At 46.9% G+C, this 72,089-nt stretch overlaps 2 protein-coding genes across 2 annotated transcripts in view; both read right to left on the bottom strand.

Moving 5' to 3' along the window:
* The window catches only part of abcd4 (ATP-binding cassette, sub-family D (ALD), member 4), a 25,628-nt gene extending 413 nt beyond the window's left edge, over positions 1-25,215 (bottom strand). The window contains exons 1-19 of the mRNA XM_066683616.1: positions 24,912-25,215; positions 22,670-22,788; positions 22,459-22,586; positions 21,278-21,417; positions 21,057-21,173; positions 19,800-19,925; positions 16,322-16,372; positions 15,403-15,497; positions 13,452-13,573; positions 9,521-9,612; positions 8,577-8,666; positions 8,062-8,267; positions 6,447-6,538; positions 6,244-6,280; positions 6,105-6,154; positions 3,592-3,644; positions 3,432-3,508; positions 3,050-3,165; positions 1-2,376 (exon numbers count right to left, since the gene is read on the bottom strand). The exon at positions 1-2,376 is cut by the window's left edge and continues 413 nt beyond it. Of these exons, the coding sequence (XP_066539713.1) occupies positions 2,308-2,376; positions 3,050-3,165; positions 3,432-3,508; positions 3,592-3,644; positions 6,105-6,154; positions 6,244-6,280; positions 6,447-6,538; positions 8,062-8,267; positions 8,577-8,666; positions 9,521-9,612; positions 13,452-13,573; positions 15,403-15,497; positions 16,322-16,372; positions 19,800-19,925; positions 21,057-21,173; positions 21,278-21,417; positions 22,459-22,586; positions 22,670-22,788; positions 24,912-24,943 (1,812 nt within the window). The 5' untranslated portion in view covers positions 24,944-25,215 and the 3' untranslated portion in view covers positions 1-2,307. The remainder of the gene's footprint in view (positions 2,377-3,049; positions 3,166-3,431; positions 3,509-3,591; positions 3,645-6,104; positions 6,155-6,243; positions 6,281-6,446; positions 6,539-8,061; positions 8,268-8,576; positions 8,667-9,520; positions 9,613-13,451; positions 13,574-15,402; positions 15,498-16,321; positions 16,373-19,799; positions 19,926-21,056; positions 21,174-21,277; positions 21,418-22,458; positions 22,587-22,669; positions 22,789-24,911) is intronic.
* Positions 25,216-26,971: 1,756 nt separating this feature from the next.
* On the bottom strand, positions 26,972-50,189 carry klhl14 (kelch-like family member 14). The gene is made up of 9 exons (XM_066683422.1): positions 50,113-50,189; positions 47,557-48,472; positions 45,324-45,445; positions 34,918-35,007; positions 34,747-34,825; positions 31,886-32,076; positions 28,976-29,134; positions 28,156-28,313; positions 26,972-28,046 (listed from the first exon to the last, which is right to left on the bottom strand). The coding sequence occupies exons 2-9, from the start codon at positions 48,432-48,434 to the stop codon at positions 27,906-27,908; spliced, it is 1,818 nt and encodes a 605-aa protein (XP_066539519.1). The 5' UTR covers positions 48,435-48,472; positions 50,113-50,189; the 3' UTR covers positions 26,972-27,905.
* Positions 50,190-72,089: the final 21,900 nt, after the last annotated feature.

Here is a 72,089-nt window from a genome sequence, read left to right as displayed (position 1 = left end):
ATTTCTCTGGGTTGGTCTAGTTTAGTTTTTCTTGGTTCCACTTTGCTCTTTTCTGCAATAAATTCCTAATCACTCAGGTCTGTCTCTAGCCTTTACTTACGTTCAGAAAGGAGTTGAAACTGGGCTTTCTTTACATGGAATTAACAAAACACTGGGGGATCTTGTTCCCTCCCTGGAAAAAAGAAGCAGGGGACACTTCTCAGCCCTTCTCTTACAAACTGAACTACCGTTTATTCGTAACCCATGTTGTGCTTAATTAAGAAAACAGTGAAACATTATGTAGTTTACACATGAACATTATCCAGTTACACACAGCTCCAGGCTGGAGTTTGTGGGTTCGAGTCCCGCTCCGGGTCTGTGAGGAGTGTGGTGTGTTCTCCCTGTGTCTGCGTGGGTTTCCTCCGGGTGACTGTCTGTGAGGAGTGTGGTGTGTTCTCTCTGTGTCTGCGTGGGTTTCCTCCGGGTGACTGTCTGTAAGGAGTGTGGCGTGTTTTCCCTGTGTCTGCGTGGGTTTCCTCCGGGTGACTGTCTGTGAGGAGTGTGGTGTGTTCTCCCTGTGTCTGCGTGGGTTTCCTCCCATGGTCCAAAAACACACGTTGGTAGGTAGATTGGAGACTCAGTAGTGTCCGTAGGTGTGAGTGTGTGAGTGAATGTGTGAGTGTGTGTTGCCCTGTGAAGGACTGGTGCCCCCTCCAACAGGTTCAAACGCTCCTTGGATTGGTGGCCGACGAAAGAATCCAGCGAGAAGGAAGGAACAAACTCTACTGATCTGTCTGAACTGATGACGGAGCTGTGTTCAGTCCCAAACAACAACAACACGCCGATACACCATGAGTAAACACCGCTTAAACACCATTGTTTCCTGCTAGAGACGGGTTTTTCTGACGAGTCACTGGCTACGTTACAGGGTCAAGCTGTTACAACAGAAAAGCTAATGGTCCCAAACAGTGAGTAGAGGTCTGGAGAACACTCTGGACTGTGTCCACAGGCTGAGGGCAGGAGGGCCTTTCCCAGGGTCCCGGCGCCAGTCGCCCCTATGATTGACAGAAGCAGGCTGCACAGGTTCTTATTTAAAACTGTGAAACTCAAGCAGCGGAGTGTATCTTGCTGGTCACTGGATGGTGGAGTCCTCGTAGGTGACAGGGAGCAAGTGAAGCCTGACTCCAAATGTTGTTCCTGTCAGACATTAGCAGGGTGAAACTTCTGTCCGGAGTGGATGAACAGAAACGTGCAGAACTGTTTACACCTTCGTCCTGAACCTGCAGCACATCTGAACACGCACTGGTCTATAGTCACATTTCTCAGAGTTCGAGAGAGGGATCAAAGCTGAACTGTGTTTAGTGAAAGAGGGCCTCGACTCTGGAGACCATTCCACATCGTTTAGTGCTCGGAGAAGGCACTGATAAAACTAGCAGTGATGACCCCTCCTATCCCCCGTGACAACAGAAGATTATGGTGTGCATCACACCAACATGGTCCTGTCTCAGTGTCAGACGCCGCTGATTAAAACCCTAGCTCTGATCATCTGACCCATGGCTGTGGACCATTGCTGTTGGCTGCCGCTGGACGGTCTTCAGAAGACACACTCATTACATTACATAAAAAAAGACGTGTGGAGGGTGTAAATCCTTTCCACACCCACTGGAGGAGCTCCCTCTGTACATTCAAGGAGGCTGCCACCTACTGATCAACTAAGACATTTGTTTTGTGGAAAATGAGACACTCCTATCTCCTTTTTTTAGCTTGTAGAAGTAAAGCCACATGTGTCATAAAAAGTGCAATAATACAGTAACTTCACAAAGTACACAGTGATTATTGCACCCCCCTGGACACCACTGTCATATCACAGCAGCTTCAGCCATAGTCTGACACCAGCAAAGAGCACCTCGGGATGCCACAGATCAGTTCTACCAGTGGACATCAATCTGTACACAGCTTCCCCCTTTTAATGATCATCTATAGGAAATGTCTTGTAGTGTCTTGTTGATTTGACTACGCGCGGGGACGGTCGCCTGGAGGAAACCCGCGCGCGGACGGACGCCCGGAGGACACCCGCGCGCGGACGGACGCCCGGAGGACACCCGCGCGCGGACGGACGCCCGGAGGACACCCGCGCGCGGACGGACGCCCGGAGGACACCCGCGCGCGGACGGACGCATCTCCAGATGAGAGGAAGGAGGGTGGGCTCCTGGGGAGAGCTATGTAAAAAATATTAAAAAAAGAGGTCATTCTTCAGATCCGAGGCCCCACACAACAGACCGTGATAATTCAGCAATGTCCTTCATCCTGACGACCACGTCTTCACGTTCACTCCGGCTTTAACCTGGAGAGCTCCCACCGTCCCCCTCCACACAGCCGCAGCACCACATCGTGGAACTGTGAAGAAAAACGGACGAGAATAAAAACTTTAAAAAATATTTAAAAACTATTTTATTTTTTCTATTCAGTAAATATATAAATAAATAAATAGCCTCACTTAATTCGCTATATTCACTGTTCAATCTCAGTCCCACTGACCACAGCGGTCATGTTGTAGTTCTACAACTACAGACTGTTGTCCATCTGTTGCTCTGCATAATTTATTACCCCCCTCTCCCCCTGTTCCTCAGCGCTCAGGACCCCCACAGAGCAGGTGTGATGTGGTGGTGGATCATTCTCAGCGCTGCAGTGACACTGACGTGGTGGTGGTGTGTTAGTGTGTGTTGTGCTGGTGTAGAGTGGATCAGACACAGCAGTGCTGCTGGAGTTTTTAAACCCCTCAGTGTCTGGACTGAGAACAGTCCACCGAACAAAAACATCCAGCCGACAGCGTCCTGTGGGCAGTGAATTGACACAAATATAAAACTCCAGCAGCGCTGCTGTGTCTGATCAAACGACAACATTCACTTTTATCCCTGGTGGTGCTTATCCCTGACCAGAGAGGGACCCGATTACAAGGCATCCTTATAGCAGCTGTCATTTTTATTCTGTGAAGCTATGGTGGACTTTTACAGGAGATGTCCCTTGTCCAGTTGTGGCTCTGGTAAACAGAAGAGTGAGAGCTCCTTACCGTCTCCAGACTTCTGCGATGCCCCACAGTAATCAGGGTCATACCCAGCTGTTTACACGCTCTGTACATCTGTCCCTCTGCTTCCTCTGTCAGAGCACTGGTGGCTTCATCCAGCACTGACCCATACAACAGAGAAACAGAGTCTGTATTTCAGCACAAACAAGTCTGACCAACCACAGCGGAAACCTGCTCACAGCCACGTCGCAGTTCTGTCTCCACTCTCTCCAAACATGCTGTTACCCTCTCCCAAAAGTTACACAGTGCAGTTTCTGAAGTAGTAACCACAGAGATTCTATTCTCCTTATTACAGGCCAGTAAAGTGTAAACCTAGTACTGCTTTAATAAATTAAAGTTGGGACATTGTGAAGGGCGAAGTACTGACCTGCGTATTTTGGCTGTAGGTAAAAGAGCCGAGCAAAGCAGAGTCTCTGCATTTCCCCCGGGGACAGAACGTCATACCTGAGAGAGGAGGGGGAACACTGATCACTGCACTCTGTCACTACACCACTGTTACCACTGATCAGCAATCAGCCGGCGCTCACCAGTTCCAGTCCACCTTCTCGTCCAGTCCCCCTGTCCTCTTCAGAAGACTGGACTGAAACACAGGGACAAACATCTTCAAAGACAGCGACACCAACCCAAACGCAATTAGAATCCACTACGAACCTGAGAGCTACGTCGTCTTAAAGCTGCACTATGTAAGATTTGTTTACTGAAGGGTAGGTACACCACCTTTGCTCTGAATTGGGGGGTGGGGGGGGGGTGCTGCAGGAGACCAATGAGGTCAGAAAATGGAGAAGTGGACACTTAACACAAGGTTTGTAAATAGTTCTTCATACTTTAAGCAAGGCTGTTTATTAAACATTACTGTATTATTATAAAGACACTGTTAATAAACAGTAAAAGGTCTTAATGTGGAGAAAGAAGAATTGTGACTGAGTTCAGATGAAGATTCTCTGCTGCTGTGAAGTGCCCTGTAAAGTCTGATACACACAGTCAGAGCTGTCAGGCCCGATTCGGGAGGGTGTTTTTACAGATCATGTCAGACATCGTACGTATTAACGTCACAGGCACGGGCTCAGAAAGTAGGTCCGTCTGTTTACCCGAGAAACGCGCGAGAGACGTGGCTCACGCCACTGAAATGAGTGAATGGAAAGAGAGATATGAGCTGATATGAGATGCGTGAACGAGACACGGCACAGATCTTTGTTGAAGAGCACAGAATTTTCTAGTGAGAATATGCCCCGGGTTCGATTTTTTTTTTTTTAGCTTCAAATATATTTAGTTTGATGTTCAAAATATGACTTTCAGTTCTTCTGACCCAACTCTAGCTCCATCATACAGAAGACACTTCTGTCACTTAACGCAACACAACCTGCAATCCGTGCATTTCATGAAGTTACGCATTTCAACCAGAGAGGGCGCCAACTCCCCAAACTCACTAATCTTACATAGTGCAGCATTATATGGTGGAATTACAATATGGAGAGTGATTAGTCTCAAAATGGGCCACAGTTGTGTGTGGATCGAGTGAAATGAGAAAGCTCTCAAAATCCAAAAACCCGTGAGAGGAAATGGACAAAAATACGTCACGAGAAACAGGCGAGTGATTAGATTCAACACTTTATAAATACATTGTAAATTCGAGACTATATCTTTCCAAATATATCCAATATATATATAAACAAATGTATTTATTTCCACATAAATGTATGTATATGATTTCTATGAAAACCAAACACATGTTTATGAATAGAACTGTATTTGTACAAACTACAGACTGTGAGACACAGACAAGGACATGTTTATTTGTGAATAGTGAAACATATCTGTGACTATTTTGTTGATTGAAGTAACACTATGTAGTATGTTTACCTTAATATTACAGCTTCTAAATGACTGTAATGTTCCACGGAGCTGTAACAGGGAGAACAGAGCCTCTGTAACTGGGTCCTCTGCTGGTTACTGCACTAAGCAACTTCTAAATCACGGGGCGGAGGACTCTCATGAGAACTGGGTAATACTTTACGGCACATAGCGCACAGGTGGATGGTCGCCTAGCTACAAGAAGAATCTAGCTCGGTTTTCCTGGTACAGACATTATGGCAGAGACAGAGACAGAGAGAGAGAGAGAGAGAGAGAGAGGTGAGTTTGTCTGAGAGAGAGAGAGAGAGAGAGAGAGAGAGAGAGGGAGAGAGAGAGAGAGGTGAGTTTGTCTGAGAGAGAGAGAGAGAGAGAGAGAGAGAGAGAGAGAGAGAGAGAGAGAGAGAGGTGAGTTTGTCTGAGAGAGAGAGAGAGAGAGAGAGGTGAGTTTGTCTGAGAGAGAGAGAGAGAGAGAGAGAGAGGTGAGTTTGTCTGAGAGAGAGAGAGAGTGTGTGCGCGAGTTGTGTTTAGATGAGTGTACGAGCGAGGGAGAGATGTGTGTGAGACTTATTTAAACATGTAAACGTTAATTACACTCAGCAGCACAGTGTTTTGAGACTAATCTCTCTCCATATAAAAAAAAACATAAGTATAAATTAATAAATTCCGACCTGAACATATTTATACAAAAAATAAACACATTTTGTCATGAAAAGGGCAGAATTAAAATAAATGGTTTTAATTTATTTATAAATTTCCACATTTATTTGGGCCTCTCTCAGAACTGCTCCATCCACGTTAGCTACATCCCACAGCAGTTCTGTGAGCGGCCTCCCACTCGAAGCCCTTGCGAAGTTAATTGAAAGCATCGTTAGCTTTGGACTTGACGAGAAAGTGTTGCTCGTTGCTTCTGTCTCATTCAAACCGACCAATCCTGCTTTAGAGTGAGGTTAGGACCGCCCACTCAATTAACATACAGGTGCAGAAATACATAAATACATTTAAAAATACAGAACACGCTCAAACAGATGATATGTGAAATCTACCTGTGCCCTTTTCATGACGTATTTTCATTAATTCATAAATACGTTCATTAATTTATACATCTGTCTTTTACAGTCGTCCATAGCTTTAATCTCTCCATTGATTCAATCAAACAGGAAACATCTGGAAAATCAGAGGTGATGCTTACAACTCCAGCCAGTTCCAGATACTGCAATATTCTCTCATCATCAACAGAACCTGCAGAACACAGACCGTTATCCACGTTCTAATCAGAGTGAGACTTATCTAGAACTATTCAACATTTCTGAAACGAGGCTCGGTTTTACCTGCTGCTGGATAAATATCTCTCAAAGGGTAGATCACCTTCAGGGAAAAACAAAAGAAACAGTTAAATCAATATCATTTCTATTCATCCTCTGTTCCATCAGGAAAATCCTAAAAGGCTGGACGTAGAAGGAGGTTGTTCGGTAGACGGCCGGGAATTAGAAGTTCACTAAAAGTTCCCCAAACCAATGAAGGAGTAACTGACCTGTTCCCGGAGCGTGCCGTCAGTCAGGTAAGGCTTCTGGGGCAAGAAGAGGATCCCCCTTGGCCCAAAAAATGTGGTCATTTCAACAGACCCTGAAAAGAACAGGAAATAAGAAAACATTCAGTTCTTTTTATTTCCATCCATTAATTCTGCCTTCAACAACGGGGCTGGTGTTTTACTGCAGCACTGTGTCACAGCACCTCCCTGTTCTTTATTCCTCATCAGCTCCGTGTTAAAAACAGAGTATTGATTCAAGACACGTTTCCAAACAGAACCTGACGAGGGCCGACAACATTTATCCAGCTTCATACCGACACCAACAATATACAACTGACACAGAACAACTCTTCTCTTGTTTGTTTCATTAAAACAAACTTTATACAAATCTCCACGAGTTCTATTTTCTAAATGAGAGACAGGAAGTGGATTGTGGAGTTTTACAAGTTTTTTTTGTTTCCAAATTGTTTTTTACAGAATGAAAATGCTTTGACTCCTCAAACTAAACAGAAACTGCTTTACACCAGTCGCACTGCCACAGATCGGATTTGGGTCAAATCTCAGTCGCACAAACAAAAGTGTCTCAATGTGATTTGTGCTGCAGTCACACAACTTTTACCTGCTGTGTGAACGTAGCCAGCCTTGTGTGGATTGTTGGAGGAATTAAAACTGATCAGCGTAGGAATCAGCACCGCTGAAAGAGTTAACTCCGCTCTGATAGAACTGGGTCAGAACACACCCCACTGAAAGAGTTAACTCCGCTCTGATGGAACCGGGTCAGAACACACACTACTGAAAGAGTTAACTCCGCTCTGATGGAACCGGGTCAGAACACACACTACTGAAAGAGTTAACTCCGCTCTGATAGAACTGGGCCAGAACATGCACTACTGAAAGAGTTAACTCCGCTCTGATAGAACTGGGTCAGAACACACACTACTGAAAGAGTTAACTCCGCTCTGATAGAACTGGGTCAGAACACGCACTACTGAAAGAGTTAACTCCGCTCTGATAGAACTGGGTCAGAACACACCCCACTGAAAGAGTTAACTCCGCTCTGATGGAACCGGGTCAGAACACACACTACTGAAAGAGTTAACTCCGCTCTGATAGAACTGGGCCAGAACATGCACTACTGAAAGAGTTAACTCCGCTCTGATAGAACTGGGTCAGAACACACACTACTGAAAGAGTTAACTCCGCTCTGATAGAACTGGGTCAGAACACGCACTACTGAAAGAGTTAACTCCGCTCTGATAGAACTGGGTCAAAACACACCCCACTGAAAGAGTTAACTCCGCTCTGATAGAACTGGGTCAGAACACACCCCACTGAAAGAGTTAACTCCGCTCTGATAGAACTGGGTCAGAACACACCCCACTGAAAGAGTTAACTCCGCTCTGATAGAACTGGGTCAGAACACACCTCACTGAAAGAGTTAACTCCGCTCTGATAGAACTGGGTCAGAACACACCCCACTGAAAGAGTTAACTCTGCTCTGATGGAACCGGGTCAGAACACACAGGTCAGAGCAGGTCACTGTGGGTCTTGTGTGTTTTGTAGAACAGTAATAAACACTGAACCTGTCTCTCCATCTGTCCCCTGCCCTGTGTCTCACCGTGAGAAGGTTCCCACAGACGATTGAGGACCCGGAGGAGGGAGGACTTCCCTGTGCCTGTGTTACCCACCAGCAGCAGGTGAGTACCCTCACAGATCCTGAGGCTCAGATCCTTCACCAGAAGCTCCTCAGAGACTGGACACTGGAAGGAAAGCTGGTCCAGCACAAAGGCCGTGTCACTGGAGGAGTTCAGGTCATCTCCATCACTACAGCACAGAAACAAGGAGGACACACCTGGCCTTTACAAAACTGGTCTGTCACTCCTTCTCTCCCATATTCCCTCCCTCCCTCTCTCCCATATGCCCTCCCTCCCTCCCTCCCTCACTCATTTATTCTATCCCTCCTTCATTTTTTTCTGTGAAAACTGAGGAAATAAAATCCTCACCAAGCTATTTCCTCTATAATCTATTTCAAAATGAACTGAACTAAAGTGATGCGTAGGTTATGGAGAGTGTAGAGATGCTGATGCGGGCTGTACCCAGGTTCGATGGTCGGTGTGTGTTTGTGTATGTTACCTGTCAAAGTCATAAACCTCCTCCAGCGCAGGATCAAAGCCACACTGCCTCCGGCCAATATCACTCATCTCTTCCCTTAACTCACTGATCCTGGCCACAGCAACACATACACACACACACACACACACACACGAGTCTGATTAACTCCCAGGCTTCATGTCAGTGTTTCCTCTCCTTTTTTAAATTAGAAACATCTAAAAAAATGTGTACAGTCACCTGCCCAAATTAAAGATCCTAAAATGTGATACCCACTTAACTCCAGAGCAGTGGCCCTCGCCTGCTCTCATCTGGGGACCCACAGTTTCACTGATCAGTGTTCATTCAACCTTGTTCCTTCACTCACTGTCCACTCTCTCTGCTTCACTGACCCCCAGAGCGCTCTGGATCAGACACAGCAGTGCTGCTGGAGTTTTTAAACCCCTCAGTGTCTGGACTGAGAACAGTCCACCGACCAAAAACATCCAGCCGACAGCGTCCTGTGTCACTGATGAAGGACTAGAGGACGAGCGACACACACTGTGCAGCGACAGATGAGCTACTGTCTCTGACTCTACATCTACAAGGTGGACCAACGAGGGAGGAGTGTCTCACAGAGTGGACAGAGAGTGGACACAGGGTTTAAAAACTCCAGCAGCACTGCTGTGTCTGATCCACTCTACACCAGCACAACACACACTAACACACCACCACCACGTCAGTGTCACTGCAGCGCTGAGAATGATCCACCACCACATCACACCTGCTCTGTGGGGGTCCTGAGCGCTGAAGAACAGGGGGAAAGTGGCCCAGCCAAGAATGCAGAGCCACATATGGACTACATTCTGTAATTGTAGAATTACAAAGAGCTGAGAGAGTGTAGAAACAAGGTGGTGATCATACTGTGAACATACACAGAATTATATAAATTAACTGGAAAGGCCCTGGTGGAAACAGCAGTGTCGTACCTGTGGGTGTATCCTGCTACATCTGAGACTGTGGTGGAGAGGTCTATGAGCTGGGTGAAGCAGTTAATCAGGTAAATGCACACAAAGGCGTTCTGGAGGAGAACAGGAGACAGCACAGATCAGCACGAGGTCTAAAACATTCCCGAATTCAATCACAATCCAGATATGCCACTCTCCGCGCCGCGCAGACCACCGCTGAAAGAGTTAACTCCACTCTGATAGAACCGGGTCAGAACACGCATCACTGAAAGAGTTAACTCCGCTCTGACAGAACTGGGTCAGAACACGCGCCACTGAAAGAATTAACTCTGCTTTGATAGAACCGGGTCAGAACACGCGCCGCTGAAAGAGTTAACTCCGCTCTGATAGAACCGGGTCAGAACACGCGCCACTGAAAGAGTTAATACTGCACTGATAGAACCGGGTCAGAACACGCGCCGCTGAAAGAGTTAACTCTGCTCTGACAGAACCGTGTTAGAACACGCGCCACTGAAAAAGTTAACTCTGCTCTGATAGAACCGGTCAGAACACGTGCCACTGAAAGAGTTAACTCCGCTCTGATAGAACCGGGTCGGAACACGCGCCACTGAAAGAGTTAATACTGCACTGATTGAACCAGGTCAGAACACGCGCCGCTGAAAGAGTTAACTCAGCTCTGATAGAACCGGGTCAGAACACGCGCCGCTGAAAGAGTTAACTCCGCTCTGATAGAACCGGGTCGGAACACGCGCCGCTGAAAGAGTTAACTCTGCTCTGATAGAACCGGGTCAGAACACGCGCCGCTGAAAGAGTTAACTCCGCTCTGAAAGAACCGGGTCAGAACACGCGCCGCTGAAAGAGTAAACTCCGCTCTGATAGAACCGGGTCAGAACACGCGCCGCTGAAAGAGTAAACTCCGCTCTGACAGAACCGGGTCAGAACACGCGCCGCTGAAAGAGTTAACTCCGCTCTGATAGAACCGGGTCAGAACACGCGCCGCTGAAAGAGTTAACTCTGCTCTGACAGAACCGTGTTAGAACACGCGCCGCTGAAAGAGTTAACTCCGCTCTGATAGAACCGGGTCAGAACACGCGCCGCTGAAAGAGTTAACTCCGCTCTGATAGAACCGGGTCAGAACACGCGCCGCTGAAAGAGTTAACTCCGCTCTGATAGAACCGGGTCAGAACACGCGCCGCTGAAAGAGTTAACTCTGCTCTGATAGAACCGGGTCAGAACACGCGCCGCTGAAAGAGTTAATACTGCACTGATAGAACCGGGTCAGAACACGCGCCACTGAAAGAGTTAATACTGCACTGATAGAACCGGGTCAGAACACGCGCCACTGAAAGAGTTAACACTGCACTGATAGAACCGGGTCAGAACACACGCCACTGAAAGAGTTAACTCTGCTCTGACAGAACCGTGTTAGAACACACGCCACTGAAAGAGTTAATACTGCACTGATAGAACCGGGTCAGAACACGCGCCACTGAAAGAGTTAATACTGCACTGATAGAACCGGGTCAGAACACGCGCCACTGAAAGAGTAAATACTGCACTGATAGAACCGGGTCAGAACACGCGCCACTGAAAGAGTTAATACTGCACTGATAGAACCGGGTCAGAACACACGCCACTGAAAGAGTTAACTCCGCTCTGATAGAACCGGGTCGGAACACGCGCCACTGAAAGAGTTAACTCCGCTCTGATAGAACCGGGTCGGAACACGCGCCACTGAAAGAGTTAACTCTGCTCTGACAGAACCGTGTTAGAACACGTGCCGCTGAAAGAGTCAACTCCGCTCTGATAGAACTGGGTCAGAACACGCGCCGCTGAAAGAGTTAACTCCGCTCTGATAGAACCGGGTCAGAACACGCGCCGCTGAAAGAGTTAACGCTGCTCTGATAGAACCAGGTCAGAACACGCGCCGCTGAAAGAGTTAACTCCGCTCTGACAGAACCGTGTTAGAACACGTGCCGCTGAAAGAGTTAACTCCGCTCTGATAGAACCGGGTCAGAACACGCGCCGCTGAAAGAGTTAACTCCGCTCTGATAGAACCGGGTCAGAACACGCGCCGCTGAAAGAGTTAACTCTGCTCTGACAGAACCGTGTTATAACACGCGCCGCTGAAAGAGTTAACTCCGCTCTGATAGAACCGGGTCAGAACACGCACCGCTGAAAGAGTTAACTCCGCTCTGATAGAACCGGGTCAGAACACGCGCCGCTGAAAGAGTTAACTCCGCTCTGATAGAACCGGGTCAGAACACGCGCCGCTGAAAGAGTTAACTCCGCTCTGATAGAACCGGGTCAGAACACGCGCCGCTGAAAGAGTTAACTCCGCTCTGATAGAACCGGGTCAGAACACGCGCCGCTGAAAGAGTTAACTCTGCTCTGATAGAACCGGGTCAGAACACGCGCCGCTGAAAGAGTTAATACTGCACTGATAGAACCGGGTCAGAACACGCGCCACTGAAAGAGTTAATACTGCACTGATAGAACCGGGTCAGAACACGCGCCACTGAAAGAGTTAACACTGCACTGATAGAACCGGGTCAGAACACACGCCACTGAAAGAGTTAACTCTGCTCTGACAGAACCGTGTTAGAACACACGCCACTGAAAGAGTTAATACTGCACTGATAGAACCGGGTCAGAACACGCGCCACTGAAAGAGTTAATACTGCACTGATAGAACCGGGTCAGAACACGCGCCACTGAAAGAGTAAATACTGCACTGATAGAACCGGGTCAGAACACGCGCCACTGAAAGAGTTAATACTGCACTGATAGAACCGGGTCAGAACACACGCCACTGAAAGAGTTAACTCCGCTCTGATAGAACCGGGTCGGAACACGCGCCACTGAAAGAGTTAACTCCGCTCTGATAGAACCGGGTCGGAACACGCGCCACTGAAAGAGTTAACTCTGCTCTGACAGAACCGTGTTAGAACACGTGCCGCTGAAAGAGTCAACTCCGCTCTGATAGAACTGGGTCAGAACACGCGCCGCTGAAAGAGTTAACTCCGCTCTGATAGAACCGGGTCAGAACACGCGCCGCTGAAAGAGTTAACGCTGCTCTGATAGAACCAGGTCAGAACACGCGCCGCTGAAAGAGTTAACTCCGCTCTGACAGAACCGTGTTAGAACACGTGCCGCTGAAAGAGTTAACTCCGCTCTGATAGAACCGGGTCAGAACACGCGCCGCTGAAAGAGTTAACTCCGCTCTGATAGAACCGGGTCAGAACACGCGCCGCTGAAAGAGTTAACTCTGCTCTGACAGAACCGTGTTATAACACGTGCCGCTGAAAGAGTTAACTCCGCTCTGATAGAACCGGGTCAGAACACGCACCGCTGAAAGAGTTAACTCCGCTCTGATAGAACCGGGTCAGAACACGCGCCGCTGAAAGAGTTAACTCTGCTCTGACAGAACCGTGTTATAACACGTGCCGCTGAAAGAGTTAACTCCGCTCTGATAGAACCGGGTCAGAACACGCACCGCTGAAAGAGTTAACTCCACTCTGATAGAACCGGGTCAGAACACGCGCCGCTGAAAGAGTTAACTCCGCTCTGATAGAACCGGGTCAGAACACGCGCCGCTGAAAGAGTTAACTCCGCTCTGATAGAACCGGGTCAGAACACGCACCACTGAAAGAGTTAACTCCGCTCTGATAGAACCGGGTCAGAACACGCACCACTGAAAGAGTTAACTCCGCTCTGATAGAACCGGGTCAGAACACACAGGTCAGTGCAGGTCACTGTGGATGGGGCTGAGTGACCACACTGACCCCTTCATTCCCTCAGGACCCTGTCCTCATTTGGAGAGTGTTGTTAAATGAACAGTGACTGTGTGTAAGACGTGTTTCACAAACCTTTACTCACAACTGCATCTTCAGAAAATCATGACTAGGGCTTTAATGATGAGGGAGTAAATGATTCTGGAGGTAGACCTGACCTTGCTGACCAGCGCACTGAGCTCCCCCGGAGACAGGCCGTCATACACCCCCGCGAAGATCGGGATCGCAATGACGACGTAGCTGAGGATGCTCCCCAGATAGTCGAACGTATTCACACCAACTGTGTTTAACATAAACAGTGAAACAAACAGAAATCATCAAGAGATGTTTAACACACTACCAGTTTAATGCTTTACACCGCCCCCATCTGGCTGAGTTTATTTAAGCGCTCCAGCTCCAGTGAAGAACACAAAATAGTGAAAATGTAAGCAGTAAACTGCCAGAGGTCACAATTTCTCTCATTAGAGGAGCTTAAGAGATTTGACATTTTTTATTGTTCTTTTGCTTTAGTGTGTTTTTAAAAGGCTGCCATTGTAAATAAAGTGTGTAAATGATTTATGATATAAAATACAATTAAATTTCATGTTTCATGCAACATTTAATGCGACCTGCCTCATAAAGGACACTGGACTTTTCCTCTGAAAACGTACAGATTCAAATTCACACGGTGGATACAGAGTCTTTTAAAATGTCATCACTGCTGTGTTCGGTTCTCTGAAGTTGAACTGCGAGACACTCATTCACATTTTATTAGAAACACTCAACACAGAACAGAATGCAGAGACCACATCTGAGATTCTGCAGTGAACTGTTTCGGAATTCCACACGTTAGCACTCAGTACCACAACAGCAGCTTATAGCAGGAGGCTATAACTGAACACACTGCAGTTCATTCTGTTGCAGTTGTTGTCCAAGCCTCACTTTCCCTGCAAACGCCCCTGTGGCCATAAGCCCTCCTTCAGCGAGGTAACACAGGCAGTTCATTCAGGATTAAACGGCACATGCCTCTCCTCAGTCAGTGCACCTTAACAACGTTTCAGAGTCGCGGCAGAAGGCCTTTGTGGTAAAGATAGTGGGTAAAAACTAAAAATGGATTAAGATTTAAGACTTAATGCCAAAGCCACAGGTGTCTCACGTTTGCTGAGTATTTCGAACCCCTGGGTCTGTATAAAATCAGTGTTGGAAACCGTACTGTCTTACTGCGCACTCCAGGGCCCGATGTGGTCACCGCAAGATGAGATATCGCTGCTGCGTCGACAAAAACATGAACGTGTCTGCGTGGGTTTCCTCTGGGTGACTGTCTGTGAGTAGTGTGGTGTGTTCTCTCTGTGTCTGCGTGGGTTTCCTCTGGGTGATTGTCTGTGAGTAGTGTGGTGTGTTCTCCCTGTGTCTGCGTGGGTTTCCTCCGGGTGACTGTCTGTGAGGAGTGTGGTGTGTTCTCTCTGTGTCTGCACGGGTTTCCTCCGGGTGACTGTCTGTGAGGAGTGTGGTGTGTTCTCTCTGTGTCTGCATGGGTTTCCTCCGGGTGACTGTCTGTGAGAAGTGTGGTGTGTTCTCCCTGTGTCTGCATGGGTTTCCTCCAGGTGACTGTCTGTGAGGAGTGTGGTGTGTTCTCCCTGTGTCTGCACGGGTTTCCTCCGGGTGCTTCGGTTTCGTCCCACAGTCCAAAAACACACATTGGTTGGTGGATTGGCGACTCAAAAGTGTCCGTAGGTGTGAGTGTGTGAGTGAATGTGTGTGTCGGTGTTGCCCTGTGTAGGACTGGCGCCCCCTCCATGGTGTGTTCCTGCCTTGCGCCCAATGATTCCAGGTAGGCTCTGGGCACACCGTGACCCTGAACTGGATAAGGGTTACAGATAATGAATGAATGAATGGACAGGGAAGGAAGGAGGGAGGTGTTTTCCTACCATCCTCCAAAAGTAACAGTGCCGTTTCTGCAGTGCTGAGCCCAGAGTAGCAGCGATAGTGGCTCTATTCTCTGTGTTTCATCTCAGTGAGCATCACAATGATTGTAAAAACATGACACAGTGGTGCTTCATGCTCTTTTCATTCACACGTTTCAGACAACGGTGACGATGAGATCAGAAACAGACAAAGATAAGAGCGTACTGTAGAGCCAGAGCTCCTTGTTCATCAGACGTCTCTGGGTGTGTAGCAGAGAGTGTAGTCTCCGCTCCGTCCGCATGTGCTCCACCTTCCCAGCTCTGAACACAGAGGAAACACAAGACACTCGTTTTCAAAACTTCTAAATGACACTGTTGTTTTTTAAAGTCCAACAAGAGAGAAATACACCTTAAATGAAGAGTGACTGTGTTAAAAAATAACTACAGTTTCCTCCAGAGAGATCACCCCTTTCTCATCATGAAGTGGGCGGGCGACCACTGAGACTTTAAGCCTGGTGATCATGGGAGGAACTTCCACAAGGACAATGACCCCAAACACAACAAAATCCACCCAGTATGAGCCGAGGGAACCCAGAATGAACGTGTTCCATTTACATTTATGGCATTTTGGCAGACGTTCTTATCCAGAGCGACTTAAAGATACTGGTATTACACTAGGCCAACGCAGCGTTAGGAGTCTTGCCCAAGGACTCTTATTGGTGCAGCACAGACTGGGAATCGACCGCAGGTCCCTCACATAGGAGCCAATTTTTTGTTCTAATTTGCAGCAGGGAACACAACTAACTGCATGTGGTTCATGCCCTCGTCAAGTGAGAATTTAAGAAAAGGACTCGGAACATTTCTGTTTTGAAGAACGTAAGACTCAAAAGTGACCTGCTGATGTTTTCATTTCTTTTATTTCTTTTTCTTTTTCTCATTAAAATGTTTTAACTTTGAGATTTATTTCAAATGTGAAGTGTGTTATAAATAAAATGTACTGTTGTTGTTCTGAGCAGAATTCTTTGAGGTCATCTGATCCTGACAGCGGCTAATGTTTGACCAAAGCTTCTTGTAAAGGGCACGAGGATCTGCAGCACACCGCAGGGAAGTGTAAACACAGACCCGGCCGCACTGCACACACTGACCTGTAGAACGCTGCTGACTCTGCATTGACCCTGATCTGCATGTGCTTGAATCTGGAGAAATAAAAGACAGAGATGAGACTAAGATACAAACAGAACACTGTTCCCCATGCAGCAAACACAGGGAACAATACAAACAGCTCATTCACAGTGAAATGGTTTACTGATCGACACAGAACTCCACCTCTCTGAGATTAACAGTGTTCTCATTAATGCACAGCCCTTAGCACTGACCTGTAGTCAGTGTCCTGCATTACAGTAGACACAGCTCCTACACACACAGCTCCTCCCTCCCTCTACAGTGAACTACATCAGTCACAAACTACACTGTACACGCACAGCTCCTCCCTCCCTCTACAGTGAACTACATCAGTCACAAACTACACTGTACACACACAGCTCCTCCCTCCCTCTACAGTGAACTACATCAGTCACAAACTACACTGTACACACACAGCTCCTCTCTCCCTCTACAGTGAACTACATCAGTCACAAACTACACTGTAGACACACAGCTCCTCCCTCCCTCTACAGTGAACTACATCAGTCACAAACTACACTGTACACGCACAGCTCCTCCCTCCCTCTACAGTGAACTACATCAGTCACAAACTACACTGTACACACACAGCTCCTCACTCCCTCTACAGTGAACTACATCAGTCACAAACTACACTGTACACACACAGCTCCTCGCTCCCTCTACAGTGAACTACATCAGTCACAAACTACACTGTACACACACAGCTCCTCCCTCCCTCTACAGTGAACTACATCAGTCACAAACTACACTGTACACACACAGCTCCTCCCTCCCTCTACAGTGAACTACATCAGTCACAAACTACACTGTAAACGCACAGCTCCTCCCTCCCTCTACAGTGAACTACATCAGTCATAAACTACACTGTACACACACAGCTCCTCACTCCCTCTACAGTGAACTACATCAGTCACAAACTACACTGTACACACACAGCTCCTCCCTCCCTCTACAGTGAACTCCATCAGTCACAAACTACACTATACACACACAGCTCCTCCCTCCCTCTACAGTGAACTACATCAGTCACAAACTACACTGTGCACACACAGCTCCTCACTCCCTCTACAGTGAACTACATCAGTCACAAACTACACTGTGCACGCACAGCTCCTCCCTCCCTCTACAGTGAACTACATCAGTCATAAACTACACTGTACACACACAGCTCCTCACTCCCTCTACAGTGAACTACATCAGTCACAAACTACACTGTACACACAAAGCTCCTCACTCCCTCTACAGTGAACTACATCAGTCACAAACTACACTGTACACGCACAGCTCCTCCCTCCCCCTACAGTGAACTACATCAGTCACAAACTACACTGTACACGCACAGCTCCTCCCTCCCTCTACAGTGAACTACATCAGTCATAAACTATACTGTACACACACAACTCCTCCCTCCCTCTACAGTGAACTACATCAGTCATAAACTACACTGTACACACACAACTCCTCCCTCCCTCTACAGTGAACTACATCAGTCACAAACTAAACTGTACACGCACAGCTCCTCACTCCCTCTACAGTGAACTGCATCAGTCACAAACTACACTGTACACACACAGCTCCTCACTCCCTCTACAGTGAACTACATCTGTCACAAACTACACTGTACACACACAGCTCCTCACTCCCTCTACAGTGAACTACATCAGTCACAAACTACACTGTACACACACAGCTCCTCCCTCCCTCTACAGTGAACTCCATCAGTCACAAACTACACTATACACACACAGCTCCTCCCTCCCTCTACAGTGAACTACATCAGTCACAAACTACACTGTGCACACACAGCTCCTCACTCCCTCTACAGTGAACTACATCAGTCACAAACTACACTGTGCACGCACAGCTCCTCCCTCCCTCTACAGTGAACTACATCAGTCATAAACTACACTGTACACACACAGCTCCTCACTCCCTCTACAATGAACTACATCAGTCACAAACTACACTGTACACACACAGCTCCTCACTCCCTCTACAGTGAACTACATCAGTCACAAACTACACTGTACACGCACAGCTCCTCCCTCCCCCTACAGTGAACTACATCAGTCACAAACTACACTGTACACGCACAGCTCCTCCCTCCCTCTACAGTGAACTACATCAGTCATAAACTACACTGTACACACACAACTCCTCCCTCCCTCTACAGTGAACTACATCAGTCACAAACTACACTGTACACGCACAGCTCCTCACTCCCTCTACAGTGAACTGCATCAGTCACAAACTACACTGTACACACACAGCTCCTCACTCCCTCTACAGTGAACTACATCTGTCACAAACTACACTGTACACACACAGCTCCTCACTCCCTCTACAGTGAACTACATCAGTCACAAACTACACTGTACACACACAGCTCCTCGCTCCCTCTACAGTGAACTGCATCAGTCACAAACTACACTGTACACACACAGCTCCTCACTCCCTCTACAGTGAACTACATCTGTCACAAACTACACTGTACACACACAGCTCCTCACTCCCTCTACAGTGAACTACATCAGTCATAAACTACACTGTACACACACAGCTCCTCACTCCCTCTACAGTGAACTACATCAGTCACAAACTACACTGTACACACACAGCTCCTCGCTCCCTCTACAGTGAACTACATCAGTCATAAACTACACTGTACACACACAGCTCCTCGCTCCCTCTACAGTGAACTACATCAGTCATAAACTACACTGTACACACACAGCTCCTCTCTCCCTCTACAGTGAACTACATCAGTCATAAACAACACTGTACACACACAGCTCCTCTCTCCCTCTACAGTGAACTACATCAGTCACAAACTACACTGTACACACACAGCTCCTCTCTCCCTCTACAGTGAACTACATCAGTCATAAACTACACTGTACACACACAGCTCCTCACTCCCTCTACAGTGAACTACATCAGTCATAAACTACACTGTACACACACAGCTCCTCTCTCCCTCTACAGTGAACTACATCAGTCACAAACTACACTGTACACACACAGCTCCTCTCTCCCTCTACAGTGAACTACATCAGTCACAAACTACACTGTACACACACAGACAGCACTAGAGTTCAGATTCACACAGATGAATAAATAGAAATGGTGTGTGTTAGAAATATATACTGCACTGTTAACATCTAGATTCAGTCGTTTCAGGACGTGTGTAGTGCACTACAGAGGGAGGATGGAGTGATTTGGGATTAAACCTCTATAATTGTCTCATGTGTTTTAGTGATTTGATGTCACTCTTTAAGAGGTACTATGGCCCCCTACTGGACTGGGGTCAGAATACATCTTTGTATTCATCTGAATGGGGACATATTCAAAAACAAAGAGAGGATAATCTCTGTTTTAAATAATAAACGGATCTGTATGAACAGGGCATTAGACAACAGTGTTTAAATCCGGACGTACCTGAAGTCTCCTTCCAGCTTTTCCTGTTCGACAAGGGTGGCCACGATGGGTCCAATTAGGATCTTGTTTGCAATGGTCCCCACAACAAAGTAACCAAAGATACTTAGAAGTCCGATCCACCCAGCGCTGCCGAGCACAGGAGGGAACAAACACACCTATTAGCCTTTTCCAAACAAGCCTCAGCCTTCAGTTCAGTGCTTTAAAGAACACGGAGCGCTCCTGTCACTAATACAACACTCTTATTAGGTTCCATGTTGCAGACCTCCACCAAAGACCACGGTGGGTTAAACTAGAACAGCATCTCCATTACGTAAAGGATTTCCTGATGTTCTCAAGTCTGCGCTCGAAACCGGTCTGTTTACGAAGCCCAGGGTCTGTCCCAAAACCTAGTGAGCTGTCGTCATTTTACATCACGGTGAGTGTGATCCCAACTCTTAAGACACCTTAAATACAGTGCCTACTGAGGTACCTTAATCTGGCCAAACTTTAAAGCAGCATTGAACCCGCCCTCAGCCGCGAAGGCAAAGCCTGAGGTGAGTAAACACCGGCTGCGTGCCGTGACGCTCTCTCTCACTAAGGTTTTGGGACAGAACTCCACACTTAGAGCTGACGTTCCCTTTAAGCTCTATAACAGAAGGCAGTTCTTATGGGGTCTCTGTACATCTTGCTCATTTGTGTTTCTCGCAGTAAGAGGTATTTAAGGGTCAGAGCATATTTGGTGTCTGTGGTTTCAGATATGGACACTCGACCACGGTTCAAAATATAATTAATGAATTAAAAATGACAGAAATAAAGAATTCATAAGTTTTAATGAGGGCTCAGAGCAGCGTGATCTAATCACCTCACACCATCCGCCTCAGCACAGGATCCTTCTCTCTGTCCAGTGGAGCCAGGCCTTGAGGGTTCAGATCATTTAGTTTTACTGAATACTTCACCAGAACATAACAGACGTGCCGTTTGCCATCACCAGAGCGACGACATCTTTAAAACAGTATGTTACTATGACTGCTGTATTTTTTAATACATTTTTATAGTTCATTTCCCATTGTGCCACATTTAGAAATAAAATATATATGAAATGGACTGGGCTCAGTATTATCCATGGTTTCAGGCCTAGTCTTGGCCCCTGGTTTTATAAACAGACAGGACCCTCAGAGCTCAGCTGAGACTGAAGGGAACAATGTGTGCAATGCAAGCTGTAGTTAGGAAAATACTGTGACACCAAATACACAGACACACACACAGACAGACACACACCTGTTGAAGCACTGGTAGGTGTAGTAGGACACAGTGAAGGGGGAGATGACCAGCTTACTAGACATAGTGCTCAACTGCTTACAGAGTCTCTCTGCATCCTGACTGATCCTCTGGTCTCTGTGTGAACACACACACACACACACACACACACCTTTAAAGTTGCTTACACAGACGCATCAGGTTCAGATGCATGAGATTGGAGCTAAACAGAAAGACCGTACGGGTTGTCGATGTCCTTCCGGAGGACGTTGAGTGTGTAGTAGACTCGTCTCCAGAAGTAGGCTCTGTGCAGGTCCTCGGTTAAAGACTTCCTCCAGTTGACGTACAGGAGACTGCAGATGTACTGCTCCATGCTCTTCAGCTGAAACACAGAAGGACAGGTCTGAAAATGACCCAGAAACGTTTAAACCCAATCCAATTGCACCACTTGCCCCTACCATGTACCCCTCCTGCTCCTAGGAGTGGGGGTCTCAGTCCTTGTTGGGACTGGGGGGTGATAGACTGGTGAAGAGTGAGGGCGATGATGCCTTGTGAATGTGCAGCGCCCAAAGAAACCCACAGAGGTCAGTATTCTCTCCTTTACACTCTATGATCCCCGGTGTATTTCTTAAGCCCCTTTCACACACGCCGTAACCCAGATATTTTCCAGACTTCACCCAGAGGAGCTGTAAGTTTAACAGCTAATGTCCGTAACCAGACAAAAGCACGTGGGAAGGAAGGGGTAGGGGTAGAAATAAGGATTGGAATGGGGCTTTAGAAATAGAACAAGTTCAGACGACTTCTCTGTGGCGAAGAGAGGGCTGATGGATTTTATGAGACTTTTTAAAGTCACAACGATTAAGTGAGGGATTTCTTCTTTGGGGGATATTTACATATAAACCTTTGTTTGACTAAAGCTGGTTCACTGGATACGACAGAAAAACTACCATTATGTCCCTGATGTGATAAAGGCTCCTATCTGTGTTCTTGACATTTTTAATGTAATGGATGTCATGGAACTGGACAGAAATCCATTCCTTCCTTCCTTCCCTCCCTCACTCCCTCACTCCCTCACTCCCTCACTCAAATTTACAGACCATGAGGTGCTCCTTGAGGGGGCACTATTCAATGCATCACATCAAAGACACTGTCCTTTATTCTAACAAAGAAAACTGACAGCTATTGTTTATACACCACCTACGTTTAATAATTAACCAACCAATAAAAACAGAATAAACTCCCCACTTCATTAACGTCCATTCACAACTAGTCAGTTTCACTCACTCACTCACTCACTCACTCACTCACTCACTCACTCACTCACTCACTCACTCACTCACTCACTCACTCACTCACTCACTCACTCACTCACAGTGAAACTGTGTGTGTCACTGATCCTGAGAGATGTGAGTAATGGACTTACGATGGAGTTGATGAGGATGAGCACGACAGAGAATGACACCAGCTCTCGGAACCGGCCATAGTTCTTCTGGGACAGGACGCTGTAGAACTGGCTCGGAACCAGACCCACCTGATAAATCACCAGCTGGACTAAAGAGAAGAGACACTTCAGTCCAGACACGCCCCGCTGTCGACAGACGACACTGACCCCACACTTCAACCCCACCACACACCTGAAACAGTGACAGCGAGCAGCGTCCCGAACATCAGCGCGCTCCGACTGGACCAGCTCGGAAACAGAATCCGCAGAATGCTGCAGAACCTCTGCAGGAACGTCCAGTCCAGCTTCGGCCTGCCGTGGAAAACACTGTGATTCACCTTTTATTAAAGCAGCCGTTAGCCACCCCATGACCCCTCTGCCTGTCCGCCAAGCCAACCCCCGCCCTCTGAACTGTCTCCTCCTGGAGTCGCTCACTGTGTCATTCCCTTCAGATGAACAGGACTTCTCTCACAAGCCCTCACTGACGAAGGTGTAATGTGACACCACTAGGGGGAGCCACTCTGTGGAAACTAATCTGGTTCAGTCCAGAGCTGTGTGAACTGAACTGAAATGGACTACAGAGCTATTGTCAGTACTGATCCTTTACACTTCGGCAGTAGTTCAGTAATCCAGTCCAAACAGCACTGATCCACTGCACTTTAGTTCAGAGGTTCAGTTGTTCAGTATTTTAATTCAATTCAGGAGTTCAGTAGTTTAATTCAGTTCAGTACTGTAGTTTATTTCAATTCAGTAGTGTAGTTCAGTTCAGTAGTTTATTTCAATTCAGTAGTGTATTTCAATTCAGTAGTGTAGTTCAGTTCATTAGTTTATTTCAATTCAGTAGTGTAGTTCATATCAGTAGTGTATTATGGTTCAGTAGTGTAGTTCAGTTCAGTAGTTTATTTCAATTCAGTAGTGTAGTTAATATCAGTAGTGTATTATGGTTCAGTAGTGTAGTTCAGTTCAGTAGTGTAGTATGGTTCAGTAGTGTATTATGGTTCAGTTCAGTAGTGTAGTTCAGTTCAGTAGTTTAATTCAGTTCAGTAGTGTATTATGGTTCAGTAGTGTATTATGGTTCAGTAGTGTATTATGGTTCAGTAGTGTAGTTCAGTTCAGTTCAGTAGTTTAATTCAGTTCAGTAGTGTATTATGGTTCAGTAGTGTAGTTCAGTTGTGTAGCTCAGTTCAGTAGTTTAATTCAGTTCAGTAGTGTATTATGGTTCAGTAGTGTAGTTCAGTTCAGTAGTGTATTATAGTTCAGTAGTGTAGCCCAGTTCAGTAGTTTAATTCAGTTCAGTAGTGTATTATAGTTCAGTAGTGTAGTTCAGTTCAGTAGTGTATTATAGTTCAGTAGTGTAGCTCAGTTCAGTAGTTTAATTCAGTTCAGTAGTGTATTATAGTTCAGTAGTGTAGTTCAGTTCAGTAGTGTATTATGGTTCAGTAGTGTATTATGGTTCAGTAGTGTATTATGGTTCAGTAGTGTAGCTCAGTCCAGTAGTGTAGTTCAGTTCAGTAGTGTAGCTCAGTTCAGTAGTGTATTATGGTTCAGTAGTGTAGTTCATATCAGTAGTGTATTATGGTTCAGTAGTGTAGCTCAGTCCAGTAGTGTAGTTCAGTTCAGTAGTGTATTATGGTTCAGTAGTGTAGTTCAGTTCAGTAGTGTATTATGGTTCAGTAGTGTATTATGGTTCAGTAGTGTAGTTCAGTTCAGTAGTGTATTATGGTTCAGTAGTGTAGCTCAGTCCAGTAGTGTAGTTCAGTTCAGTAGTGTAGTTCAGTTCAGTAGTGTATTATGGTTCAGTAGTGTATTATGGTTCAGTAGTGTAGTTCAGTTCAGTAGTGTAGTTCAGTTCAGTAGTGTAGCTCAGTTCAGTAGTGTATTATGGTTCTGTAGTGTAGTTCAGTTCAGTAGTGTATTATAGTTCAGTAGTGTAGTTCAGTTCAGTAGTGTATTATGGTTCAGTAGTGTATTATGGTTCAGTAGTGTAGTTCAGTTCAGTAGTGTAGTTCAGTTCAGTTCAGTAGTGTAGTTCAGTTCAGTAGTGTAGTTTTCAGTTCAGTTCAGTAGTGTAGTTCAGTTCAGTAGTGTAGCTCAGTTCAGTAGTGTATTATGGTTCTGTAGTGTAGTTCAGTTCAGTAGTGTATTATAGTTCAGTAGTGTAGTTCAGTTCAGTAGTGTATTATGGTTCAGTAGTGTATTATGGTTCAGTAGTGTAGTTCAGTTCAGTAGTGTAGTTCAGTTCAGTTCAGTAGTGTAGTTCAGTTCAGTAGTGTAGTTTTCAGTTCAGTTCAGTAGTGTAGTTCAGTTCAGTAGTGTATTATGGTTCAGTAGTGTAGTTCAGTTCAGTAGTGTAGTTCAGTTCAGTTCAGTAGTGTAGTTCAGTTCAGTAGTGTATTTGCAGTATTTCACGTAGAAGTTTAAATGTGCAAACGTACCTTTTCTGGCCGGTCTTCCTCGTGGGAGACATGAGGCGGAGGGTGAGACAACTCTTCTGCTGCCAGAAGACCTCAGGAGCAATAAAGCCGGGGACGAGCGAGGAACTTTACTGGGTCTAAAGTCTCACACAGCATGTGACAGTCCTCACCGAGACTAGAACCCGTTCAGAACCTTCCCCTCAGAACCCTCAGTTCTCTCACCGAGACCAGAAACTTCTCAGAAACTCCTCAGAACTCCCACATCTCTCACTGAGAAAGGAACCGGTTCAGAGGTTCGAGTCCAGTTCTGACCCTGTCCGCTTCATCAGCAAAGCGTCTGCAGCAAAAAGAAACCAGTGACGAGGAGTCGACTCTTTGCCAATGATTCTGAGAGTCAACTCAGCCCCAGCACGCGAGCGGACTATCGATCAGAGCATGCGGAGGGCGCCCTTTACCCGAGACTGGTCAGAGGGGGACATTCTGTCTCTGTCCACGCGTCTCTGTTTCCAGCGCTGTTCTGGTTTAAACAGAAGATTCATTTACACACACTGGGGAAAGTGCATCGATTCCTGCAGAAGCCGAGAATACGAGTCGACTCAAGTGAATCACTGAACATAAACACAGGAGCGCTGTTGTTTTTCTTTTACTCTGAAACTGTACGAGCGATCAACGCAATCCATGATAGCGCCATCTGCTGGTTAACGATTGCTCTGTCCCAGCACTCGCTGCCTGGATTGTGTGTGTGTGTGTGTGTGTGTGAGAGAGAGAGGGAGAGAGAGAGAGAGATACTGTGAGTGCCTGTGCCAGGAATATCACACTGTGGGGACCAAAAGGTTTGCATACATTGTGGGGACTTGTCTTCCTTGTGTTTCTTCCTCCAGGTGACTGTCTGTGAGGAGTGTGGTGTGTTCTCCCTGTGTCTGCGTGGGTTTCCTCCGGGTGACTGTCTGTGAGGAGTGTGGTGTGTTCTCCCTGTGTCTGCGTGGGTTTCCTCCGGGTGACTGTCTGTAAAGAGTGTGGTGTGTTCTCTCTGTGTCTGCGTGGGTTTCCTCCGGGTGACTGTCTGTGAGTAGTGTGGTGTGTTCTCCCTGTGTCTGCGTGGGTTTCCTCCGGGTGACTGTCTGTAAAGAGTGTGGTGTGTTCTCTCTGTGTCTGCGTGGGTTTCCTCCGGGTGACTGTCTGTGAGGAGTGTGGTGTGTTCTCCCTGTGTCTGTGTGGGTTTCCTCCGGGTGACTGTCTGTGAGGAGTGTGGTGTGTTCTCTCTGTGTCTGTGTGGGTTTCCTCTGGGTGCTCCGGTTTCCTCCCACGCTCCAAAAACACACGTTGGTAGGTGGATTGGAGACTCAAAAGTGTCAGTAGGTGTGAGTGTGTGAGTGAATGTGTGTGTGTCGCCCTGTGAAGGACTGGCGCCCCCTCCAGGGTGTGTACCCGCCTTGCGCCCAGTGATTCCGTGTAGGCTCTAGACCCACCGCCGCCCTGGATAAGGGTCACAGACAATGAATGAATGTTTCACAGTCTTTCACAGAGCCGTGAACTGCTCCTCATGTTGATTTCTGAAAGACTCTGTCTCTCTGAGACCCTCTTTTTGAACCCAGTCACATCACAGACCTGTTGCCAATTAATATCTTTTTCTTTTGAAGCCTTACTCAACTTCACTAGTCTCTCGATCTGACTGTTTTTATGTGTTATTGGCATCAAATTCAAAACAAAACTGTACAAAATTTCAACATATTTTCAGTTAAGCACAGAGTTTAAATCATTTGCACATCATTGTTTAATTCTGTTTAATTTCCATTGTGCACAGCTCCCCAACGTTTCTGGGACTGGGGTTTGTGGTTAGAGTAAAGGGGTCTCAGAGGTCAGTCGGTGGTGTGAAGGTGAGACACACACAGACGTCTTCACGGGAGGAACCCCCGAGTCTTTCAGAGCGTCTTAAATCCAGGGTTTACACACACTTTAGTAAACTTCAACAGGTGAAAAGACGAAGCCGAACATTCAGGAGGCAATAACAATCCAGAATTAGTTTTATTTTCTAAAATGTAAATAACAGAACAGGATTTGATAATAAATCCTATGGGCACAAAATGTTCCACTGCAAGCGATTATTTACAATGACAAAATGTATATAGATATATATCCTGATTAAAATGGGCCACAGGTAACAGTGCGAGACTGGAATCTAATCCACGGGCATCTCTTCACAAAACTGATCAGATAGATTCAGCAATTTCATCATCATCAACAACACTGCATGGTGATTATTCTCAGACACACGGGATTATCTTAGAAATAGGCACTGTTAAACATTAACAGGTAATATCCGAAACCAAGCAAACGCACCCACCCAAAAGAAGACGGGGCGCGTAGGTCGGGCCATGCAGGTACCGCACGCGGCTCTGTAAACAACGTCTGATTGTTCGTCTGTTTCCTTCCCGGTTACCTGTTCGATTCTGAGAGGCTGCGTCTCCCTCTGCACACACCACGTACCGTACACAGCATGGCTACCATATTTAACAAGCAGGAGGGTGGGAAACAGGAGTTCTACTCTACAGTGAACACGGGATGATCTGGGATTAAACACGATCCTTCTGTCCGCTCGTCCCAGGACACGAGCACGTTCCCATCACACATCGCACCACCTCCCAATAACGTTCGGCACGAAATACAAAGTACACATGGAAGCTATCTCAGTTCGGCTGAAGAGTACGCGTGCTATATCGAGTCAAAACATTTACAGTTCAAAAAACCAAACAGATCAAAGTGAATATTTCAATGTCAACACAGAAGAGCATCAAATACTTCAAAGCAAAGAGGACGTCTCTTTAAAACTCGAAGGTATTAAAGAAAGAAAGTGCTCTCGTCACACCTGTAAAAAAATAATTTGTACACCTCCTCCCTCTCCACCCAAGGGCCTTCATCTCGACAGTCTCTCACACACCGCTGTGATCGCCGATGGACCTTCTATCCGTCCAAAAGGCTCCCTCCATCTCTGAACGGGCTTCCAGCCCAGCTCCGTCATTTGTTGAACGGCAGGCAGGCCGGCAGGATGACGGTGGCGCACGCGGGTCCGGCCAAAGGCTCCGCCACCTCCCCCTCCAGCTCCGTCCACGTGCCTTTCTCCGGACTGTAGCAGATGGTGGACGACTTGTAGGCGCCCTACAACCGAGCAGAGTTTAGGGAAGATGTCATTCAGGGCTAAGAATCGGCTGAAAACACACTGTAGACTGTTGAAATACTTATAACAGAAAAGCGCAGGCGTGTTCACCATGCTCCAGCTATAGCCTCCCACGAGGAAGATGCTGTCGTCCAGAACCGCGCAGCCGGGGCCGCTGCGTCCCTCGAGGATGGGCGTCTGCAGGATGTTCCACTGATCTGCTTTAGGGTCGTAACATTCCACCAACATCACGTCCAGGTGGGAGAAGCCTACGGAGAGGAGGGACGGCTCTAGTCCTACAGTCTACAGCAGGGTGTTTGTAAAACAATGACCGACTGGATGCGTTAAAGAACATACTGTAACCGGTTAACTACGTTACTCAAACACATCAAAGGCAGTGACAGTAATATTAACAATGGTATCTCGAGTGGAGACGTCATAGTGGAGGTGTCAGGGAGAAGACGTCAGAGAGGAGACCTTCAGGTCATTCCAGGGTGCAGACTGGGGCTTGGCCACCAGGGGGAGGCAGAGAGCTGCTCCACATTGTTTTGGAGCTACATGCATCTACTGTCCTCCTCCCTATTCCGGAGAGCTTCCCCCCGGCTCCTGCGCTCTCTCTTGGTCTCGTCTTTGTGTGCGGTGGACCCCTGTGCAGCTTTGGGAATCAGATCAATTTTAATATTCTATAAAGACTTTGTTTTATTCTCTATTTTTCAGGCACAGAATTATTTGGAAAATGTCTCAGACGATGTTATATATCTCCTCTCTAAAGTCTCAGCTCAGATGTCTCCTCTCTGACATCTCTGCTCTAACACTCTTCTCTGACAGGGGGCTAGGTTTAGGGTCGTCTCACTTGTGTCTTCGTGAGTAAAACTCAGCAGCCGGGTGCCGTGCTGAGAGCTGCCCTCTATCGTGAGTCTGAGGCTCGTACCTTTTAAGTGATTTCCCCCGATGGCGTAGAGCCGGTCGTTCATCCCCGCCAGTGTGTGTATGGCGCGCTTGGTGTTCATGTCCTGTTTCCTCGCCCACACGTCCATCACGGGGTCATAGCAGTACAGCCACGACACGTACTCCCCGTTATGGACTCCACCTGTTACACAGTAAGAACAGGGTTTACATTCAACAGTGCTCTTCTCCACAGGGGCTCAGTGTCTGTCTCCAGCTGTCTCTCAGTGTCTCTCACTGCCTCCACGTCTCTCACTGTCTCACACGGTTTCTCACTGCCTCACAGTGTCTGTCACTGTCTGTCACTCTCTCACACTGTCTGTCTCTTTCTCACACTATCTCTCACTTTCTCACACTGTGTCTTTTTCTCACAGTCTCACTGTCTCACACTGTTTGTCTTTTTCTCACACTCTCTCACACTGTCTCTCTCTTTCTCACACTCTCTCACAGTCTGTCCCTTTCTCACACTCTCTCTCAATGCCTCTTTCTCACAATCTCTCTCACTGTCTCACAGTCTGTCTCTTTCTCACACTGTCTCTCACTGCCTCCCTGTCTCTCACTGTCTCACATTGTTTCTCACTGCCTCACAGTGTCTGTCACTCTTTCACACTGTCTGTCTCTTTCTCACACTATCTCTCACTGTCTTTCTCTTTCTCACACTATCTCTCACTGTCTCTCTCTTTCTCACACTCTCTCTCACTGTCTCTCTCTTTCTCACACTCTCTCACTGTCTCACACTGTCTGTCTCTGTCTCACACTGTCTGTCCCTTTCTCACACTCTCTCTCACTGTCTCTCTCTCACAATCTCTCTCACTGTCTCACACTGTCTGTCTCTTTCTCACACTGTCTGTCACTGTCTCTTTCTCACACTCTCTCACTGTCTCACACTGCCTTTCTCTTTCTCACACTCTCTCTCACTGACTGTCTCTGTCTCACACTCTCTCTCACTGTCTCACACTGTCTGTCTTTTTCTCACTCTCTCTCATTGTCTCACACTGTCTGTCTCTTTCTCACACTCTCTCTCACTGCCTCACACTCTCTGTCTCTTTCTAACACTGTCTGTTACTGTCTCTCTTTCTCACACTCTCTCTCACTGTCTCACACTGCTTTTCTCTTTCTCACACTCTCTCACAGTCTCACAATGTCTGTCTCTTTCTCACACTCTCTCTCTCTCACTGCCTGACACTGTCTCTTTCTCACACTCTCTCTCACTGTCTCACACTGTTTGTCTCTTTCTCACACTCTCTCACTGTCTCACACTGTTTGTCTCTTTCTCACACTCTCTCACTGTCTCACACTGTCATTTTCTCACTCTCTCACTGTCTCTCACTGTCTGTCTCTTTCTCACTCTCTCTCACTGCCTCACACTGTCTGTCACTGTCTCACACTGTTTCTTTCTCCCACTCTCTCTCACTGGCTCACATTGTCTGTCTTTTTCTCACACTCTCTCCCACTGCCTCACACTGTCTGTCACTGTCTCACACTGTCTGTCTCTTTCTCATACTCTCTCCCACTGCCTCACACTGTCTGTCACTGTCTCACACTGTCTGTCTCTGTCTCACACTCTCTCTAACTGTCTCACATTGTCTGTCTTTTTCTCACTCTCTCTCACTGCCTCACACTGTCTGTCTCTTTCTCACACTCTCTCACACTGTCTGTCTCTTTCTCACACTCTCTCACACTGTCTGTCTTTTTCTCACTCTCTCTCACTGTCTCACATTGTCTGTCTCTTTGTCACACTCTCTCACTGCCTCACACTCTCTCACTGTCTCACACTGTCTGTCCCTTTCTCACACTCTCTCACACTGTCTGTCTCTTTCTCACACTCTCTCACTGTCTGTCTCTGTTTCACACTCTCTCTCACTGTTTCACACTGTCTGTCTCTGTCTCACACTCTCTCTCACAGTCTGTCTTTTTCTCACTCTCTCTCATTGTCTGTCTCTTTCTCACACTCTCTCGCTCTGCCTCACACTGTCTGTCTCTTTCTCACACTCTCTCACACTGTCTGTCTCTTTCTCACACTCCCTCTCACTGTCTCACACTGTCTGTCTTTTTCTCACACTCTCTCTCACTGCCTCACACTGTCTCTCACTGTCTAACACCGTCTGTCTCCTTCTCACTCTCACTCTTCCTCTCTCTCACTGTGTCACAATGCCTGTCACTGTCTCTCACTGTCTCACACTGTCTCACACTGTCTGTCTTTTTCTCACACTCTCTCTCACTGCCTCACACTGTCTCACACTGTCTGTCTCCTTCTCATACTCTCTCTCACTGTGTCACAATGTCTGTCACTGTCTCTCACTGTCTCACACTGTCTCACACTGTCTGTCACTGTCTCACCCTCTATCTCACATTGTCTGTCTCAGACCACAGACTGTGATTGGTCAGTAGTGGGAGGGACATTGTTGAAGTTGAACTGAAGAAATACAGGAACATGAGCTCCTCTCCTCCACACACAGAGACACAGACAGCAGCACATTCACAGACAGAGACCTCCTCAGACACGGGGTGGACGTCAGGGACCAATCAAAATGAAGAACAAAGGAGAAATACAGACGTCTCCGGGGAAAAATAATAGTCAGAAGTGGGAAAAACATGCCGCTTTGTATTTGTTTCTTTCCTGGCGCCTCGTGTAAACTGTGCTCCGTCCCAAACAGCGCCCTCCTCCCTACAGTGTGCACTGTAGAGGTTTATAAAAGTAATTGTAACACATGACTACAGTGTGTACCACAGAGTGTAGAGGAAGATTTTTAAGATTCAGCCCCTAGTGGTGTGGAGGTCGACGCTGAAGTATAAACTGGTCTCCAGTTCTGTGGTCTCTGGACACTAGCCCTGTCTGCACTGGTGAGGATATATCCCCCGAGTGGATAATAGCTAAATGTGAAGGTAAACCCACCTGAGATATAGATCTTGCCATTGTGGACCGCCCCAGCATGCGCAGCCAGGGGCTGGGGGAGGGAGGACACGTAGTTCCACTCATTAGTCTCCAGGTTATAGGCCTCCACACTGGACAGATAACCCGTCTCATTCCTGCCACCGATTACGTACAGGTGTTTATCCAGGCAACAGGCAAAGAAGCTCGCCCTCCTGAAACAGACCAGCCACACACTGACCATTACACTCCAGCCCCTCACTCAGACACTCACTCATTCACTCACTCACTCACTCACTCAGACACTCATTCAATCAATCACTCACTCAGACACTCACTCACTCACTCACTCAGACACTCACTCACTCTCTCACTCAGACACTCACTCACTCAGACACTCATTCACTCACTCACTCAGACACTCACTCACTCACTCACTCGGACACTCACTCACTCACTCACTCAGACACTCATTCACTCACTCAGACACTCACTCTCTCAGACACTCACTCACTCTCAGTCACTTACTCACTTAGACACTCAGACACTCAATCACTCACTCAGACACTCACTCACTTACTCAGACACTTACTATCTCAGACACTCACTCACTCTCAGATGCTCACTCATTCCCTTACTTTCTCAGTCAGTCACTCACTCATTTACTAACTCACACACTCACTCACTCACTCAGACACTCACTCACTCAGATGCTCACTCATTCACTCACTCTCTCAGTCTCTCACTCACTCATTTACTCGCTCTCAGACATTCACTCATTTACTCATTCTCTCGGTCACTCACTCACTCACTCATTTACTCACTCTCTCAGTCACTCACTCACTCATTTACTCACTCTCTCAATCAGTCACTCACTCATTTACTCACTCTCTCAGTCACCCACTCACTCATTTACTCACTCTCTGTCACTCACTCATTTACTCACTCACTCACTCTCTCAGTCAGTCACTCACTCATTTACTCACTCTCTCACTCTCTCAGTCAGTCACTCACTCATTTACTCACTCTCTGTCACTCACTCATTTACTCACTCACTCACTCTCTCAGTCAGTCACTCACTCATTTACTCATTTACTCACTCTGTCACTCACTCACTCATTTACTGACTCTTTCAGTCATTCACTCTCATTTATTCACTCTCAGTCACCCACTCACTCATTTACTCACTCTCTCAGCCAGTCACTTACTCTCTCACTCAGACACTCACTCAATCAGACACTCATTCACTCACTCACTCTCTCAGACACTCTCTCACTCACTTAGACACTCAGACACTCATTCACTCACTCAGACACTCATTCACCCACTCACTCACTCATTCACTCAGACACTCACTCACTCACTCAGACACTCACTCATTCACTCAGACACTCACTCACTTACTCACTCAGACACTCACTCACTCAGACACTCACTCACTCAGATGCTCACTCATTCACTCACTCTCTCAGTCTCTCACTCACTCATTTACTCACTCTCAGACATTCACTCATTTACTCATTCTCTCGGTCACTCACTCACTCATTTACTCACTCTCTCAGTCACTCACTCACTCACTCATTTACTCACTCTCTCACTCAGTCACTCACACATTTACTCACTCTCTCAATCAGTCACTCACTCATTTACTCACTCTCTCAGTCACTCACTCACTCATTTACTCACTCTCTGTCACTAACTCACTCATTTACTCACTCACTCTCTCAGTCAGTCACTCACTCATTTACTCACTCTGTCACTCTCTCACTCATTTACTGACTCCTTCAGTCATTCACTCACTCATTTATTCACTCTCTGTCACCCACTCACTCATTCACTCACTCTCTGTCAGTCACTCACTCTCTCACCCAGACACTCACTCACTCACTCACTCAGACATTCATTCACTCACTCACTCTCTCACTCAGACACTCACTCACTCTCTCACTCAGACACTCACTCGCTCACTCACTCCGGCACTCACTATCTCAGACACTCACTCACTCACTCAGACACTCATTCACTCACTCACTCGGACACTCACTCACTCAGACACTCACTCACTCAGACACTCACTCACTCAGACACCCACTCACTCACTCATTAACTCATTAACTCACTCAGACACTCACTATCTCAGACACTCACTCACTCACTCACCCACTCTCTCACTCAGACACTCACTCACTCAGACACTCACTCACTCACTCTCTCACTCACTCAGACACTCACTCAGATACTTACTCAGACACTCACTCACTCTGTCACTCACTCACTTAGACAATCAGTCACTCACTCAGATGCTCACGCATTCACTCACTCTCTCAGTCACTCACTTTCTCAGTCAGTCACTCACTCATTTACTCACTAACTCACACACTCACTCACTCAGACACACTCACTCAGACACACACTCACTCAGACACTCACTCACTCTCAGATGCTCACTCATTTACTCACTCTCTGTCATTCACTCATTTATTCATTCTCTCAGTCAGTCACTCACTCATTTACTCACTCTCTCAGACACTCACTCACTCTCTCAGTCACTCACTCATTTACTCACTCTCAGTCAGTCACTCACTCACTCATTTACTCACCCTCAGTCAGTCACTCACTAATTTACTCACTCTCTCCATCAGTCACTCATGCATTTACTCACTCTGTCACTCACTCACTCACTCATTTACTGACTCCTTCAATCACTCACTCATTTATTCACTCTCTCAGTCACTCACTCACTCACTCATTTACTCACTCTCTCAGTCAGTCACTCACTCTCTCAGTCATGCACATAATCATTCACTCACTGCTCATTTACATTTAGCAGATACTCTCTTTTAATCACATCATTCAGCACAGCCATGTTTCCTCTGGGTCCTTACCGTTCCTGCATGGGAGGAAGCTGGATCCAGCTGTTGAACCTGGGGTCGTATCGACTGACGAAGTTAGTGCTGTGTTTACCTGCGCAGGTGAGATCACAAACACACGCTGTTACCTCTCTCCTGACCGACGCACTGATTCATTCCTAACAGAGAGGTTTTTTATTCGGTTACCGTTCGGGTTCCACTGGTCCTCTCCGCCCAGCAGCAGGAGGAAGTTCTCCACCTCCACCACACAGTGATGAGCGCTGTTATACGGCATGACTGCAAAACATCAAACACCCGCTCATTTACATACAATAAACAACAGGTGTTTATTTACATCAAATCTTCCAGTGTGGCTGCTCCTACCCTTTAAAACTCTCTTCCTCCTCTTCTTTACAACTTTTCAACTTTATCTTCTTTCAATTCACTGTTAAAATCATTCCTTTTTCCTCATTTTACTCACAGATTTTTAATAAAGTATTTGTTTATACGCAAACTATATGTAAAGATTCCTTGGGTTTGTGAAAGGTGCTCTATAAGTCAAATTTACTATGATCACAGCTGTTTGTTTATGCAAAATACCAACACAATTGTTCATTTACATAAAAAGCAACTGCTCATTTACATAAACACCAACTGCTCATTTACATAAACACCAACTGCTCATTTACATAAACACAAACTGCTCATTTACATAAACACCAACTGCTCATTTACATAAACACCAACTGCTCATTTACATAAACACCAACTGCTCATTTACATAAAAAACATGTGTGTATGTTTGTGTGTATGATGTAGAATAGTCTTGTTAGTGTGTGTGAGTGTGAGTGTGATGGAGATTAGTCTTGTTAGTGTGAGTGTGTGTGTGTATGTGTGTTTGATGCAGATTAGTCTTGTTAGTGTGAGTGTGTGTGAGTGTGATGCAGATTAGTCTTGTTAGTGTGTGTGTGTGTGTGTGTGTGTGATGCAGATTAGTCTTGTTAGTGTGTGTGTGTGTGTGTGATGCAGATTAGTCTTGTTAGTGTGTGTGTGTGTGATGGAGATTAGTCTTGTTAGTGTGTGTGTGTGATGGAGATTAGTCTTGTTAGTGTGTGTGTGTGTGTGTGTGTGTGTGTGATGGAGATTAGTCTTGTTAGTGTGTGTGTGTGTGTGTGTGTGTGATGGAGATTAGTCTTGTTAGTGTGTGTGTGTGTGTGTGTGTGTGTGATGGAGATTAGTCTTGTTAGTGTGTGTGTGTGTGTGTGTGTGTGTGATGGAGATTAGTCTTGTTAGTGTGTGTGTGTGTGTGTGTGTGTGTGATGGAGATTAGTCTTGTTAGTGTGTGTGTGTGTGTGTGTGTGTGTGTGATGGAGATTAGTCTTGTTAGTGTGTGTGTGTGTGTGTGTGTGTGTGTGTGTGTGGGTGGGTGAAGCTGACAGTGACTGATTGGGCTGGATTTTACATGTTCTTTAAATAAATAAAGTGTTTTAAAACAATGTTACCATTTCACAAGATGTGTGTTCTGTAAAATCCTAATAAAGTAAACACTGGAATAATTAATAAGGGCTGTTATTATGCAGCAGCTCCTCCCCCCAAACACACACACACACACACACAGAAACACACACACACACACTTTTCATGGCAGCACCTGCTGTAGATTTAAAGTGCTGCTGTGGCTGATGTGCTCTGTCTCCATCTCCTCTAACTTTGTCTCTCTACTGCTAAAGTGACCCCCCGCTGGAATAGAGAGAAATGGTCTTGGGGCGGCAGTCATAATGAACACGATCATGTTCACTCAATAAATCTCTGGCCCGTGCCTCTGCCGCGTAAATCAGTCGTACGTTAAGAGCCACCTGTCTGTCTCTATCATTCATTTCCACTGTCACCCCTCGGCCGCCTGATGGATCGCAGTTGCTGTAAAATTAGACAGCCTTGAATCTCACTCTTTTCCCATTGGCCACTTCCTCGAAATCAAACGTCAGTCTGCTGCTGAAACACGGGGGCCCTGCCGCAGAGGAAGAGCCCGGGGGCGTCCGCGCGGGACTGTTTTATCTCACAGAAGTCAAACGGGTGAAGTGTAAGGCTGCAGAGCTGATTCAGTCACACGGCAGCGGCGCGGGAGGCAGGACCGAGAGGGTCACTGCCAAACTGTGGGGGTGTTTGGGGTCACTTTCTCGTGGAGAGGTCAGTCCTGGACTTCTGGCAGAGACGGGGGTACGGGTCAAATCTAAAATCTCCTGATGTTTAATGGAAATCATTGCCCCAAAGCGTCAGTGGTCCGCCACCAAACTTTACACCGCTGCCCCCTCGAGGAGAGGAGGTGAGTAACTGGGAAAAGTGGAAAACTGTGGCGTGAGACACAAACAACACCAGGCTCCGTGTTTACAGCTGTGCTTCTGAACTCAGGAGGGACACAGAGCAAAATAAAATAAAAACTCCACAAGCTGAAAAACATGATGAGGATTTGGCCTGGGTCCCTCCTGAGTCTTTTTTCAGAAGTGTGTTAATCTCAGAAGAATTACAACCTTATTCTCAGATTAAACTCAGAAGTATTCTGAAATTTATGTCAGAGAATAAAGTCAGAATAATTCTAAGATTGAAATCAGAATAATTCCTTATTCTCAGGTTTTTTTTCCAATGCAGTGTTCCTAAAACTGGAAGAAACACACACACACACACACACACACACACACACACACACACACACACACACGTTGGTTTCTGGGTTCCTTATGAACTATGGGACACTATCTTTGTAGCTGCTCTTTCTGGGAAATGTTTAAACCTTCTTTGATTTTCCACTTTTTATCACGTATTTATCTGTTTCTGCTGCCTTTTCATTTTTATTTCCGTTTCCTCATCAGCGGTGGTCCACGACCTTCTGAGCGCTCGGCTGAAGGAGGAGGAGGGGATTAAAATGAAACTATCCAGGCTCTATCCAGGCCACTAGGTGTCAGTGTAATGACAGCTTCATAACGAACAGAAGAGTCAGTGGAGTAAATTATTGCCGTTACTTTGTTTCCTGACATTCTCATCCCACTTCTACCAACTCCCTGGGGTTTTCTGCTTCTTCTGAAGGCTTTGTGTTTCTGAAACTTTCTGAGCGACTGCTGGTGTGTGTTACACAAATCTGTACACAACAGTTACCGAGGGAGACCAGTCACTCACTCACTCACACTCACCCAGTCATCCACCCACTCACACTCACCCAGTCACCCACTCACTCACACTCACCCAGTCATCCACCCACTCACACTCACCTAGTCACCCACTCACTCACTCACTCACCCAGTCACCCACTCACTCACACTCACCCGGTCATCCACCCACTCACACTCACCTAGTCACCCACTCACTCACTCACCCAGTCACCCACTCACTCACACTCACCCAGTCATCCACCCACTCACACTCACCCAGTCACCCACTCACTCACACTCACCCAGTCATCCACCCACTCACACTCACCTAGTCACCCACTCACTCACTCACTCACCCAGTCACCCACTCACTCACACTCACCCGGTCATCCACCCACTCACACTCACCTAGTCACCCACTCACTCACTCACCCAGTCACCCACTCACTCACACTCACCCAGTCATCCACCCACTCACACTCACCCAGTCATCCACCCACTCACACTCACCCAGTCACTCACTCACTCACACTCACCCAGTCATCCACCCACTCACACTCACCCAGTCATCCACTCACTCACTGACACTCACCCATTTACTCACTCACTCACCCACCCACTCACTCACACTCACCCAGTCACTCACACTCACCCAGTCACTCACTCACCCAGTCACCCACTCACCCAGTCACTCACTCACTCACACTCACCCAGTCACTCACTCATTCACACTCACCCAGTCACTCACTCACCCAGTCACCCACTCACTCACACTCACCCAGTCATCCACCCTCTCACACTCACCCAGTCATCCACTCACTCACACTCACCCAGTCACCCACTCACTCACACTCACCCAGTCACCCACCAACTCACACTCACCCAGTCATCCACTCACTCACACTCACCCAGTCACCCACTCACTCACACTCACCCAGTCATCCACTCACTCACACTCACCCAGTCATCCACCCTCTCACACTCACCCAGTCACTCACACTCACCCAGTCACTCACTTACTCACCCAGTCACCCACTCACTCACACTCACATTCACCCAGTCACTCACTCACTCACACTTACCCAGTCACCCATTCACTCACACTCACCCACTCACTCAATCACACTCACCCACTCACTCACACACACCCGGTCACCCACCCACTCACTCACTCACACTTACCCAGTCACTCACTCACTCATCCACTCACTCACACTCACCTAGTCACTCACTCACTCACTGACACTCACCCATTTACTCACTCACTCACCCACCCACTCACTCACACTCACCCAGTCACTCACACTCACCCAGTCACTCACACTCACCCAGTCACCCACTCACTCACTCACCCAGTCACTCACTCACTCACACTCACCCAGTCACTCACTCATTCACACTCACCCAGTCACTCACTCACTCACTCACCCAGTCACCCACTCACTCACACTCACCCAGTCACCCACTCACTCACCCAGTCATCCACCCTCTCACACTCACCCAGTCATCCACTCACTCACACTCACCTAGTCACCCACTCACTCACACTCACCCAGTCACCCACCAACTCACACTCACCCAGTCATCCACTCACTCACACTCACCCAGTCACCCACTCACTCACACTCACCCAGTCATCCACTCACTCACACTCACCCAGTCATCCACCCTCTCACACTCACCCAGTCACTCACACTCACCCAGTCACTCACTTACTCACCCAGTCACCCACTCACTCACACTCACATTCACCCAGTCACTCACTCACTCACACTTACCCAGTCACCCATTCACTCACAGTCACCCACTCACTCAATCACACTCACCCACTCACTCACACACACCCGGTCACCCACCCACTCACTCACTCACACTTACCCAGTCACTCACTCACTCATCCAGTCACTCACTCATTCACTCAGTCACCCACTTACAATCACCCAGTCACTCACACACTCATTCACACTCACACAGTCACTCACTCATTCACATTCACCCAGTCACTCACTCACACTCAACCTGTCCCACCCAGGACCCGAGAGCAGTGACTCCACCTGCGGCACCAGTGTCTCACCCGTTACAGCCATGTACTGTTTAAATATGAAGTGTGTGTGAGACTCTGACGGTTCAGGTGTGTGTTTGTCAGCAGTGAGTGTGTGAGACTTTACTCAGCTGTGGTTTACTCTGATGTTAAAAACCCACTGATTCAGAGGACTGTCACTGCTCACGTCTCCTGCTGATCACAACAGTAACAATAAAATAACACAGACCTTACTTTAGAGACAAACCTCAAAGAGCTACAAAGTAAAAGTATAAAACACACACAGCATCAGAGTAAAGGTCATTAACACTAATATAAATTAATATAAACACAGCAACAATCAAAAGTTCATTAAAAGTCATACATTCTGCTAATGTTCTCAGACCCTGCGACTAAACACTCATTCATTTCCTTCACTTCCTTCCCCTGGGTCTGTTACTCTGCTCTAATGTCTGTGCTTTCATTTACTGTCACGTACTGTCTATGAACAACTCTGAATCAGTCCTCTGTAAGTGTGTGTGTGTGTGTCAGTCAGCGGTTCTCAGGCTGTGGTTGTGCTGCGCCAGACGACCTCTGGAAACCTGCTCCATGCACTGACACAGGAATCAGGGAAAAACTTAAAACCTAAAGTTTTTATTTGTAAAATATAGAGATTCCATAATTCAGTTTTATTAAAATTACTTTGTGTTTCGTGTCAAAAAACTCCACATGGTGAAATACCAACGTAAAGATGTGACTCAAAGACCTCAGCCGTCCCAGTCTCTGAGGCCCAGGAACTACACCTCCACGCAGATCACTACAAAGTACCCACTAATTGGTGAAGAACTTTGTTTACCACTGGCAAAAGAGATGAGAACACAGAGAAGGAGACAGAGACAGAGAAGGAGACAGAGACAGAGAAGGAGAGAGACGGAGACCGAGACAGAGATGGAGACGGAGACAGAGACGGAGGTGTAGACAGAGACAGAAACAGAGATTGAGACGGAGGTGGAGACAGAGACGGAGGTAGAGACAGAGACGGAGGTGGAGACAGAGATGGAGGTGGAGACAGAGATGGAGACAGAGACGGAGATGGAGACAGAGACAGAAACAGAGATTGAGACGGAGGTGGAGACAGAGACGGAGGTAGAGACAGAGACCGAGACGGAGGTGGAGACAGAGACGGAGGTGGAGACAGAGACGGAGGTAGAGACAGAGACCGAGACGGAGGTGGAGACAGAGACGGAGGTGGAGACAGAGGTGGAGACAGAGACGGAGGTGGAGACAGAGATGGAGGTGGAGACAGAGGTGGAGACAGAGACAGAGATGGAGACAGAGTTGGAGACGGGGTGGAGACAGAGATGGAGACAGAGAGAGAGACGGAGACAGAGGTGGAGACAGAGACTGAGACCGAGGTGGAGACAGAGACCGAGGTGGAGACAGAGACAGAGACCGAGGTGGAGACAGAGACCAAGATGGAGGTGGAGACAGTGACCGAGGTGGAGAAAGAGACAGAAGTGGAGAGAGAGACGGAGACAGAGGTGGAGGTGGACACAGAGACAGAGATGGAGACAGAGACGGCAACAGAGGTGGAGACGGAGACGGAGGTGGAGACAGAGACAGAGGTGGAGACGGAGACGGAGGTGGAGACTGGAACGGTGAGTGGTCACTGCCCACTGTGTACAGGTGTGTGTGTGTGTGTGTGTGTGTGTGGTACGCTTGCTGGGGTCCCCTCTGCTCCCTCTGGGGGAGATGGCGGTGTGAAGACACTAGATGGCACTCATTCCATTGTGTAGAGAGGAGACTGGCTACAGGCCTCCTGTCTGTTTCACCGTGTGCTGATGAAGGTCTTAATCAAACGTGCCCCGCGTCTGAGCTGTGGATCACTGCAGAGTTCTGACTGAATGATAATAACCCGAACAGTAAGAGAGGAGTGTGTTTGGGGTGCGTCTGAGGTCTGGACGCTCTGCTCAGTCATGGGGCATTTAATACTCAAAGGAAATACAGCCTTTGACCTCGTGAGTGGAACAGCTGCAGACGCCGAACACACGGACGAAGGCAGGGGGAGACGTGTCTGTCGCTGCACTGAAGCAAATCCGATATTATAATGTCGTCCAGTGCCAGCAGAACATCACAGAACATGCCGTGACATAAACACAGGAACGTACATGTTTTTTTTTGAAGAGTGACAGTAGATAATTATTTAAAATTCTACATTAAATGCCTATAAACATGTTTCTAATACATTTCTATTGAATTCTATTTAAAAAAGGTGTTGTTTGTCTCTTAGAAAAGCCTCGAATCCTGTTCAAAATCTGACGAGGGCCACTTCACAGTTCAAAGGTCACAGAGCTTTTCACAACGACATCAAACTGCGTGTGTGTCACTGCACAGAACGGTTCTCTACGCCCTTCAGCCTTACACCAGTAGCACTGATAGTACCACTCTGCACGGGTCACCCCTGAGGACGGAACAGAACCACGTTTGAACCTTTATCTTCACTTTCCTTCGAGAGCTCCATGGCGGCTCTAATTTAAACTCGGTTTCGTGCCGCGATCGCCACAGCATTCGGCCACAAACGGCGCCTGGAAACGGCTCCTTTATCTTTCTCCAAAAAACAGAAGCAGATAAAAGGCCAAACAAAAAGCTCATAAGGTTCTGAACAATAAATCACTGCTTAGAAAATGAGCACGGAATAAACAACGTGCTCCTGAGCCCCGTGCCACGGTGCGCTCCTCTGCTCCCCGCCGCAGGGAAACTCTGATATTCACCTCCATCATCTCCTTAAACTCAAAGATAAAATCATCTAGTAATAATCTAAAATAAAACACTGAAACATACGTCTAAGAGCAACACGTCTTCAGGTGAACGCAGTCACGGCTTTGGAGAGGAGAGCGCAGCAGGGGGCGCCACTGAGAGCTCCTCCCTGGGGCCCATGATTTGGTCAGAGTCTGGAACTGAATCCAACACAAATCTGATCTCACATCCAACCCGACCTCTGACCTACGGCCTGAACACATCCACACTGCCCCCTGGAGGCAACCCACAAGACTTTAACCTATAAATGAATCAAAGGGAAATATCATCAAATCTAAAGTTACTTTGTTTCATTTTTGCTGAATTCCTGAAAAATTATTTGTCGTTGAGGTTTAAAGCTTATTTTGTCCTTTACTTTTTGGTGTGTGCAGCTCCTGCGTGTTTTAATCCCGAGGAAAGGAGAGAGGAAACGGGACTGTGGACTGATGGTGATTTACCGTTTTAAACATTTAATCTCCCGAGACAAACCTAGTGCAAAAGAAATATACAACCAACAGCCACAGTGTGGTGCTGTTGCGTTTCATCTGATACACAAAGGAATAAGACGGAAATGGCGCCCCCTACTGTGCATTTGAGCGTTCCCTAGTTGTGTTTCCGTGTTCTGGGTGTGTTTTTGAAAGCGGAGTAAATAAACTGCTTTCAGCGCCGCCTCGTCCCCTGGTCGTTCACACCATCGCCCCACACCGCCCCGTCCCCTCGTCCCCTGGTCGTTCACACCACCGTCCAGCGCCGCCTCGTCCCCTGGTCGTTCACACCATCGCCCCGCACCGCCCCGTCCCCTGGTCGTTCACACCATCGCCCCGCACCGCCCCGTCCCCTCGTCCCCTGGTCGTTCACACCACCGTCCAGCGCCGCCCCGTCCCCTCGTCCCCTGGTCGTTCACACCATCGCCCCGCACTGCCCCGTCCCCTGGTCGTTCACACCACCGTCCAGCGCCGCCTCGTCCCCTCGTCCCCTGGTCGTTCACACCATCGCCCCGCACCGCCCCGTCCCCTCGTCCCCTGGTCGTTCACACCACCGTCCAGCGCCGCCTCGTCCCCTCATCCCCTGGTCGTTCACACCATCGCCCCGCACCGCCCCGTCCCCTCGTCCCCTGGTCGTTCACACCACCGTCCAGCGCCGCCCCGTCCCCTCGTCCCCTGGTCGTTCACACCATCGCCCCGCACCGCCCCGTCCCCTCGTCCCCTGGTCGTTCACACCACCGTCCAGCGCCGCCTCGTCCCCTCGTCCCCTGGTCGTTCACACCATCGCCCCGCGCCGCCCCGTCCCCTCGTCCCCTGGTCGTTCACACCACCGTCCAGCGCCGCCTCGTCCCCTCATCCCCTGGTCGTTCACACCATCGCCCCGCACCGCCCCGTCCCCTCGTCCCCTGGTCGTTCACACCACCGTCCAGCGCCGCCCCGTCCCCTCGTCCCCTGGTCGTTCACACCACCGTCCAGCGCCGCCTCGTCCCCTCGTCCCCTGGTCGTTCACACCATCGCCCCGCACCGCCCCGTCCCCTCGTCCCCTGGTCGTTCACACCATCGCCCCGCACCGCCCTGTCCCCTCATCCCCTGGTCGTTCACACCACCGTCCAGCGCCGCCTCGTCCCCTCGTCCCCTGGTCGTTCACACCACCGTCCAGCGCCGCCTCGTCCCCTCGTCCCCTGGTCGTTCACACCATCGCCCCGCACCGCCCCGTCCCCTCGTCCCCTGGTCGTTCACACCACCATCCAGCGCCGCCCCGTCCCCTCGTCCCCTGGTCGTTCACACCACCATCCAGCGCCGCCCCGTCCCCTGGTCATTCACAGTTCACTACTTCACAGTTCATCACTTAATCCACTGCAGTGTCTCACTCAGAAAAGAGACGTTGCTTTCACACCAGACACGGCATTGTGTTCTTTAGCTGCTGTTGGATGCAATCACACCGTACGCTGACAGAGTTTCCCTTTATCAGTTCCTCTCTTTCTCAGCTCTCTCTCTCTCTCTCTCTCTCTCACACACACACACACACACACACATTTACAGAGCACTGATTCTAGCACCCTCTTACCCAGACAATTTGACCCTGTCCAACAAAACACAAAACACACACAACTCTAAACCTATTCGCTCTGAACTCAGCAGTGGGAGCAGTGTGATCTATAATCCAGTCAGAGACAGCGTTACTGTCCTCGGTGTCAGATCCTGTAGGGGGCGCTGAAAAACCTCCTGTCCCACGCTTAGCACAATAAATGTGACCCCAATTTTGTAACGTCGTTTTCAAAACAAATTCCCCTGTTATTTTTGCCTGTGGTGGGCTGTCAGGCTCCGGCTGGGCTCCTCTGCGGTGACGAACGCGCGAGATCAATACGTGTGTGACCGTTTGATGCTAAGTCTTCACCACATCATTAGATTAAAATTAATGCTAGACTTCTGCGACAGGAAAAAAGAATCCAGAGGATCCAGACGTGGAGCTGCGATGGTGTGAAGACGGTCACGCTCTGATTAAACAGTTACATTAAAAGTGGTAGTGATACATCATTACCTCACGCTTCTGAGGAGCAGGAGGGCCTGCTCGTCTCGACTCGGCTCCGAATCTGCACTAAGACAAGGCTTTGAGCAGCTGAGATCCTCCAGGAAAACCCAGAGCCAGTGAAACATTAGGGCACTCACTTGTAAGTATCTTCCATGTCTTCTTCTCATCGTCGTAGTACTGCACCAGGTTACTGGGGAGGCGGTCGGGCCCCGGGGGCAGGCCCCCCACCAGGAGCAGCATTTTCTTGTTGGAACGAATCCTGAAACCCCAAAAGGAGGAAGGAGACGGGAATTAGAAGAGAAATTAGGAATAATCCAAGAATGTGAGTATACACCAATCAGCCACAAGATTAAAACCACCGCCCACGGCCTGTTCGCTGCTCGTCCGTCCGTCAACTTCCAGAACTGACTGATAAACCCCTCTCTCCCTCCTCGACAGGGGGCGCTGTAATCAGACCATTAGGGTTAGGTCCCTTCACCCGCAGTGGTTTTCATTTTCTAGCAGATTGAATGAACACATGAATGCTACGAGAGTTTCCTGGTAGAAAATAAGCTCCACATTAAACCCTTTCCCTTTAACTCAATTTTAAATTTAAAATACCACACCTTTCCTGCTCCTAGTTCTGATTTTCCACTTTCACTGACCTTTCACTGACCACCACTTAGACCTTACTGTCCCTCAGTGCCTCAACACTCTCAACAGGGGGCGCTGTAACCACCGGATCATCTGCTACTCACTCCACCTGTCAGTGGTTTTAATCTTGTGGCTGACCTGTGAATCCCGGCGCTGACGAAACTACAAAATAAAATGGATCTGCGTGGATGAGGTGTGAATGAGTGAATAGGTGGTGTGTGTTCTACATTACCGTAGTGTACCTGTATGAAGTAGCCTAGCGTAGCTCTCTCACAGCTGAATGTATTAGGATCGAGATCGATGCCGCACCTGACTGGCTTTAGACATAGGAAATGATTCGGAGACTATTTTAATTGATGTGAACACTGCGTTTACTGCGTGGAGCTTCTCTGCTGTGGGAAAGATAATTCAGTACAGTGTGACTTACCAGATCAGAACCGGTAGCTGGTATTTCAGTGCTCTTATCTCAGGCTGAAACTCCTCAGCGTAGCCTCTGTGTACTTTGTGCTGCTGTTAACACTTCTCTGCGTGTTGTGTATCAGTTCAATAAATAACAGCGTGCCTTAAATACTATACGTGCAGGACTTTAACACACCGTGGGTGTCCTCATCTCATCCCTGTGATTACAAACCTCCTCTCATTATATTCCAATGAATCACAGACATGTACACTCTGTGTTTCTGTGTGTGTGTGTGTGTGTGTGTCTTTGAATATCCAGGACAGAAAAACATCAGTCCTATCCTTGCACACAGTCGTCGTATAAAAATGTTAAAACCTTAAACATCATTAAAACAATGAATAAAACACTAATGAATTGTTAAATGAATTTCTCTGTCTCTTAATTGACACGCTCCAGGTGTTGGTTTATCTGTTCCTGGGTCTGTGTAAGACAGCTGTAATAAACAGAAGAAGCAGCTACAGCACATCCTTCTCGTCCTCTCAGGTTATAATCATGAACCCACATTAAAGCACAGATCTGAACGACGCTTCATGTATCACACCATATGTGAAGGTCTGGGCACTTTCTCCACAGAGGCTCTTATCTGCACTGTGTAGTGCCCAAGTCCTGTTTATTCTCAGTGCATCACGTATAAAATAAAGTGTGGTCTGTGCAGAAGCATGCAGCACCACTTCCTGACTATGCCCTTACTTTCTGGTCGTGTCCAAACTTCTGAAAACCTCTGTGTAAGTGGTTATGTGTGTGTGTGTGTGTGTGTGTGTGTGTGTAACAAATAATTGTAGTTAGAAATTCTAACATTCTCCAAATCCTTCGTGATGTTGTGGTAAGTGTGTGTCGTATTAAACATTTTCTTCAACAGAAAAGAACCTAAGACTGAAGCCGTGAGGAAAGTGAAGAGTTTATTGGGCGCTGCGTTGGTTCTGAGTGTGGGTTTAGACCAGTTACTGATGGGGTCAGTGTCAGAGTCGGGAACAGAGCGCAGTAACACTGTGTTTTTAGGGGGGTTCCGTTAAATAAAACGACATTCATCATGTTTAATACGACACAACGTTTTCCATAAAATAACAAAAGAGCGGGAGAATGTTTGAATTTTAATTCCAATTATACATTACACAAACACGGTTTCAAACAGAACTGCATGTGACCTGTGATGTGTCTGGGCACCATCTTGGAGGGAAGCTTAATGACCCCATGAGCTATGTTCCTCATCAACACAGACCACTCGTGAGGTTCCTCAGTGCACACCGAGGGTGTGTAAAAGGGTGCGTGGAAGGTACCTGCTGGCGGTGGTCTGTCTGCAGTGCTGTCTGAAGGGCATCAGGTGGTAGTTCATGGCGTCCAGCAGCAGCTTCTGACACACGGGGTCTGTGCGCATGAAGTCCATGGACTGCACGCGCTCCACCAGCTCGGGCGCTGGGATGAGTGCGAAGCGGAGACGCTTCATGAGGTCCGGAGCGTAGTGCATGCGCGTCTCGCGGTCGTGCTCCAGCCACAGCACGGCCATCTGGAAGAGGGCCAGTTCGGACTCGACAGGGGGTGGCAGCGCGTCCAGCATGGCGCACATCTCCTCCAGGTTGAGCAGAAGGACGTCCTCCACCAGGTACTTGTTGGCGAGCTTCTTGGTCTCGTCCAGGCCGTGCAGCGCGGCGATCTTACAGATCTGCTTGTAGTTTTGCACCGAGATCTGGTCGTTGAGGAACTGCACGCTGAGCTTGGTGACCTGCGGCACGTTGAGGATCTTGCTGACGGACAGCACCTCCTCCACCGTGTCCAGCGACAGCGTGACGTTGGCGGTGTACAGGTACTCCAGCACCAGCCGCAGGCCTATGGAGGAGCAGCCCTGCAGCACCAGGTTGTTGATGGGCCTCGGGCTGGGCAGCAGCTTGTCGTCTGGCGAGGAGGACGGTGTCCCGCCACTGCCCTGCTCCTTTTCGCCGCCGCTGCCGCTGCTGCTGAGCGTGCTGGTGGAGAACAGTGACCTGAAGTACTGTGAGCAGGAGGCGAGCACGGCCTTGTGGCAGTGGAACTGCTGGCCCTGAGCCGTCAGAGTCACGTCGCAGAACAGCTGCTTCCTCCACAGCAGGTTGAGCCCGTGCAGCAGCGTGTCGCTGTGGGTCGGGTCAAACGTGGACGTCCGGTCTCCCGATCTGGACATGACGATCACGACGACGACCTTGGAGCTGCTCGTGCCTCCTACAAACAAACAATCCCAGAGTCATCGGTACGAGCCTTAAACAACGCCAACAAACAAACAGAACGAGACAGAACAGGGGCAGGGGATGTTTCTGGGAGCTGTTTCCAACCTAAAGTTTTAGGGAGTTTACAAACTGCAACCTCGTGGAATCTACACAGTACTAAGGGCTTTTGGTAATTCATTCAGTCAAAAAGCAGGTACTTTAGCAAGTCATGCCACAGGGGTTTAGTAACTCTGTGTTAATTCAGTAGTAGTTTAGTGACTCAAAAGTAATTCAACCCATAATGCAGTAGTAAATCAGTCAGTAGCAGTAATCCAGTCAGTAATGATTCAGTAGTGATCCTGCTGCTATTCAGTCAGTAATAATTTAGTAGTGCATCAGTTAGTAGATTGGTAATTCAATTTAATGGAAATCCTTTCCGTAGATTCTCAGAACTCAGTATATATTCAGTAGTAATTAAGTCTACAGAAATGTAGTAGTAATTCGGTCAGTAATAATTCAGAAATTATTCAGTAGTAATATAGTCAGAAATAATTCTGTATTAATTCAGTCAGTAGTTCAGTAATTCTGTCAGTAGTTTGGTAATTCAATTCAGTAGTTAGGCATTATCTTAATTCAGCCAGTAGTTCAGTACTGCTGTCAGTAGTAATTCAGCCAGTAGATTTTTATTTCAGTACTAAGTTGGTACTAAATCAGTCAGTAATTTGGTATTGCAGTAGAAATTCAGTACAATTCAGTCAGTAGTTTGGCAATTCAGTAGTTATTTAGTATGCAGTAATTCAGTTAGTTTAGTAGTTATTCATTCAGTAACAATACAGTAGTAATTTTGTCAGTAGTTTGGTAATTCTGTAGTAATGCATTCATTCATTAATAATTCGCTCAGTAGTTCAGTAATTCTGTTAACAGTAATTCTATCAGAAGTTACTCAGTCAGTATTAATGTAGTAGTAATTCAGTCAGTAGTTCAGTCAGTAGTTCAGTCAGTAGTTCAGTAATCCTGTCAGTACTATTTCAGTCAGGGTTCTCAGGAGTCGGTCAGTACTGATTATTTCAGTCAGCGGTAATTGAGTCAGTAGTAATTCAGTAGTAATTCAGTCAATCCTCTGTAAACAGCGCACATCCCAAACACATTAAATCGAATCAGAAGTGAATCCGCGCCGCAGCGAGTCCCAGCTCCGAGGAAAAGCATCCTCCGGTGACGGTGTTTACATCCGCAGGAGCCCCTCGCACCGAGCCCGCCGTCCGCTGCCGAGAGCGGGCAGCCCGGAGCCCTCACCCCACCGCGGGCAGCCCGGAGCCCTCACGCCGACCGCCATCCACCACCGCGGGCAGCCCGGAGCCCTCACCCCGGCCGCCCTCCAGCTCCGCGGCGCCTGCACTAAAGCCATTAGTCCGTCCCCGGCGCCCCTCCGTCGGAAACGGACGAGAGTAAGTGTCGAAGGACGCCCCCCGCGGTTCGACGGCTCTCCGCGGAGTCCGAGTCGCGAGGACGGAGCCCGGAACGCGTCTGAGAACTTGACTCGTTCTTCTCGCACTTTCTCCGCCGCCACGTTCCCTCCGCCGCGCTAACGCAGCACACAGCCCTCTCTCCCTCTCTCTCTCTCTCTCTCACACACACACACACACCGCGCACACTCACCTGAGCTGGAGAACAGGAAAGTAGCTCGGGTTCCTCGAGGTTCTCGCAGGACTTTCCTTTGTTCCCCGGCGCTGGACAGAAAATAAAACCGCGTCCCTGCTCCGTTTCCAGGCGGAACCGGGGAGAGGCGAGAGCCGGCGCTCGGGTCCAAACTCCTCCGCTGTTAGTCCTTATTCCGCGCGGATTTCTTTCTGCATTTGTTGTCGTTGTTCATTTGTTGTTGAATTAAGAATAAGAAGTGTGTGTGCGAGTGTGAGAAGGGAGCTAGCTGTGCTTTCTGCAAGAGAAGAAGAAGAAGAAGAAGAAATATACGTGTGACAAATTATGCTACCAAGAAACAACACATCATTATCCTTGGGCCTGGGGCTCAGTGAGTCGTAACGAGAGTAATAGGAAATCCACGGTTGGGGAGAGAAACGGTCGTGCATGGCCGGTGGAGGGAGACCGTGCAGGGGTATGGATGCTGGAGAGACTGGCAAAATTATGGCTCAAGGCTATTGTAAAAACTGTCGAGCGTAAATGACTGCGATTTCAAACATCTATGGAAAAAAGAAGAGAAGAGGGGAGAGGGGAGAGAAGGGGGCTGAGGGAGGAGAGGAGGAAAGCCAGGCTTTGCCTCGCCGTTTTACAGAGAACCGTCAAGTTTTAGTGCGCATTGCTAATTAGTCAATTTCTCTGTGCCTTCACAGCCCGACGGCCGCGCTGCTGAGCTGAAACTGCTAATTTCTGGGACCAGCCTTTTTTTGGCTGAGAACGGGATGGATGAATGGCTTGTCTCGCACAAATGACAAAAAGCCCCTGCCTTAATCTCCATCGCCAAAATAACCCACCCCATCTTATTCTCTCTCTCTCTCTCTCTGGGGCTTTCCTTCTTCTCCTAGTCCTTCAAAAGAAGCCACTTCACACAAACTTTAGTCCTGCATCAGCATCAAACACACACACACACCCTGACCCGGCCTGGTCCTTCTGACCCCGCTCTCGGCCTGGCCTCACTGACACATGGAGCACAGGTGGAGGGAGGTGTGCTGTCTCTAAGTAGAAGAGCAGCCCTCGAGGCTTCTTTAAGTCAGGAGCCCAGTGCCCACAGTGACATGGTGAGGTTCCGCTGGTTAATGGAGACTAGTGTGGTTCTATAAACAGCTCCTGTTCTAAAACATTTCCATGCAACGCCACAGTTAAAGGTTCTCTGTTTCCGCAGCAGAGACACACCTTTTTAATACTTTGTTCTGTACACGACTGCTTTCATAAAACTGATCTGTGTAGAACACATTCCCTGTCAATCTGAAGATCTCTTTCATCACACACACACACACAGAACTGTTTCACCACACACACACACACAGAACCGTTTCACCACACACACACACACAGAACCGTTTCACCACACACACACACACAGAACTGTTTCACCATACACACACACAGAATCGTTTCACCACACACACACACACAAAACCGTTACACCACACACACACACACAGAACCGTTTCACCACACACACACACACAGAACCGTTTCACCACACACACACACACAGAACCGTTTCACCACACACACACACACAATCGTTTCACCACACACACACACAGAACCATTTCACCACACACACACACACACACCCGTTTCACCACACACACACACACACAACATTACACCACACAAACACACACAGAACCGTTTCACCACACACACACACACACACAACATTACACCACACACACACACATATAACCGTTTCACCACAAACACACACACATACAACCGTTTCACCACACACACACACACACAGAACCGTTTAACCACACACACACACACAAACAACCGTTTCACCACACACACATACATACAGAACTATGTCACCACACACACAAACACAGAACCATTTCACCACACACTGAACCATTCAACCATGCAGAAAACCAATAGTCTCCAAAGGAACTGAGCAGAGGAACTTCTTACCTTCTTTGACCGCAGTCTCCTGATTCTCTTCATGGACTACAGCATCTTCAAAGTCAGTCCCTCAGTCAGTCTCAGACTCAGTCTCAATGTCAGTCCCTCAGTCAGTCTTAGTGTCAGTCCCTTAGTCAGTCTCAGAGTCACCCCCACTCTCAGTCTCACAGTCAGTCCCAGGGTCAATCTCAGTGTCAGTTACACAGTCAGAGTCACAATCAGTCTCAGAGTCAGTCCCACAGTCTGACTCAGTGTGAGTCACACAGTCAGTCTAGGTGTCAGCCACACAGTCAGTCCCAGGGTCAGTCACACAGTCAGTCTTAGTGTCATTCTCAGTTTCAGTCTCTGAGTCAGTCTCATAGTCAGACCCAGGGTCAATCTCAGTGACAGTCACACAGTCAATCTCAGTGTCAGTCACAGTTAGTCTCAGAGTACAGCTCAGGGTCAGTCTCTCAGTCAGTCTCAGTGTCAGTCTCACAGTCTGTCTCAGTATCAGTCTCAATGTCAGTTCCAGGGTCAGTCTCATTTTCAGTTTCAGAGTCAGTCTCAGTCACAGTCAGTCCCAGAGTAAGTCACACAGTCAGTCTCAGAGTCAGTGTCAGTCTCACTGTCAGTCACAGAGTCAGTCTCACAGTCAATCTCAGAGTCAGATCCACAGTCAGTCTCAGTGTCAGTCACAGTTAGTCTCAGAGTACGTCTCAGGGTCAGTCTCTTAGTCAGTCTCACAGTCAGTCCCAGTGTCAGTCCCACAGTTAGTGTCAGAGTCAGTTCTACAGTCAGTCTTAGGATCAATCCCACAGTCAGTCCCAGGGTCAGTCACACAGTCAGGCTCAGGGTCAGTCTGCTGTGTTCTCACAGAGGACTGCTCATCTGAGATTGATATTGACAAAATCTATGAGCATAGAGTACAGCGTTCCTGATTACAGTTTTGCATATGATCAACTGAGCCCCGGTCCGTTCAGTGACACCTTCCATTGTGCCTCTGTAATGTCTAATACATTACATTTATATTATTCTCAACATTAATTTAAATAACTCATCATTACATTTCATTTTATATTCTGTTTTTGAATTGGTATCAGATTTGTGTTATTTGTAATTTTCTTTGGGAATAGTTCATGGAAGGCATTACCACTCCTAGTGGACAGGGCAGTGACCGCCCACTGGCGCTGAATGATCATGACCAACAGCGTCTGACTAAAAACGTCTTGTAGGGTCTTGTTAGCAACCTCAGAAGCTCAGGTGAGACGCTGTGTCCTGTGCTCTACCTGTGACATATTGTCAATTAGCATGGACGTTTCTAGCCGGTCACTATCATTGAGCACCCAGGAGCGGCCAGTGTGCTGTCCACTGATCACACTGGACACGGTGGGTGTAGGAATGTCCCATCCGTCTGCCACACAGTACCCTTCCAACTCTGATAATCCACATCTCCATGCCCTGAACAAACAGGGCAGTGTTCCTCCTCCATCACAGGACGACGCCCCCAGCTCATACAGGTGGGGTGTTCCCAAGCCGTCTCCTGAGGTGAAGCCACTTACTCAGTTCACTTACTGCCATCTCATGACTTTTCATGTCAGTGTGTGTGTGTGTGTGTGTGTGTGTGTGTGTGTGTGTGTGTGTGGATACAACTCTTTGCTCTGACAGTGGCAATTTATAAACAAAGCTCTATAAAGAACAGTATAATTCATTAAACATATATAACGTATAAGCAAACGAGCTGTTAATTAAGCTGCGTGTGGCACCTGAGATGAATCGGTCATTACTGATTCCCCCCGGTCTGAGAGCACGGTGGAGATACGAGGTCTTTACCAAGAGAAAGCGCTGGAGCAAATTGATTTGATATCAGCCAATTCTCCGTTGACTTGTTATACCATCTGAGATGGCCGTCTGCGAGTCTTTAAGCTTTGTCTAGCGTCTCGGTTCTCCTGAGGCCTGTGGACTTGAGATGGTGGGGCACACGGGGTGTGCCATGTTACGGAGGGGGTGTAGAGTGAGCCTCATCATGTTAAAGCAGAGTCTGTGGACTTAATTAAACCCTCAGAGACTGTGAATCACAGAGAACATTTACAGCTCTCTTTCTGCCCAACTGTTCAAACCAACTCCTATTTATCGCTCGCATTAAACAGGTGGCGCTCACGAGTGGATCAGCACAGAGCAGAGGACTACACTTCGACACCTTGCTTCAGACAGGTGTGTGTGTGTGTGTGGGTGTGAAACATGGACTGAAGTCGAAACTGTCCGCCATGTTGTCAAATTTAACCCTAACTCTAGAGACCAGGGGCTGAGACAGACACGCCTCCTCATTAGGGAAGACACACCCATTCTCAAAGAGCTCAGAGACTCCGTTAGCACTTTTCCACCAGCGTGGGACGGGCTCTGTTCCGGTTCGTGAACCTAATTGTAAACAAAAACAGGTTCCGGAACTGAAAAGTGAATTCACAGCAGGAACCAAAGAATTGTAGGTTTTTCAGCTCAAACTGAGGACTGTGGGCGTGGCTAGTTACAGGAGGAAGGAGCGATGGCGACTCCCACGAGGAGCACACAGTGTAGTCTCCTACATCTTCTTATCGCCAAAAGATGATCACTGTTTGATTTTTGGAGAAAACAGCAGCACAAACACTGATAGGGTTAGGGCCTGTGACGTGTCCTGGGTTTCCATTGAATCTGATGTGAACGCGGATGGTTCACTGAAGTACACCAAGGTTCTTATAAACCCTCACAGAACCAGTTCAAGATCCAGAGCTCTTTTGGTGGAGAAGCGCTATCAGAGTATCTCGTTTAGAAGCTGGAGCTGAGCTGCAAACAACCTTTTTATTTTACATTATATTCCTTTTCTCAAACTGCATCTGTTCTTCTATTTAGATCTCACCTTTCCACCTTAAAAGGTACAGCAGTAACCAGCAGTGGTAATTACAGATTTTCCCAATCCACCTTAAATGGAGCTGAACTTACTGTGGCCGCAGTAGGATTGTCCATTCCACCTTAAACAGTGCAGCGTTGAAGGTAAAATTCAAATATTCTAACGGGCCACTTCATAAAAGGTGTTTCATTTAAGGTAGAATGAAAAGTTCAACAGGAAAAGAAAAATACCATTCTGCCATTTAAGGTGGACCTGAGAATTCTATCACTGCTGCAGTAATTTCAGCCTCATTTAATGTGTAATGTGTCAGAATGTAACTGCTGCACTATTTAAGGTGGAGAGAAAAGTTCATTGCTGCTCAGTTTAAGCTGGATGTTGTTAAGGGGATGTTGTTAAATGACAGTAACTGCTACACCTCTTAATGTGGAAAGGCTGTGAGCTGTACATGAGCACGGTACAGTTTCTGTCACCACACGTCTGACTTTAACAGCTATAAGAAATTATAAATAATAGAATGATTAACTCGCTCTGTGAAGGACTGGCGCCCCCTCCAGGGTGTGTTCTTGCCTTGCGCCCAGTGATTCCGGGTAGGCTCCGGACCCACCGCCGCCCTGAACTGGGTAAGAGTCACAGACAATGAATGAATGAATGAATGAGAGTGATTAACTGGTGCTTGACATCTCCACTACAACTAAGCTCCTCCATGAAGAGTGAAGGAGCCATGGAGGCGGTCTCAGAACAGCCCGTGCTGTCAATCACTTCATTTCTAGGTGTAACCCCGCCTTCTTGTGATATAGCGTAATAAAATCTTTAAATTCGGAATCTGGAAATGGAAAGACAGTTTAGAAAAGAAAAATTAGATTAAAAATGAACTGCTTTGCCGTAAAACACATGGGGGAAGGCGGAGCTACACGTCATTCTGTAACCGGCCAGCAGGGGCGCTGTGCTGACTTCACTTTTGAAGGATGATGCGCTGTCCATGTTTTCTACAGTCACTGGGGTGTGAGGTCAAATTCACTGTCTACTCAATGTCGGGGCAAAACCTCGTATCTCCAGATGTGCATATTTTACATCATCCAAAACCGTCTGTGGTTCTGAAACTCGCTCATCAACAAACATCTGAAACGGTGCGAAATGAAACGGATATCCATCTCTTTCCATTAACTCCCATTCAGTTCTGACTGTTTGTCCAGTCTCCTGTGAAGTTACCAGGTTTTACTCTTCACTGATTGTTGATGCCCTAGGGCTGATCCACAGTGGTTTATAAGTGTCTCCAAATGATCTCCATCACAACAAAGCCTCGTGCCCTGGGCTTGGCCTTTCTACAGCCCAGGGACCAGCTCGTGACTTTATTATAAGCTGATTCATATGAAGTAAAGCAGGTGTGTTCCCCACAATCTTCACACAATGAAAAGAACAGCTGAGGATTTCTGATGACATTAAAGAGCTGAGTTTCGAGATTTTAAGAGAACAGCATTAATGTTTTTATCGTGTAGTGATTCGTCATAAGGCATTAGCACAGTGTTTACACCTAGACACATTTAAAACCACAAATATCATTCTTTTACAACTTTACAACAGGAACATTGTGATTGTAAATCGCACAGAAACAGAACAAAGAGGAAAAGAAGAGAGAGTGGGGGGAGAGAGAGAGAGAGAGAGAGAGAGAGAGAGAGAGAGAGAGGGAGAGAGAGAGAGACAGACAGAGGGAGAGAGAGAGAGAGAGAGAGAGAGAGACAGAGAGGAGAGAGACAGACAGAGAGACACAGAGAGAGAGAGAGAAACAGAGGGAGAGAGAGAGAGAGAAAGAAAGAAAGGGAGAGAGACACAGAAAGAGGGAGAGAGACAGAGAAAGAGAGAAGGAGAGAGAGAGAGAGAGAGAGGAGAGAGAGAGAGAGAGAGAAAGAGACACAGAGAGAGACAGAGAGACACACAGAGAGAGAGGGAGAGAGAGAGAGGGAAAGAGAGACAGAGAGGAGTGTGGAAGGAGTGAAAGTTAGTAGCTGAAACTCCTCCAGGCATATTTCCTTTGGCTGACTGCAGAGGGGAGAGTATGCTAAGATAGAAAGTATTATTTTCCTAAATGGAAGGTGTCAGATGGTCACGCTGGGGTGATCGGCTGTTCAAGATCACCGCTTCCCATCTGCAATTTGTGACGTGTGAAAGATTCAGCCCAAATGTGCTCACAAACTGGAAATCCGCAGCACTTTTTCTTATCGCCGCCAAGCAAGATAACCAGCTGCTTTACAGATCAGGGAACATATCATATTAATATCATGGAGTGCTGCGATATCATCTTGTTTGTAGAAATATTTTTGTTAACTAAGTGTGGTGGGATGGCAACCTTCGGAAAGTAGCATTTTTTGGGAGGTTAGGTCTCAGCGCTGGGGGAGACGGCCTCGTCCTCCTCTCAGCTTCACAATTTACATATGATACAGATACAGTCTTTGAGGATTTTAGGAAAGAGCCTGTGCTCTGTGTAGGGAACGTCCTCATTGCACTGTAGTTTATTCCGTTAATATTTCAGATGAAGGTTCTGAATGAATTTACAGTCCTCTGCTGTATCTGCTCTAATGAGGACCTGATTTCTCAGAGAAAAGTTCCTGTTACTGCCGAAGGATCCATCGTTAGCTCCTTTTGTATATAGCACAGTGTATGAGGCGTCTAAGAGAGGGGAGGACCACATGCACTTAAAGGCAGCATTAACCGTGTGTGTGTGTGTGTGTGTGTGTGTGTTCAGAAGCTCTGCATCTTTTAAGGTGGAATGGTGTGTTTGAGTGAGAAGCGACTGCAGTACTTGTTACTTGTCTGTAATTATTCATTCATTGTTGGAATTAAAACAGAAGCTCATCTGTAACTCGAGCTGTTAAAGTTTCGAAGCACACACACACTCTGTGTTTACATTTAAGCAGTTAGTTTCCTCCTTAAGGAATGAACCTTAAAGAGTGGGTTTCACCCACCTATGGAACAGAAAAGCAACGTCCACATCTCGTTCCGTGCTTTTCAACATTCAGAGGTCTCTCCACTGTCTCACTGTCCACTCCACAGACGCATTACGTGTTTCTCGTTTACAGAGCCATGGCTGCTTACGAACACTGACAGTATCTGAGCTGTTTGTACGAGCTCAAAACAAAAACGTGAACCAATCACTTTGGATACGAGCATCAGCCAAATGCTTTAAATGTAACATTACACTCATACAGAGCCTTTTTAGAAACCCAAGGACGCTTGACAATCAATACTCAACATTCAATCCACACGCACACACACACCACACACACACACACACACGCACACACACACGCGCACACGCACACACACACCACACACACACACACACACGCACACACACACGCGCACACGCACACACACACACAGACACACACACACACTTGGGAGAAGCGGAAGCCAAATGCACATAGCGTACTCTCACCCAGGACAGACCACCAATCCATATCTAGGCACACACACATTCACTCATTCATTCACACACATACAGACATTCATTCACTCAGTTAGTACAGCAGTCCATATGTTTTGGACTGTGTGAGACACTGGAGGAAACCCATGAAGACACAGGGAGAACATGGAAGCTCCAGAGCACCTTCAACACCACACACGGACAGGCAGCAGCACAGCAAACCACCATTGAATTAAAAACCGCATCTACATAATACAACAACAACAACTACAACAACAATTACTACAACAACAACAACAACTACTACTACTATAACAACAACTGCAACTACTACTACTACAACTACAACAACTACTACTACTACTACAACAACTACTATTACTACTACTACTACTACTACAACTACTGCAACAACTACTACTACCACTACAACATCTACTACTACTACTACAACAACAACTACAACAACAACAACTACTACTACTACAACAACTATAACTACAACAACTACTACTACTACAACAACAACTACTACAACTACAACAACATCTACTACTACTACTACTACTACTACAACTACAACAACAACTACTACTACTACTACAACAACTACTATTACTACTACTACTACTACTACTACTACAACTACTGCAACAACTACTACTACCACTACAACATCTACTACTACTACTACAACAACAACTACAACAACAACAACTACTACTACTACAACAACTATAACTACAACAACTACTACTACTACAACAACAACTACTACAACTACAACAACATCTACTACTACTACAACAACTATAACTACAACAACTACTACTACTACAACAACAACTACTACAACTACTACTACTACAACAACTACAACAACAACTACTACTACTACTACTACAACAACTATAACTACAACAACTCCTACTACTACAACAACAACAACTATAACTACAACAACTACTACTACTACAACAACAACTACTACAACTACAACAACATCTACTACTACTACTACTACTACTACAACTACAACAACAACTACTACTACTACTACAACAACTACTATTACTACTACTACTACTACTACTACTACAACTACTGCAACAACTACTACTACCACTACAACATCTACTACTACTACTACAACAACAACTACAACAACAACAACTACTACTACTACAACAACTATAACTACAACAACTACTACTACTACAACAACTATAACTACAACTACTACTACTACAACAACTACAACAACAACTACTACTACTACTACTACAACAACTATAACTACAACAACTCCTACTACTACAACAACAACAACTATAACTATAACAACTACTACTACAACAACAACAACTACTACCACTACTACAAAAACAACAACAACTACTACTACAACTACAGCAACATCTACTACTACAACAACAACAACAACAACTACTACTACTACTACTACTACTACTACTACAACTACTACTACAACAACAACAACAACTACTACTTCTACTACAACAACTACAACAACATCAACTACTACTACTACTACTACTACAACTACAATAACAACAACTACTACTACTACTACAACAACTACAAGTACTACTACTACTACTACAACTACAATAACAACAACAGCAACTACTACTACTAATACTACAACAACAACAACTACTACTACTACATCAACAACAACAACTACTACTACTACAACAAAAACAACAACAACTACTACTACTACTACAACTACAGCAACATCTACTACTACTACAACAACTACTACAACAGCAACAACAACAACAACTACTACAACTAAAACAACAACAACTACTACTACTACTACTACTACTACTACAACTAAAACAAAAACAACAACTACTACTACTACTACAACAACAACATCTACAACTACAGATATCAAACAGGTGTCCAGATATCAAAAGCAGGGCCCACAGGGCCGTGAAGGAAACACTTTCTTTATATAAAACACACAAAACACAGCCCTGACTCCTCTCAAACACCACTACGCCTCAATTTCTTTAAATAAAACACACAAAACACAGCCCTGACTCCTCTCAAACACCACTACGCCTCAATTTCTTTAAATAAAACACACAAAACAGTCTCAAACACCACTACGCCTCATTTTCTTTAAATAAAACACACAAAACACAGTCCTGACTCCTCTCAAACACCACTATGCCTCATTTTCTTTAAATAAAACACACAAAACAGTCTCAAACACCACTACGCCTCACTTTCTTTAAATAAAACACACAAAACACAGCCCTGACTCCTCTCAAACACCACTACGCCTCAATTTCTTTAAATAAAACACACAAAACACAGCCCTGACTCCTCTCAAACACCACTATGCCTCACTTTCTTTATATAAAACACACAAAACAGTCTGAAACACCACTATGCCTCATTTTCTTTAAATAAAACACACAAAACACAGCCCTGACTCCTCTCAAACACCACTACGCCTCATTTTCTTTAAATAAAACACACAAAACACAGCCCTGACTCCTCTCAAACACCACTACGCCTTACTTTCTTTAAATAAAACACACAAAACACAGTCCTGACTCCTCTCAAACACCACTATGCCTCATTTTCTTTAAATAAAACACACAAAACAGTCTCAAACACCACTACGCCTCAATTTCTTTAAATAAAACACACAAAACACAGTCCTGACTCCTCTCAAACACCACTACGCCTCACTTTCTTTAAATAAAACACACAAAACACAGCCCTGACTCCTCTCAAACACCACTTTGCCTCACTTTCTTTATATAAAACACACAAAACAGTCTGAAACACCACTATGCCTCATTTTCTTTAAATAAAACACACAAAACACAGCCCTGACTCCTCTCAAACACCACTACGCCTCATTTTCTTTAAATAAAACACACAAAACACAGTCCTGACTCCTCTCAAACACCACTATGCCTCATTTTCTTTAAATAAAATACACAAAACACAGCCCTGACTCCTCTCAAACACCACTACGCCTCACTTTCTTTAAATAAAACACACAAAACACAGTCCTGACTCCTCTCAAACACCACTACGCCTCACTTTCTTTAAATAAAACACACAAAACACAGTCCTGACTCCTCTCAAACACCACTATGCCTCATTTTCTTTAAATAAAACACACAAAACAGTCTCAAACACCACTACGCCTCACTTTCTTTAAATAAAACACACAAAACACAGCCCTGACTCCTCTCAAACACCACTACGCCTCATTTTCTTTAAATAAAACACACAAAACACTGCCCTGACTCCTCTCAAACACCACTACACCTCACTTTCTTTAAATAAAACACACAAAACACAGCCCTGACTCCTCTCAAACACCACTACGCCTCACTTTCTTTAAATAAAACACACAAAAAAAACCCTGACTCCTCTGAAACACTACTACACCTCACTTTCTTTATATAAAACACACAAAACACAGTCCTGACTCCTATCAAACACCACTACGCTTCACTTTCTTTAAATAAAACACACAAAACACAGCCCTGACTCCTATCAAACACCACTACACTTCACTTTCTTTAAATAAAACACACAAAACATAGCCCTGACTCCTCTCAAACACCACTACGCCTCACTTTCTTTAAATAAAACACACAAAACACAGTCTCAAACACCACTACGCCCACTAGGACCTCAGGGGGCAGGTCACAGGAGCTCCGCTCCAGACTTGGCACTTTTCAAAGAGAATATACTGCTTCAGCAGTGCTCTGAGATACAGCAGTGTTTCAGCTTTGACTTTTTCCTTAATGTATGATCAGACCCTGGACCTATGGTTCTTTACAGAACTAAACCATGGTTCCACTGCTGTTCTGATTCACTATGCTAAGAGAGCAAAGGACCGTCTGTGAGTGAGATCCACTGTCCAGACCCCACCAGACTCAGGGGAAACACATCATCAGAGAAACACCACACCAGTTCAGCACTGAGACCTGAGACAGAGACACAGCAGCGGAGTTCAGGACACTTCACTGAGGGCAGGATGTAAATAATGCACCATAAATACTAGACCAGTCTAATGTTGTTCCTAGAACCATTCACTCAAGAACCCTTGGGAACCTCTGTGTGTTCAGAGCATGTGTGTGTTACTATTCAGTAGCTCATGGTTCTTATGTTGGAAGTGTACAAACTCACCTCATGTGTTTGTCATCATCCCACGTTCCACGTGATTCAGCATCGTATTAAACCCTTTGTGATTAAAGCCAGTGTGTGATGCATTATGGGACTGAAACAGGAATGGATCAGCTTTAGTGTGTACAGCCTCATTAATGTTTGTTGCACTGTTGAAATTTAAGCCTGGAATCACTGAAACCCTCAGAAATAACAGGTCCATCACACGCTACAACCTTGAGAGATATCAGCACCGGGGAAGCTTTGGTAATAAATAATAAATAATAAATATATTATTCATTTCTCTCTTCTGCTGTACACACGGTCATCTTTACAACAGGGAGAGAGAGAAACCGCTTTAACACACTCACCCTGTCACTCACACACTCACCCTGTCACTCTCAAACTCACCCTGTCAATCACACACAACAGACTCACCCAGTCACTCACACACTCACCCTGTTACTCACACACAACACACTCACCCTGTCACTCACACACTCACCCAGTCACATATATATAAAAATAACAAATAATTACTCATTTTTATTATTATTATTTCACTACTACTCGCATTAAAAAATATGTAGGCGCCAGGCGAGAGACTCAGGGACTGTACCGTAGGTGATCACTGTTGGAATGGTATGTGTACATATAAAGGTATATGTGTGTGTGTGTGTGTGTGTGTGGACAGACGTGCATGCTGTGAGGACTCACCAGAGAGTGTGTGGGCCACTGGGGTGTTGATTTGGTGGAGAAATGTAGATCTGCTGCATCTCTCTCACATATGGGCTTCTAATGGGCGAGTTCTCGACCAGGTGGGCCCAGGCGCTTGGAGACCAGCAGATGATCATTCATGACAAAGAAAGCGCAGCAGAGTGTGTGTGTGTGTGTGTGTCTGTGTGTGTGTGTGTGTCTGCGTGTGTGTGTGAGAGAGAGACGGAGGTGCTGAGGTAGTGAGGTGTACCCGAGAGAGCAGCTGGGCAGCTAGGACAGAGGCAGAATGGGGCACTGGAGGGACAATGACATGTCTGTATGTGTGTTTGTGTCTGTGTGCGTGTGTGTGTGTGTGTCTCTGCCGGGTAGCCACCCTCAGGCTTGGCAGCAGCAGTAGAGGCGTGTGCGCTGGAGCGGCTGCGGGCTCAGTGGCGCGATCACCTGGGGAAGGTAAAGCCACCGGAGCAGAGCTGATGCTTATTTCTGAGGAGAACTGGGAGATTTTATTAGTTAAACCAGCACCCAAACGCCATCGCAGAGACGCGCCGCAGAGACAAAGACAGCCGCATGGGCTTCTGCAGCATCACACTCCACAGTGTCCCTCGAAAGAAAGCTGTGAGCAAATACCCAGCCGTCGCTGGATTAGGTCATAATCACCATCACCATCATCATAATAAGTGTTTGTACATTTCTAAAGTGTGAGGTCACTTCACAAAGCAATGAGCCGCATATTTATCACATTACAGTAAACTTTTCATCCCTGACACTGATTTAAATCCTTTATTAATGTCCAGAAAAACACAGCACAAGCTCATACTGACCATGAGGGACGTGTGTTAAAATCCAGCCAGTTTCCTCCACAGGCTCCAAGACCCTTCAGCATTCATTGTTTGACCAAAGGGTTGGTCACTGCTGTTGGCTTCGGCCTCAGGGGGAAAGGGCCTCTAAATATCTACTGTGTCCTGTTCTTATTTTGAAGCAGAAACCAAACCTCTGTATTTCTTCAACAAGGTCAAACTGTGGTGGTTTTAATGTTTTGGTCAGTCTCCAGAACTGTGGGGTGTTCCTTGTGTGCAGTGGTCAGTACCGACCCAAAGTAGAGCGAGGAAGAACGATGGACACGAGCCTCACTCTGTAACCTGCGCTGACCCGTGACCCCTGACCCCTCTCTTTCAGCAGTGTGTACTGCAGTACAGACGGACTGGCCTTTATTCCCTCAATAGGGGGCGCTATCCCCAGATCATCACTGTAATAAATTCCTCTACCCGTGGTTTTAATCTTGTGGCTGATCGGTTTAAGCCCTACCTGGTGAGTGCTGTAATGAGGCTTTGTTTATGTTGGTGTCGCACGGCTCTTGTAGGGGTTTAAACAACACACATTAAAGTAAACATTATACAAACAAATAAAACACCTATGTACTGTATATATCTGTAATTTAATGCTATAAAAATCAGTGTATGATATGAGCACGAGCAGAACACATCTGTAGCTCATCAACACCATCACCATCCAGTCTCTAACCTGAGAACTTCATCCACAGCACACACCACCCACAAAGAACCCAGATAAACACACACTGCCACCGACACCAGCTCAGAACAGCGCCCTCTGGAGCAGGGTGAGAGTGAGTGAGCGAGTGAGTGAGTGAGTCACATCCATGAGGTGCTTCACACGTACAGATGAGGAAAGGATTCTGTGTAACTCCAATCCACTCCTGCTCTGTGTGACACCGTATTTATTACAGTGTGAGGACCTGCTCTATGAGTCCAGTCCAACCGTCCCCATTGTGTAACTAAAACTAATACAGTAAAACATTTATATTTTATATTTTATATATTTTAACATATAACATTTATATTTTACATTTTATTACAACGCAAACATGTATTTTATACAAGTAAAAGAAGACTAACAATGTAAATATAAAACTAAACGAGGCGATAAAATAAGATCGGAATTACTGCTGGACTGTAGCAGAAATTTAAAACGGTCCTAGACCATAGAAACACACCAGCGAACTACACATCGACCCCCGCAACTTAACTCTCTCACGACCAAGCGCTCAGACGCACATTTTATTACAACATTCTTATCATTCGAGTTCAGGTTCAATCAATAGATCAGAGATATAGATGTACATTGTGTATCAACAGTTTTAACAGGAGGTTTTACACACACACACACACACACACACACACACTGCTGCATTTGTTTTGTGACTGATTTAAAAACTGTTCTTGGTGCAAAAAAGTAGACATTCACAGACATTAAGCCTTTAATTTCTCTCCCTTCTCTTTGTTCTGACGCTGGCGTCTCCCGTTCGAAAATGTTCTCTGTGTCTAATATGGTCAGCACCAGCCAATTACTCCCTCCAGTCAGCAGTGAAACAAACGGGGACCAAGCAGAGCATTTTGCATTATCTGCACTCCTTGGATAGTCTGACAATAATAACTGTAACACAACGTCAAGCTGTGGCTGCCAAGCTCCGCTCCTGCAGTTTAGCAACTTTGGAAATGAACTTCTTCTTATGGAAATAAAAAGACTCTTCTAACAAAGCCACCGCAGGCAGCAGCAGCTGGGTTTTCTGACCCGTGTGTGTCTCTGTATGTGGCCCCTTGACATCGTGTTCCCTCACAACCACAGGACTACACCGAGGAACACGGTGCCGTGTCGATGTGGTTGGGTCTCTGTGGTCACTGCTCATTTCTGGAAAGGGTCTGAATTACTGTCCTTTACGCAGTGTGTAAACGGACCAGGTCCAGATCGGCTGATGGTTCCTCTTTTTTTGGGTTTCTTTTCTCCTGTGGAACGGTCTCGATAAATAAACCTGAGAACGGCATAAAGCAGTGAGGCCCTGGTTCAGAAGCCTGAATTAAAACAGCTCTTGTGTCCAGTACTCATCCTGAATTAGCCCCGAAGCCTGTACTGTACCGAGAATCTAATCTCTCTCTCTCTCTCTCTGCTCCCCTCCTTCTCCCTGAGCTACTGCAGCCGTCGATTTGGCACCAAACCTTTCAAGATGTCCCCAGCAGGCTCCTGCATCGCTGGCCACGTAGTAGAGTGTGTGGTTTCCTTTAAACAGCTGTAATTTGTATTTCCAATCACCGTGCTGATTTCTGCTCATTATATCGCTGTTTCACACCGGTAAGTGAGCAAAAGTTTGGATTGATTGACTCTAATTAAGTAAAAAACGTTCCGAGCCACGGGTTTATTACCATGCTAGCTAGCCACAAATGTCAGAGACTTTCACAAATTATTATCCTGTTAAGATGAATGTGTGGGGGAGCAGGCGAGTGTGGAGACAAAAGGAACATACATTATTTTCCTGATGAATTTGTTTGCCACTTTCCTCTCTTTTTTGTCATTTTTTTACAGACGTTTTTTTTCCCCTTAAATGAGCGCAGAGACTCATCAGCATCCTTCACACAGCTCAACCCTCCGTCACTGCATCAGTCCCGAATTCACAGGTGTAAACACAAGCATTAATCCACAAAGGTGTCATCTAAATATGATATTATTTTAATTTGGGTTTTCTTAAAAAGACCAGCTCTCCCTCCAAGAACAGCCTTCTGCTTCGAATGACTTCACATTGCATCTCATCGGTGATGATTGTTCCCAGTGCGTTGCTTTAAGAAGGATTTGTGTTGCTGTGCTGACAAACATTAACAGAAATTCAGCACGGAGATATAAACACATGCCAGAGACCCCCGCAACTTAACTCTCTCACGACCATCTCACTGTAAACAGAGCCACTCAGGCCACAGTGGAAACGGCTAAGTACGATCTAAATTATTTTGGGAAAACAATGCCGTTATTAGGGTGTCACAGTGGAGCAGCAGATAGTGTCTCTGTCACAGCTCCAGGGTCCTGGAGGTTGTGGGTTCGAGTCCTGCTCCGGGTGACTGTCTGTGAGGAGTGTGGTGTGTTCTCACTGTGTCTGCGTGGGTTTCCTCCAGGTGACTGTCTGTGAGGAGTGTGGTGTGTTCTCTCCGTGTCTGTGTGTGTTTCCTCTGGGTGACTGTCTGTCAGGAGTGTGGTGTGTTCTCCCTGTGTCTGCGTGGGTTTCCTCCAGGTGACTGTCTGTGAGGAGTATGGTGTGTTCTCCCTGTGTCTGCGTGGGTTTCGTCCAGGTGACTGTCTGTGAGGAGTGTGGTGTGTTCTCCCTGTGTCTGCGTGGGTTTCCTCCAGGTGACTGTCTGTGAGGAGTGTGGTGTGTTCTCTCTGTGTCTGTGTGGGTTTCCTCCAGGTGACTGTCTGTCAGGAGTGTGGTGTGTTCTCTCTGTGTCTGCGTGGGTTTCCTCCAGGTGACTGTCTGTGAGGAGTGTGGTGTGTTCTCTCCGTGTCTGCGTGGGTTTCCTCTGGGTGACTGTCTGTGAGGAGTGTGGTGTGTTCTCTCTGTGTCTGCGTGGGTTTCCTCCAGGTGACTGTCTGTGAGGAGTGTGGTGTGTTCTCTCTGTGTCTGCGTGGGTTTCCTCCGGGTGACTGTCTGTGAGGAGTGTGGTGTGTTCTCTCTGTGTCTGTGTGGGTTTCCTCCAGGTGACTGTCTGTGAGGAGTGTGGTGTGTTCTCTCTGTGTCTGCATGGGTTTCCTCCAGGTGACTGTCTGTGAGGAGTGTGGTGTGTTCTCCCTGTGTCTTTGTGGGTTTCCTCCGGGTGACTGTCTGTGAGGAGTGTGGTGTGTTCTCTCCGTGTCTGTGTGTGTTTCCTCTGGGTGACTGTCTGTGAGGAGTGTGGTGTGTTCTCCCTGTGTCTGCGTGGGTTTCCTCCAGGTGACTGTCTGTGAGGAGTGTGGTGTGTTCTCTCTGTGTCTGCGTGGGTTTCCTCCGGGTGACTGTCTGTGAGGAGTGTGGTGTGTTCTCTCTGTGTCTGCGTGGGTTTCCTCCAGGTGACTGTCTGTGAGGAGTGTGGTGTGTTCTCTCTGTGTCTGTGTGGGTTTCCTCCAGGTGACTGTCTGTGAGGAGTGTGGTGTGTTCTCTCTGTGTCTGCGTGGGTTTCCTCCAGGTGACTGTCTGTGAGGAGTGTGGTGTGTTCTCTCCGTGTCTGCGTGGGTTTCCTCTGGGTGACTGTCTGTGAGGAGTGTGGTGTGTTCTCTCTGTGTCTGCGTGGGTTTCCTCCAGGTGACTGTCTGTGAGGAGTGTGGTGTGTTCTCTCCGTGTCTGCGTGGGTTTCCTCCAGGTGACTGTCTGTGAGGAGTGTGGTGTGTTCTCTCTGTGTCTGCGTGGGTCTCCTCCGGGTGACTGTCTGTGAGGAGTGTGGTGTGTTCTCTCTGTGTCTGTGTGTGTTTCCTCCGGGTGACTGTCTGTGAGGAGTGTGGTGTGTTCTCCCTGTGTCTGTGTGGGTTTCCTCCGGGTGACTGTCTGTGAGGAGTGTGGTGTGTTCTCCCTGTGTCTGTGTGTGTTTCCTCCGGGTGACTGTCTGTGAGGAGTGTGGTGTGTTCTCCCTGTGTCTGCGTGGGTTTCCTCCGGGTGACTGTCTGTGAGGAGTGTGGTGTGTTCTCTCTGTGTCTGTGTGGGTTTCCTCCGGGTGACTGTCTGTGAGGAGTGTGGTGTGTTCTCTCTGTGTCTGTGTGGGTTTCCTCCGGGTGTCTGTCTGTGAGGAGTGAGGTGTGATGATTCCAGGTAGGCTCTGGACCCACCACGACCCTGAACTGGATAAGGGCTACAGATAATGAATGAATGCTGTTATTACATATTAATTGTTAAAAATATTCACAAATCTTAAATAATATAAATATTAGTATAAAAATAATACGTTCCCTAAAATACTGTGCTTTTTCTTGTTATAGTATATTATTCTGAAGCCTGCTGCACAGTGGACACGTCACAGTCACGGTCAGCATGGTCAATAATGTTCACGGTCAGCGCCGTAACGTTCAGACACTTGAAGGCACTTGATGTTGGAAACTTGAGCCGACGCTGGAACAAGCTCAGAACAATGTTACTTTTTAGAGTTTAGCTGTGGTTTATTAGGCTTAGGATCAGGGTTAGGGTTTGGGGTTTAAAGTTAAGGTTAGGGTTAGACTTTGTCAGGGCAGTGCCTTGTCTCCATTACTGTTCCTGACATTCACGGGCAGTGTGGAGTATTCAGTTTGGGACAGGAGGCTCCTGATAGGGTGCTCAGGAGGTGTCATCGCTGCTATAGTGTTGTCCTCCTGGCTTCTTTGTACAGAGGCTTCCAATGTGCACTTGAGCAGTTTGCAGCCAACTGTGAAGCGGTGTGTACACGTATCAGCACCTCCAAGTCTGAGGCCATGTTTATCTCCCAGAAAAAGATGCCATGCTCCCGTCAGGTCGGGGGTGAGAACCTACCCCAGTGAAGGAGTTCAAGTATCCTGGTGAAGGGAACAGCAAATGTGAGATGGGCCCTTGGTTCGGTGCAGTAGGTCTGCAGTAACGTGGTCACGCTCGGTGTTGCCAACTTTGTCGCTATATTTAGCGAGTACTCACACCTCCCTACAGACTTTTTCAAATAAGCGACTAGCGACAAATCTACAGACTTTTTCTGGTGCTACTGGAGACTTTTGGAGACTCTGCTGTGAAAGCATACATTGCTCTGCGTTCAGAGGGAGGAACACGCTGAGGTGTTTCACCACCCACCGGAGGTGTTTAAACAGGGCCAGCTCTGAGAAGGCCCTGTGGGAGACCCAGGACCCGCTGGAGGGATTACACCCCCACAGCTAGACTGAGAACGCTTGGGGAACGCCAAGTAGAAGCCGATGGGATGACCATATTTTGGTTTTAAAATAAGACAACACTTAGGGCAGGATGGAAGGTTGGGTCCGGGGCCAGGGGCAGGATTTTGAGTAATTGGTGGCATCATGGCCATGTGTATAACTCATGGCTGTAAATGCACCTACGATTATGTATCAATACTGAACTTTAACACATGAAGATATTCTTTAAAAACACAACTACTAACGCCTTTATGGTCAGATGAACCTACTCCTATCCATTCAACGTTTGCCCCAAACACTAATAACAATGAATAAAAACTAGTTTAGCTTGTGAGCTCTGGACAGTGTAAGATCAGGGAAAGCCTGCTCTTTTCAGTTCTAAACAAAACTGAACAGAAACGCCGCACACATGAAGAACAGATTATGAGAAATGATCTCAACAACTTTCAACACAATTCTGTTTGAGACCCAGCCCCATAATGTACCCAGCACACCACAGTGAACGGTGTTAAAGCCACGGTGATGGACACAGCTGAAGGACATGAGGCAAAGTGTGTCCCAATTCTACCCTCAGCTCTCAAACCCCTGAACATTGGTCCCCTCAGTGGCACCTCTCAGAAACATCACCATCAAAGTGCACACTTCAAGGAAGGCCTTAGAGCTTGGGCTCGGGATTGGGATGTCGAGGGAATCCTGGGCAGTCCAGGGAAAAAAAAAGAGGACGTATGATCACAGTAGGAGCTGGTGGACGGAGGGGGACAGAGACGCCTGGGCTTGTTTGCTTGCCCTGTTCCCGTGTGTGTGTGTGTGTGTGTGTGTGTGGTTTGGCAATGTAAACCTTTTTATCTGAACTACACACAGAACACATACATTATAAACGCAGTCTTCATAACACCTTCGCCTCAAACACAAAAAAGCTATATTTGGGAGTGTGTCAGATTGTGTGTGTGTGTGTGTGTGTGTGTGTGTGTGTGTGTGCATTAACGTGTATCCGTGAAACATCACAGCTCCTGAGCAGCACCTCCGAGTGCACGGTTTGATGCATGTTTCAGGCAAAATTAATGACAGTGGCGTTCCAGGTTTCGGTGTCATTTATTCTGCAGGATTGATTGGAAGGATGGGGGGAGCAGATAAATGTGTTTGGGAAGTGTACTAATTTAAAATATAGCTGCCCGAGCTGGAAGAGATAGCAGAGAGACATTTCATCCTTCAACACATGACCATGGCGTCCCGAGCACAGAGGGGAACGGAGGTGTTTACGGCACAAAGGCAGGCGTTTACACCAGGAGCTCGTGAACAGCACCGAACAAAGGACTGATGGATACAGTCGTGTAGTAACCTTACTCCACCTGGGAGAGGCGCTACAGCCCAGTTTGGACTGGATGTGTTTGAATGTTTGGCAATTGTTTGGCGGTCTTGACCTAATGGATGGAGGAGTGGCTCGGTGTAATCCCCCGATTGGCAGGAGAAACAGGCTGCACTGTCTCCTCCCTCAGCATCCACGGCTGAGGTGCCCTTTGAGCAACACATTTAACCCCTAACTGCTCCCTGGACGTTGGCCACTGCAGGTGTGTGTTTACTGCACCTAGTGCACTAGTGTGTGTTGTGTTCACTGCCACAGATGAGTTCAATGTGGAGACACAACTTTATTATTATATAACACATTATATTTAGACAGAAAACTAAGTTCCCAAATTTGACACTGACTCCATCTGTAACTGGTCTAAACCCACACTCGCACTGACCTTTAGACACAGTATTGTCCCCAAGAACAGAACAAACCCATCACAGTCTTCTGCAGCTTTTTCCTGATGGAGCTCAGATGGCTTCAGTCTTCGTTTTTTAATTATAATTAAACGTTACACAAAAATCGCTTTAAAACGTATATAAAAGAATTAATATTATGTTTTTTTATATTCACACGGGATGAAAAATCACGGAAACACATGACAGAGAAGGGGATGGCCCCTCGATTTCCACGTGTAATACGTAGCATTCACTGCTAACAACTAGAAAACACAGCGCCACCCAGGGGGAGGAAAACACAGCGAGGCCAGGGCTGAATCTTTCCCTCGAGCGCTGCTCATAGAGGTTCATTGTTCTAATGTAAAACAAACACACGCTTGTGTGGATCGCTCTAAAACAGAACAACAGCTAGAACCTCATCTCTGTATTTTCCTG

This window comes from Hoplias malabaricus, chromosome 10 (genome assembly GCF_029633855.1).
Source record: "Hoplias malabaricus isolate fHopMal1 chromosome 10, fHopMal1.hap1, whole genome shotgun sequence".
NCBI classification, from domain to species: domain Eukaryota; kingdom Metazoa; phylum Chordata; class Actinopteri; order Characiformes; family Erythrinidae; genus Hoplias; species Hoplias malabaricus.
This window is presented reverse-complemented; position numbering and strand designations above follow the sequence as displayed.

Excerpts from the sequence above, each read along its gene's own strand:
- klhl14 (XM_066683422.1), bottom strand. The coding sequence starts at position 48,434 with ATGTCCAGATCGGGAGACCGGACGTCCACGTTTGACCCGACCCACAGC. Across the intron at positions 35,008-45,323 it reads GACATGGAAGATACTTACAA|TCATGCCGTATAACAGCGCT; the intron begins GTGAGTGCCCTA and ends GATGTTTTGCAG. Across the intron at positions 32,077-34,746 it reads CTTCCTCCCATGCAGGAACG|GAGGGCGAGCTTCTTTGCCT; the intron begins GTAAGGACCCAG and ends GGTCTGTTTCAG.